At 37.6% G+C, this 72089-nt stretch overlaps 4 protein-coding genes and 1 non-coding gene across 8 annotated transcripts in view; 4 read left to right on the forward strand and 1 right to left on the reverse strand.

Moving 5' to 3' along the window:
• Nucleotides 1-563: 563 nt before the first annotated feature.
• Nucleotides 564-2170, reverse strand: rprml (reprimo-like). Its single transcript, XM_026917046.3, has one exon. The coding sequence runs from the start codon at nucleotides 1849-1851 to the stop codon at nucleotides 1513-1515; it is 339 nt and encodes a 112-aa protein (XP_026772847.1). The 5' UTR covers nucleotides 1852-2170; the 3' UTR covers nucleotides 564-1512.
• Nucleotides 2171-24426: 22256 nt separating this feature from the next.
• On the forward strand, nucleotides 24427-24508 carry trnas-cga (transfer RNA serine (anticodon CGA)). Its single transcript has one exon. It is a non-coding gene; the product is annotated as a tRNA-Ser (tRNA).
• A 2314-nt stretch (nucleotides 24509-26822) lies between these two features.
• itgb3a (integrin beta 3a) lies at nucleotides 26823-44130 on the forward strand. The gene is made up of 15 exons (XM_026917299.3): nucleotides 26823-27007; nucleotides 27575-27660; nucleotides 28965-29169; nucleotides 29849-30101; nucleotides 30323-30482; nucleotides 31744-31905; nucleotides 32909-33004; nucleotides 33189-33278; nucleotides 33873-34007; nucleotides 35303-35732; nucleotides 38828-39050; nucleotides 39159-39262; nucleotides 39989-40108; nucleotides 41406-41572; nucleotides 43635-44130. The coding sequence occupies exons 1-15, from the start codon at nucleotides 26941-26943 to the stop codon at nucleotides 43701-43703; spliced, it is 2367 nt and encodes a 788-aa protein (XP_026773100.3). The 5' UTR covers nucleotides 26823-26940; the 3' UTR covers nucleotides 43704-44130.
• Nucleotides 44131-49344: 5214 nt separating this feature from the next.
• mettl2a (methyltransferase 2A, methylcytidine) lies at nucleotides 49345-60234 on the forward strand. The gene is made up of 9 exons (XM_034310185.2): nucleotides 49345-49541; nucleotides 54193-54281; nucleotides 55412-55680; nucleotides 55811-55860; nucleotides 56291-56351; nucleotides 57689-57828; nucleotides 58319-58425; nucleotides 58525-58590; nucleotides 59813-60234. The coding sequence occupies exons 1-9, from the start codon at nucleotides 49429-49431 to the stop codon at nucleotides 59977-59979; spliced, it is 1062 nt and encodes a 353-aa protein (XP_034166076.2). The 5' UTR covers nucleotides 49345-49428; the 3' UTR covers nucleotides 59980-60234.
• Nucleotides 60235-63131: 2897 nt separating this feature from the next.
• tlk2 (tousled-like kinase 2) overlaps nucleotides 63132-72089 on the forward strand; it is a 16871-nt gene continuing 7913 nt past the window's right edge. Inside the window, exons 1-11 of one of the 4 annotated variants that reach the window (XM_053239236.1) lie at nucleotides 63132-63774; nucleotides 64429-64447; nucleotides 64860-64942; nucleotides 66658-66729; nucleotides 67995-68061; nucleotides 68307-68350; nucleotides 69760-69858; nucleotides 70112-70216; nucleotides 70326-70418; nucleotides 71199-71309; nucleotides 71390-71526. In XM_053239236.1, the coding sequence (XP_053095211.1) occupies nucleotides 64862-64942; nucleotides 66658-66729; nucleotides 67995-68061; nucleotides 68307-68350; nucleotides 69760-69858; nucleotides 70112-70216; nucleotides 70326-70418; nucleotides 71199-71309; nucleotides 71390-71526 (809 nt within the window). In that variant the 5' untranslated portion in view covers nucleotides 63132-63774; nucleotides 64429-64447; nucleotides 64860-64861. The remainder of the gene's footprint in view (nucleotides 63775-64428; nucleotides 64448-64859; nucleotides 64943-66657; nucleotides 66730-67994; nucleotides 68062-68306; nucleotides 68351-69759; nucleotides 69859-70111; nucleotides 70217-70325; nucleotides 70419-71198; nucleotides 71310-71389; nucleotides 71527-72089) is intronic. The other 3 variants (XM_053239235.1, XM_034310023.2, XM_034310024.2) reach the window with 3 other exon arrangements.

The following is a 72089-nucleotide window of genomic DNA, read 5'->3' on the forward strand; positions in this document are numbered from 1 at the left end:
GGTAGAACGTTAATTGTAAATTCATCTTCTGAACTGAAACGTACTTCATTTCCGTGAGCCTAAGATTTTCTCAGTTGATGTTTTAGGACATTATGCAAGGTTTTAAAGAACCTGTTTTGGTTTTGCTGAGTTTAGCAAAGTTATGCCTTTAAAAAAAATATACAGGTCCTGTAGGGTTCAGCTACAGTTCATGGTAGATTTGTTTTAGTGTTCCACCTCCGCACCGCCTCTATACCTTCCTGCCATTCTTTGAGATTTCTCATCATTTCATGATGGCCCTGTGTTTTTATCTTTATTTCTTTTTTTGGAAACTGGAATTTTTGCATATGAGCATTAAATATTTTAGCCAGGATGTGTTGACAATGATTTCTAAATACGAATAAGGAAACGAATAGCAAACATCCGAAAATCCAGGGATGAATTAACACTTACAGTTACCTTTATAGAACATTATAGGTGTTTATTCAACAATAATATTCTGTGTAATTCTGTGACCTTTGTTCTGTCCATGTTTATTTGTTTAAAATAAGCCTTGTTTATTTGTTTAAAAAGAAAAAACCTCACAAATTCACAAATCTTTATTCAGTTTTTAAGATACAATATATAATTCAGGTATTAAATACATATTTATTGGGTGGCTTTTTGAAATAATTAAAATAATGAGTTACTGTACCAGCTATTAGGTCAAAACTGTTAATAGAGAATAAGCTACAGTTTTAAGTAGCAAAAATCTGTAAAAATTTGACAAGAGTGTTGGAACTGGGACTGTCTTCTGTTATAAAAGAAAGTCCACAAGTAAAATAAAAGATGGAAATATTGAAGCAACACTGAAAGGTTAGATTTATTGACACACGCTGGACTACTTCAAGTTTCATCTTTATGTACAAAACAGTTCATGCAGCAGCACTGAAGTTTCATAAGAAAGTGCAAGACAGAAAACTCAGAAGGAGCATCGCACATGCTGCATCTCCAGCAGAGAACCCAGGGACTCGGAGGAAAACGTGCAAATATTACTGATGATAAATATTTCCTCCAACCGTGCGAAAAAAATACACTTAAACATCTTTCGAAACTAAAAACAGCCACGGTGCCAGATGCATAGGCTACATTTACTCCATTCAGCTGCATGCATTTTGGAAGTTAAAAGTTTTAATAGTTTTTGCACTTGAGGTAAAAAACGTGTAAACATATTTTCACTGTAAAGGTCAAACACCCCGAATGCAACAGACTGGCTCGAATATTCATTTTAACATAATAGATATATTTTTAAAAAATTTTAAACAATAAACATCGATACATTCTCAATATTTTCAGCGTGCAAATTCCATTTCTGTGACAGTCACTGTAATGAATGAGACTTTTAAAGACACTTGAAAGTCTCGTTCAGCTTTTCCTCGACAAACGCAAACGATGAAATGAACGAGTTGCATATTCACGCGCTGCACAACATGAAACCAGGCGCGCGGCGACCCTCCGCCCCGGTGCACAGATCAGTCCTCGCGCTCGGTGCTGTTACCCGAGACCGATCATCACCGCCTCGACGTCTTTAGACGGCCGCCGCTCTTTCACCAAGAAGTTGATCATGCTCTCGGACTTGATCATGAGGTTGCAGCCGAGAAAGAAGATGCCGAAGACGACCGTGAGGGAGAGCACGCACAGCACCGCGATCTGCACGGCGCGCGTCACGAACAGCTTGCGCTCATCCGGCTCGAGCACCAGAGATCCTCCACCGGCGCCGCCGCCGCCGTCGCTCGCGCTCACCTCGTCCACCAGCGTGCCCGCGAGCTGCTGACTGCTGTTGAGCAGAGCGCCGTGCGCAAACAGCGTGCTGTTGAAGATCGTCGCGTTCATGGCGAGGCGCGGAGCGAGCTGCGTCCTTCAGTCATGCAGATGTTCACCAGACGTCTTGTTTGCGCGCTTGCTTCTGCTTCTCATGCGTCTCATGGGGAAAAAGTCCTCTAGAAATGAATTAGCCGCTTAATTGTGAACTTTTATCTTGTAGCGCAGACGCAGAAAGTCCCGCTGTCTCCTTCTCAGGTGGCGCTTCCAGCTGGAGTGAAGAGGATGATGGTGCGTAAAGGCGCAGGGAACTAGTGAGCGATGAAACTGCGCTCTTCGTGGACATCATATAGTCTCATAGTCTCATTGTGTGTGTGTGTGTGTGTGTGTGTGAGAGAGAGAGAGAGAGAAAGAGAGAGAGAGAGAGAACTCTCTGAAGAAGGCAGTTTAGTCCTAATAAGACAGAGACCCATCAGTCCATGAAAGTGCACTATACACTCTCAGGAAAAAAAAGAGAGAGATACTAAAAAGTCCCTTTCTTTGTCTCTGCAAAAATACACCTTCTGTGCCTTCAGTAGGTATCTCTTACCTAGCAAGTCTAAAAGGTAATTCCAAATTTCCAATACCTCATATCTATAGGCACATTATATCAATGTTTCCAGGTGAAAAATACACATAAAAGGTATAAAACACAACAGTACCACCCCAGCAACTAGACAAGATACAGTTTATTTCACTTTTTATCTGTGTGTATGCCTCAGTTTAATTCCTCAGGTTCCACCCCTGCAAGGAAGAGCAGGAATTTTAAATGACAGGAGATCAGATATACATGACACTGACAAAAGTAATTGAATCTTATCTTTTTGTTGAGTATTTAACGGATATAACTGTACACTGATTTTTGGCACTTACGGTCACACTCTGACTTTTCAAATGATATCACTGTACTGACTGCTTGTCTTGCAAACCTGATCTCATGCTAAATTCATTAGAATTAGCATACATCAGTAAATGCAATATGAAAGAAGTCATACTTGGAGTTACATTTTTCAAGCTGTTGCTTTTATCCAGAGCGACATACAGAGCTGCCGTTACATTTCTGAGTTACATTTTTGTTGTTGAAAACTACAAACTGTCCTTTTACAGTGAACAGAAGTCAGAAAGCTATGCGATAGATAGGTAGATAGATAGATAGATAGATAGATAGAGCTGATAGAGCTGAATCTAGGGCTAGCAAGGAAATTTTAAGGGAGTCATCTCAATTCACTGGAGCTAAGAGCCCCAAAAATGTTCCAGCATGACAACGTTCCTGCACACAAAACAAGCTCCACGAAGACATGGTCTGCCAAGATTGGAGTGGAAGAACCTGAGTGACCTCCCCAGAGCCCTGACCTCAACCCCACTGAAAACCTTTGGGATGAATCAAAATGCCAACTGTATACCAGGCCTTCTCACCCAACATCACTAATGCTCTTGTGGCTGAATGGGCAGAAATTCCCACAGCAGTGCTCAGAAATCTAGTGTAAAGAATTCCCAAAAGATTGGAAGCTGTTTTAGGAGCAAAGAAGGAACCATCTTTGGAATGGGATGTTCAAGTGTGCTATGAGGAAAATAGCTACAAGTGCATACATACTGCCAGGAAGCCCAATGTAGTGCCACTGTCTGTAATGTTATCCAACAAATCCACAAATCAAAAAGTTTCTTTCTGGTGGCAAAAAAACCACGATTCATTTCTTACTGCAGAATTTCAGAGTAGGCGACAGCCACTCTAACTTTATCTGACACAGCTGTCACTTGTACCCCTCCCACCATAGCTGTTTCTAAATGAAAACCACTTAAAGTCTAGTCTCTTGTGGCCTTCAGAGTTGTCAAAATGTGTCAAAATGTCTCAGAGGTTTGAAGCTCTTTGATTATTTACACAGTACGAACCATAGTGTCATTAAATGAAGCCAGAAGAAATGAACAATTCTGTTTTAGAAAGACAATGGAAAGGACTTTGCTGAGCAGCGTGCGGGCGTGTGGTTGTGGGCAAATGTCAACCTGACAGGAAAAGTACGGGAAGGAACAGGCAGCGATAATTAAGAAACAAGAAAAGGCAATATTGACAAAACAAGTGCAAACTTTTTCTGTAAAATATAGATGCCTGGACTGTCATGGAAACAGTTTTTTATGAAAATGAAGATACTTAGACTGTCACTTTTACTCTGAACTGTGTCTATTTAATTCATTCATTTGTGTTTTTCTGTTTATCTCAACTGTCAAGAAAAAGCAAAGGGAAAATCCAATGTGGAAGTGTGTGGAAACATAGCTTCCTATTTCTCAAAATACCCTATTTACACTAGAATGGATGGATTTGGCAAAATGGCAGTTTTCAACAGGCATTCTTCTGATATCAGGAACAATAGCTTACTACTTGCTCTAGCTCAGAATGGCAAACATTGTTGGCCATTTCTAAACGAGCAAACCCAAGATTGTAAAAACTAGTGGTTGCACAGCTACATGTTTTTACCAATTGACCAGTAATTTAAAAAAAAAAAATAGTAGTCGACTAGTCATCTTTTCCATAGTTAAAGCAAAAACTGTTTCAAGACATCACTAATTTGAAGCTGTTTTATTTGTGTGGTAGCACAGAAGATTCTTATAGCTTAATGATGGATAACGGATGAGATGTCTATGCAGTGTCTAGGATGTGTTTCTGCCATGTTCATCTTTAGCCTCAGTAGCATCCAATAAAAAGTCTGGATCGGCCTCTAGGAGCTGGCTGTGCCGCTGATCTGAGTCTAAGAAGCTGATTCAATAGTGATGTGCAACCCGTGGCTCTGATTATCAGCCCATTAAAGCAAAAGAAAACTTTTTAAAAAAGGACTTTTCCAGCGTAGTCTTGTACAGTTGGCTGTAGAATTGACTTGATCTAATCTGAAACATTTTCAGACTAACAAAGTGCATTTAGCTACTTTCTTTTCCATCTGTCTGCATCTCCTTACCATCCTCCTCACTGTTTTTTCCTCCACCCTAATATAGTCTGTGCAACCCTTAGTGAACATTGAATTTCATATTTTTAACCAAATGAAAAAAACACTTTTAGCAGGTCATTAAGATTTCTTGAGTGGTCAATCCATAAGTTCACACAGGTCAAGGATTTTCTTGTTTGTACATATATGAAAAGCTGAAACATCTCCAAGGTGATTTTCTTTGATAGAACAAAAATCTACATGTTCAAATAAGAAGCACATATCAGACAGAGATTAGATTTAGCTTGCTCACTCTGATTTAAGGGTGCCTTCACATGAACAAAAAGTAATCTAGCATCACAGCAAACTAGTAAATCTTTACACTGCATGCAATAAAGGTAACTACACTATATGGCCAAAAGTATGTGGACACCTGACCATCACACCCATATGTGGGTCTTCCCCAAACTCTTGCCATAAATTTTAAAGCACACAACTGTATAGGATGTCTCTGTATGCTGTAGCTTTAAGAGTTCCCTTCACTGGAACTATAGGGCTGAAACATGTGCCAGAACGTCCCTGTGCACAAAACAAGCTCCATAAAGACATGGTTTAACAAGAACTTGAGTGGCCTGCACAGAGCCCTGACTTCAACCCCACTGAACGCCTTTGGGATGAATCAAAAATTCTCACCCAACATCACTGCCCAACCTCACTAATGCTCTTGTGGCTAAATGGGCAGAAATTCCCACGGCCATGTTAAAAGAATTTAGTATAAAGCCTTCCCAAAAGAAGTGGTTGTAAAAGAATGTTATAGTAGCTAAGGGGGAACCATCTTTGGAATGGGATGTTCAACAAGCACATATGGGTATGATAGTCAGGTGTCCACATACTTTTGGCCATCTTATTCTTATTTCATTCATATTTTCCTTAAAACCTTATTTCCTTTAGCTTTTGTAGATGCTGTTTCATATATTGTATGTAATCAGATTAGGATGGCACAGAGGTGCAGCAGGTAGTATTTAAGATAAGATTTTAAGGAAGCATTTAAGATCTAGATAGGTAGATAGTTAAAGGGTCCCTGGTTCAATCCTGAGCTCAGGCTATATGAATGAATGAATAGATGGATGCAATGTTGGTTATTTTTAATAGGTATCTCGATTGCATATTTATTATCAATGAATCAGAATCTATCATTCTGTAAATTACAGACTTAATTTGCATAATCTCTATCACTATGACTGAAGTAACAACAGTTTCATATGGTTTTGAATGGAAGATGATTGGGATAGACTCTTATGTACATTCACATGGAGGTCCATAAATATTTGGACATTGACAAAAATTTATTGTTGTTTCAACTGTATACCACAGAATATTGAAGGTGATATTAAATAATTACTATGAGTGCAGACTTTCAGCTTTAATTTGAGGATATTCACAGCGAAATCAGGCAAACTGTGTAGGAATTATAGTACTTTTTTAGATGAGGTCCAACAGGACTTGGACAAATTAATATAATCATAAATTAAATTGTCATTTTTAATACTTGGTTGCAAATCCTTTGCAGTAAATGACTGCCTGAAGTCTGGAACCCATAGACATCACCAGATACTGGTTTTCTTCCATGGAGATGCTTTGTCAGGCCTTTACTGTAGCTGTCTTCATTACCTGCTTGCTCTTGAGTTTGCTTTTAGTTTTGCCTTTAGCAAGTGAAATGCATGCTCAATTGGATTCAGGTCAGATGATTGACTTGGCCATTGCAGAATATTCTACTTCTTTTCCTTAAAAAGTTTTGGGTTGCTTTCAAAGTATGCTTCAGCTCATTGTCAATCTGCACTGTGAAATGCTGTCCAATACGTTCTGAAGCATTGAGCTGAATCACAGCAGATAATATAGACCTATACACTTCAGAATTTTGTCAGCAGTTACATCATCAATAAATACAAGGGAACCACTTCCACTGGCAGCCATACATGCCCACACTGTAAGATAAGGTGGTATGCATTAGATCATGAGCAGTTCCTTCCCTTCTCCATCTCTTCTCTTCCCATCATTCTGGTACAAGTTGATCTTTGTCTCATCTGTTTTGGCAAACTCTAATCTGGTCTTTCTGTTTTTTTGTGTCTTACCAGTGTAAACCCTCTGTATTTACTCTGGTGAGGGCTTCTTTTAATTGTTTACTTTGACAATACCTCCTGGGGGTGTTCTTGATCTGACCAACTGTTGTGAAGGGGTTTTTCTTCCCCAGGGAAAGAATTCTTCTGTCATTCTCTACAGTTGTTTTCTATGCGCTTCTTGGCCTTTTGGGGTTCCTGAGCTCACCAGTGCATTGAAGAAACATTGATCTAACAGCTGATGTAATGTGAAAAGAGAAATTAGGCCCATCATCTAAAACCACACCAAGATTCTTAGCCATGTGTGCTAGATGGATTGTGAGAGTGCCAAAGCGATTGAAAGGATCAGCATAATTTAATTCCTAGCCAGTAAGTAGTTTTGTCTTGTTAAAGTTTCAAATGATGGGTCTTTACATAGAAAGCAATATCTTCTAAGAAACTTTATAGCAGAAAATGAGAAAGTAAATTTATAGCAGTGGTGTTAAAAGTCCAGAGATCTAATCACTTATATTGGAGACACCACTTTTTTGACATGCCCGATTTTGTGTAGTCCATTAAAAGTCTTTCATATAAATAGCTTGTGGTGCAAACTGATCCAAATGATTTCTAAGAATCACTTAAGCCTTTAATACAGAGTGGCTTCTGTAAGAAACTGTCTCCTCTATGATAAAACTCTTACGTACAGGCTGCTATAGATTAATACAGCGCAAGCAAATTTCAAGCAGGTATCTTGTCCTGTGAGTCTGGATGTTTGCATGACACATGCGTTCATTATTTTACCATGGATTTATTTAAACTACAATAATGATATTACAGAATATGCAAATATGAACTGAGCCTTCATAACCTCTGTAGCCCTCATTAAAATGGCCAGTTTAATAACCTGTGGGATCACACTGCTTGGTTTGCTTCTTTTTTTTCCTCAGGCTCCCAGTGAATATAGTGTGTAGGAAATTCAAACCATATCAACTGAGTCTTGAAATACTTCCAGAACATCCATTATTCTGTGTTTACTGGAAGTGTATAAAAAGCTGGTATAGATTTAACACTGAATGCAGACCTTTTCCATGAGATATACTTACTACAGATGACTAAAACACTTTCTCATTGATCAAGTATTTATTTATTTATTTATTTATTTATTTATTTATTTATTCATTCATTCACTATGCCAATGACTGAGCCCAGTGATTTAAAATATATAACCCCAGTAGTAACGACTGTAGTTTGAGTAAGAAACATACTGTTATTTCAGTATGAAAGTCACATAATGTATTATGCTGTTCTGAATGTCCAGACTAAAGCAAAATATTTATTGAATTATTACTGATAAAGGTGAACCAGATGTTCCTGACACTTCTGAGAATGGCCTCTGTTCATTAAGCTTCTGTATCTTGTTGGGTATTCAGGAACAATTTTCAAACTTCTGTGCCCTGTAGGACGCCTTTCTAAGGAAGCACAATGCTGCCATGCAAGAAAAAAGCTTCAGGATCTTATTATTATGAGAAATGTATCTTGTTACTCTGAGAAAACATCTTGTTATTATGAGAAAAGCATCTTGTTATTATGAGATAAATATATTATAAAAACAGCATAACTGATATAGCCTGCATGGTTACCAATTGATATGTTCTGACAAATGGTGCAGAACGAAAGAATTAGTCAAATAATACTTCATGCTTGGTTTCAAGCACAATGAGATTTTAATGTCATTGAGCAGTCCAGATGGTATTGTGATTAGTTTACACACATTCCTAAATCCCAGGGTTTATATAAATGCAAAAATTGGTCAGATCTATTAGCCATTGCTTTATTTCTAGCTGATTAATTGAATGACATGGGAAATGTCATGGTTACAAATAGCATATTAAACCTCTACAGGCTGAGTATGTTGTTATGTAAAACGCTGTCAGGCTTTTATTAAAAATTTAGGATATTTGGGTGGAGTTGAGATGCAAGAATTGGCATCAGCACAGGCTATGCTTTGTTACCTATAAGCTGCAAGCACTCATAATCAGTGACAAAGGTCCGACCAGTGTTGCATCTGTATGAAGGATGGGATTTGAGGATTGGATAATCTATCAATTATGTTGTTTTCAACACATTTATCTCATAACAATATGTTTTTCGCATAATAACGAGATGCTTTTCTGGTAATAACTGCATGCCTTACTTGTAGTAACAAGTTACTTTTCTTGTAATAACGAGAGTTTTTTTCTTGCAATAATAAGATTTTTTTTGTAGTAAAGAGGTGTTTTCTCATGATGACAAGATCTTTTCTTGTTATAACAAGAGGCTTTTCTCATAATAATGAGATGCAAATGGGGATTTTCTTTCCCTACATGGTACCAATGTACTTCTGTACCTTTCCATCTCTTGAAAATACAAACTTTTCGGTCCAGGTACTTTGAGGCTCCCTGCAGTCATTCCCCTGATTCTATTCCCAATCTAACATGGTCCAATTGCCTGGCTAAAGTGTGCAGGGAGTTAGACTAACACACCTGTGTGCACAGTTTGGACGTGATGATATAAGCTATGTGATCAATAGTTCAAAAGTACTGTAGGGTTAAGGTAGCATCAACAGTGCATCCTAATCATTCTTTCATTGTCAGCAAATATGTTTAAAACGTTAAAAAAAATGTATCTGGCAAAGTCATTTTCATCAAAGTGGTTTTCCTCTTACATAAGATGTTAATTTGGTACAAAAAATCATACATTAGTTAACCAGGACTGAAATAAAATATAGAATATTAACATGCTCTACACAACAGCCAAAAAATGCTTAAATGAATGCTCGAATGACGTAAGCTCGGAGATCTTTTTGTCTTAATTAACCTTTCTGAAATGGTGACCACTGAGTCATTCATTTGTTGGCTTGAACAAAACTAAAGGCTTAAAGCCCTGATCATGTTCTTAAAGTTCTTCATGTTCTTCTATCTGAGCCAGCAAACCTAACAGGCTTTGGCTCCCGGCCCACAGTTGGCTACAGCCTGAGCGATCATGTCTGTCTCTATTCTCATATATTTATAAATCTGTCCAATTATCTAATGTTAGTCATTTTGAAACTGCTCCCACTCTTGTCATTTTAAAGATAGAACCACCCGGCTCTATACTTACTGCCAGACTGCTGAGATACAATGCAATTTAATCTGATGCCGCACTGTTATCTTTTACTTTTTCCACATTTTGTAGCTTACAGACATTTGAACAAAAAAAACTAGTTTTAAACCTATAGGACCTCCTTCACTTACTACAGTTTTACCAGAAAGCAGCCATTTGAAATGCTTATTGTAAACGAACAGTTCTCAGAAATGTACACATTAATTAGACACTAATTAAGTAAAATAAGAACCTCAGAACTAATTTGAACACAGATAACCTCCTGCTTTATAAAAAAAAAAAATAATAATAACAATACTTCAAGTTTGCTGGAAGTAACCTACCTGTGAAAACTGGTTGGAAAACAAATTATCTAAGCTATGTGATCAATAGCTAATTAGCTTCATAAGCAGGGGAGATCAGTGGGGTGGAGAACCCTCAGCACTGGTTTAATGTGTTTATCCGAGCACTGGTATTATAATATGATGGAAATGTAAATAATGCATAATGTCAATGGATATAATCATAATGATTTCTTTATGGATAATTTTTTTAATTTAATTTCGTATGTATTCATTTTGCTACTTTAAGGTTTAATGTATCATTTATCTTTGCCAGAAAAGAAACAATAAGATATTGTAAGATATCATTTTGAGACCAAAATGACTGTCAGGTCAGTGGAGGAATCGGCAAGAACCTTCTAAACTTTTAAACTTCTAAGACTTCTAATCACATACACACCTGAACGAATCACTACCACACCGTATTTAAGAACGCCATTTCTGTGTCCACGCTGCAAAGCAACGCTCAGTGTACATTTACCTCAACTCGCCAATCCTTGATTTCTATGTGCTGTTATTCTGGTTTCTGACTTTGTTCTGCTCTGTAGTTAGTGATTTTGGATTTTGCCCTGGTATTGATGTTTGCTGATTGCCTGACCTTTCGACTGTTTATTGAACCACATTTGCGAACATTGTTTTGGATTTGTTTGCCCATCTCATTTATAAAACTTCAAATTGCGTCGCCTCCCTTATATGACACTGACAAACAAGGAATACCCAAAATGACTGGCTACCTTCTGTATTTAGTTAAATTAAGCCATTAGGAAAGAAGAGATAAATCAAAAACTTGATTTGAGAACTAAATATAAAAATATATACTCGAAATTACAATGTTGTACTTAAATTGTTGGCAACTAGGAAAGAAGAAGTGCTCCCTCAACTCCTAATTCTTAAGTTGTATCTACATTAATTATTCATCTTCATTAGTTGCTTCATACTGGTTAGGGTCATGGTGAATCCGAAGTCTATCCCGGGAACACTGAGCAGGAAGCAGGGATACGTCCTAAATGGGACATCAGTCCACCTACAGTGCAATCCAATGTGTAAATGTACAAAAACACACTCTTTCATTATAATCAAAAATGTAAAAAAGAACATATTTGCCAGGCTGTATTGAAAATTTGATTTTATATATATTTGAAGGATGAATAAAAGACAAGAACAAATACAATGTGATATTATTATAACTATAGTCCATATGAGTGAGGACAAAATGGCAGATAGAATCTTATAAAGATAAAATCTTATAAGGAACACCTGTACACCTGCATATTCGTGCAATTATCCAATGCATAAAATCCAGAGCTTCAGTTAATGTTCACATCAAACATCAGAATGCAGAAAAATGTCATGGGGAAAATGTACATGATTGTTGGTGCCAGATGGAATGGTTTGAATATTTCAGAAACTGATTTCCATGCATTTTTGGAAAAAGAGCAGGCAGTGTTTTTTCTAATTTTCACCTGTCCATTAGTGGTGAACCTGTGCCCACTGAAGCCTCAGATTAATGTTCATGGCTGACAGGAGTGGAACCCAGTGAGGTCTTCTGCTGTTGTAGCCCATCTGCCTCAAGGTTCAATGAATTGTGCATTGTGAGATGCTTTTTTGCTCACCACGCTTGTAAATAGTGTTTATTTGAGCTTCTTCAGGCTTCCTGTTAGCTCAAACCAATCTGACCATTCTCTTCTGACATTAACAATGCATTTCTGCCCAAATAATCGCACGAAGAATTGTTTTTCGCACCATTCTGTGTAAACTCCAGAGACTCAAACCAAATAATAGAAATACTCAAACCAGCCCATCTGGCACCTACAACCATGCCACTAAGATCACATTTTCCCCATTCTGATATTTGATGTGAAAACTTGACCTGTATGAATGAATCTACATGATTGTATGCATTACAGGTGTTCACCACCTAATAAAGTGGATGGTGAGTGTAGTTAGATCTAGATGCAGTGTATTTTTGTTTTTACTGCTCAACTGATTCACTGACTCAACTCAGTGGCTAATTATAAGGCATTTGTGTGTTAAATCAGGTGTGCTAAAGCAGGCAAAACATCAGGCAGCATAAAAAGCTTTGGTTTAGACGTTATCATGGTGGTAACTGTGATTCTGATGAGATTGTATTGTTTTTTGCATGAAATAATTCAATTTTTCTTCTTGGAACAACTTGCAAACAATTATGAAAAACTAATAGATAAATAACTTTGTGTTAAACACAATTCATTTATGGAACTGGTGCCATTACACTGTTAGGCCTTGTATGTTTTTCAGACTTTACAGTATACTTATCACTTCCTACACACCAGCCCCATTATACACTTACACGCACACAGTAATAAAAGCTTGTTATTACTGTCTGTGTATGTAAATAATTGATGCAGGCAATTCAGTAGTTCCAGCTAATTGTTCAATTCGACTACTGAGTCACACTGTTGTTCGATATTAATCCTTAATCCCTGTACAAACCAAGCAGCTTTATTATGCACACTAGCTTTATTAATTATGTATGTTCATGACAAGTGGGAAGAGTTCATCACCATTATGTATGCACTCTCTTGGGCCCTGCGTTTTACTTTTTTCTTTACAGAAGATGGTTAAAAGGGCTAATTAGGATTAACACAGATGTAAACAGGATAAGCCCTTTATCCATTTAGGGGATTAGAAATGACCATGGAGACTGGAGCAAAAGAGGAAGCGGAGCTCTGTTTCTGACTCACTCTGTTGTGTTTCTTCTTCTCTCTTCCCCGAGATTTTTGTATTAAAACTCAAAAAAATAAAGTTGCCTCCACAATCAGATCTTTGTTAGACACCTTTCATTGGCGAGACTAATGTTGACATGCACACTGTATACGCATTTAACTGTCTATCCTATAAATATAGTGTGCAGATAGCCTGCATATAGCCATGCAGCAACGGGCCTCCAAGTTGTTCCTTAGCAACAGGCGACCTGTTTGCATGGCGACAGATGGTTAGTTAAGTTATTTTCGTTGGAAAAATAGGAGGGAGGGTATGCGAAAGGGCTGGGTAGAGAGATAGACAGAGAGAGGAAGAGAGAGATGCAGGAGAAGGATCACAGTGAGGTTTCCACTTAGCTGGGGGAATTGGCAGCCTAGCAACACAATGTAAGTGAAGATGTCCCTTAGCAACCAGATGGGTATTGCCCTCGCTCACACACTCTCTGTCACGTAGTTACATGTAATGGCACATTCACAAATTAGTAGAACTGTAACTGTAATTTTTTACCAGCTGCCCTCTTGTGATCTGCCCTACATACAATGGATATAAAAAGTCTACACACCCCTGTTAAAAAGACAGGTTTTTGTAGAAAAAAAATGAAATGAAGATAAATCATGTCAGAACTTTTTCCACCATTAATGTGAAATTACAAAGTATAAAAATTAAGTGAAAAACAATCTGAAACTTTTTTAGGGAAAAAAAGGTAAAAAAAAATTACAATAACCTAGTTGCATAAGTGTGCACACCCCTAAGCTAATACTTCGTTGAAGCAGCCTTTGATTTTATTAAACCACTCAGTCTTTTCCCTCAGATTGTAAGGGCATCTCCTGTGCACAGCCTGCTTCAGGTCACCCCCCAGATTTTTAGTTGGATTCAGGTCTGCGCTCTGGCTCGGTCATTCAAAAACATTGATCTTCTTTTGGTTAAGTCATTCCTTTGTTGATTTGGATGTATGCTTTGTGTCGTTATCGTGCTGAAAGATGAAATTCCTTTTCATCTTCAGCTCACTAGCAGACACCTGAAGGTTTTGCATTAAAATTGACTGGTATTTGTAGCTGTTCATGATTCTTTCCACCTCGATAAAAGCCTCTGTTCTGACTGAAGAAAAGCAGCCCTAAAGCATGATGCTAACACCACCATGCTTCATCGTAGGTATGGTGTTCTTTTGGTGATGTGATTTTTTTTTCCACCAAACATACCTTCTGGAATTATGGAATTATTATACCTTTTGGAATTATTCTCATCAGACCATAACACATTTTGCCACATGGTTTGGTGTGATTTAGTTTGGCTTGGATGTTTTTGGTGAGAAAGGGCTTCCATCCAGCCACCCTACCCCACAGCCCAGACATGAAGAATATAAGAGATTGTTGTCACATGCAGAGAGTAATCAGTACTTGTCAGTTATTTTCCTGCAGCTCCTTTAATGTTGCCGTAGGTCTCTTGGCAGCCTCCCTGATGAGGTTTTGTCTTGTCCTTTTCTAAATTTTGGAGGGATGTCCTGTTCTTAGTGATGTCACTGTGGTGCTCCATTTTCTCTATTTGTTGATGATGGCCTTTATGGTGTTCCATGGTACATGGTTGTTTTGGAAATTCTTTTATAACCCTCTCCTGATCGATACCTTTCAACGAGTGAGATATCATAGGCTTTGTAAGCTTTTTACGAACCATGGCTTCCAAATTAAGAGAAAAAACCAAGAAGATGGGAAGAAAATCCTACAGAAACAGGAAAAAGTTCTGACATGATTTATCTTGGTTTCAGTTTTTACATCAGAACTAAATCATTTTAACAAGGGATGTGTAGACTTTTTATATCCACTGTAGACAGTTAGCAAGTGTGCTTTTTTATAAAAGTGTTAAAGGTCAACATCAGGCAGAAAACTGATATTATTTTCGAGCCTCACCAGGGGGTAGTTATGTGAACAAGGTTTTTATTAATTTTAGTACTTGAATACATGATTATGCCTAAGTTATGCCTATTTCATGTTTTAAAACATGCTTTAAATGGCTTAGTGGTTAGCACATTTGCCACTCACCTCTGGGGTTTGGGGTTCAAATCCTGCCCGTGCCCCATGTGCACGGTGTTTGCATGTTCTCCCCATGTTTCAGGGGTTTCCCTCGGGTGCTCCGGTTTCCTCCCCAGGTCCAAAGACATGTGCTGTAGGCTGATTGGCATTTCCAAATTGTCTGTAGTGTGTGAATGTGTGTGCGATTGTGCCCTGTGATAGGTTGGCATCCTGGCCAGGGTGCCCCCTGCCTTGTGCCCCAGTTCCCCTGGAATAGGCTCCAGGCTCTCCCCATGACCCTGTGTAGGATAAGAAATATAGATGGATGGATGGATGTTTTAGTGTTGCTAATTTTTTTTTAAATCCTGGGATGACATTCAGGAGGTTTTTTTAAGAGACTTTTGGCCCTATATACCTCGACATCCAGATCAGAGCTTTGTGGTGTCTCTTGGACGTGTATGTGCCTGTAACTCAACTGAAAGACTGTTGAGCTGATAAAGCAGATGTATTGACACTAAACTCTATAAATTATATTATAGTACAAAGTTTCTGTGTGTGCAATGGTGATTATTAACATTATTTGATTTTTACTGTTATCAGTTACACTATTCTATTTACTATACTTGCTGTTATCAGTGTTATTTCCAGTATTAATTTTGATTCAAAATGAACTCCAAAACAAGAATTTTTCTGGTTGTTAAAATGTTGATTTACATGAACTCTAGGCAGACGATGATCAAACAGATAAAAGATCAAAGATAAAACTGATGAATAAGGAGATAAGGGGAATTTGAGTATGCTCATTTTATGATCAGATTTGGTCATATGCATCTTTGGTAAATAAGGGCAAATGTATTTTATATATGTGACACTAAAGGTGATACTAATGATCATTTTATGACATGGACAATATGGTGAATCCTGCATCTCTTAAGCACAAAGCTTCTTTGAGGCTGTTAAAGGTATTTCCACAACCACTCTACATTTCTGACACTCATTTTACATTTAACTAATTGTAAGAGTGGTTTTAGAGAATTTTCACTCTTATTCACACTTTTACTAACTCTGACAAAAACACAGTTTACTTTGTTACATGTAGTTGTGTTTTTCCTGCTACACTCCCCCCTTTTTTAATCAGTTGTTTACTAGAGATTCTTAATTTTATCCAGTTCTCTCCTGCCCATCACACCTTCATAAAGAAAGCTGATAAGAATTAAGACAGAGGAATTTATTGTCATATAATTTTTCTAACTTTCACTTGACTAAGGATTTTGGTCCTATTATTGTTCTAGCTATTACCATAAAGTGTTCTTTGTCTTGTTTCTACAGTAGAACCTTTAAAGTTAAATTCAACAGAAAGTTTTTTGGGGGCAGATCTAGGTACCTAGGTAAAATATATTTTTAAGGAATTGAAAGACAGCATGTGAGCCAATTCCGCTAGACGTAAACATATACTGAAAATGCATTTTGGCTTTCAGCGTTTAAATTTGTTTTAGGTACTTGAACCTGTTCTCCAAGGACCTAGCTGATCAATTGTAGGAAGAAGGGTCTAAAAGCTTTACTATAAAAAGGCCATTCAGTGTTATTGAGTGCTTTAGTAGAAGCCAGTAATAAAATCAAGTCTAAGAACACCAGGAAGCCAGTGAGGAGATACTAAAACTGAAGTAATATGATATTTCTTACTATTTCTCCCCCAACCTGCTTAGTAATAAACTGACTGGAAACCGTGTAGAGTGGTTATGGAAGTAATAATAATTTAAAGTCAATGGCTTTTTTTATTTTTAAATCTTGATCTCCCAGATTATAGGTCCGGTCCCGGCATGGACTAGACACTGTTTGCGCTCTTCTAATGTATAATCAGCATTTAGAGAAAGCGCTATTGCTGAAAATAAGTACTTTATTTTCGCTCTTACTCTAATTTTTTTTTCCTTAAATTTCCCCGTGGGATCAATAAAAAGTTATCTTATCTTTATGAGCCATTGTGCACGTTACATGTCTTCTTAAATCATAACACTTCCCCTCTCTCTCTCTCTCTCTCTCTCTCTCTCTCTCACAGACACACAGTCTCTCTACATGGCACTATAGTGATATCACACCATGTGTTCTAGCAAGATGATTTAGCAATAAAGCCCAAGCCAAAAGAACAGAGGGAAGTCACAGCATGATTTTGTGTGTCTGTTGTGTGTCTGTGTCTGTGTGTATGTGTGAGTGACAGAGAATGTGACTTCAATAAGAGCTGGCACAGAGAAATATGCTTTCATTTCTGTGGGTGACTGTAAGTAACTCTAAGAAGTCATATCACAAGCTACAATAAAGTAAAACTAGTATGTGTTCTCCATCCAATTTAGGCAGCGTGGATCACCCCACCGACTGGCAGAAGGCTGGCAGAAGGTTGGCATCAGAGCAAGAGCGAGAAATGAGAGATAGAGAGGGTGGGAGAGACAGAGAGAGTAAGCGGAAGCACTGCTAGGCTTATGATGCTTTAATTAAAACAGTCTCTCTCTCTCTCTCTCTCTCTCTCTCTCTATGCAAGGGATACTGAGTAGAACTTGCCGTGTGCAGTCTCATTACACTCTGTAGACACACAAACCAAACTAGCACAAACACACACCCCCATGCATGCCAATGAGCACATAGACAGATAGCACAATATAAAAAAACAATTATTTTAGGAGAGATGAGTTTTTCTATGGGTTAAGATAAGGGTCTCAAGCATACAGGTGTGTATGTGTGTGCGTGTGTGTGTGTGTGTGTGTGTGTGTGTGTGTGTTCTTAGCTCCATCCTTTTTCATTGCAGTCCCCAGTGGGTTAAGCAAACTGAAATTCTCACTCTGGTCAAAGATCAGCTTCTTCCATAGCTCTCATTCTAAATGCACATTATGAGCTGTTAGCCTGCTGTGACCTTAAATCCCCCCAAGACATCCCAAAGACATCCCAAGGCTGTGTGTGTGTGTGTGTGTGTGTGTGTGTGTGTGTGTGGGCGGGCATGTTTTTATATCTTGGTGGGCACTAAATGTCCCCATATGGAGGGTTGACCCCCTGAGGACATCATTTGACCGGTCTCATGAGGAAAACTTTTTTTTTTTTCTGCAGCTTTATTTAAACAAACAAACAAAAAAAAAAAAAAGAAGAGCTAAAAGGTTTCTTTTTGGTTCTCACAAAGACAGTAAGTGTGTGTGTGTGTGTGTGTGAATTTGAGAATAGGCATAAATACTTGTGGATGTATTTTGATAGGTATTACAAAATACCCCAAATATAAATGTATCAGAATAAAATGCAAAATACTGTAACAAAGCCCAAAAATAAAATACACAATTTTAGATTGTGAAAATGCTATATTAAATTTCGGAAGAGCGCTATGACCTCAGGAGTGACTCTTCAGTTGATAAAAGTTATGTTAGCGTTCTGATAGACAACTGCTAATGCCAGGTACCCATCAGAAACCTTCAGAAATCATGAATCACTTTATACAGCATCTGATTTCTAAAGTATTATGCCCCATATAATTAAGACTTTAACAAACCAACACCAACACCCCCCAAAAAAATTAACTCATTGCGAAAAGACAATTCTGAAAGTATCTTTCTGAAACTGTTTTGTGAATTAGCTGGCTAGTTTAGTCTTTTAATTTAAATGGTGTGTTAACTGCTGAATGAATTCATTACCACACCAGCTCATGTAATTTAGTTTACGTGTGTAGAGTTGCTTAACAAATTTTAATATTAAATAACAATTTTTATTTACATTAGCTTATCGATTAACATTTCTTGCTACTAACTAACCACTAGTTTGCTATCTACCATAAACATTGCCCTCTATTTCCCTCTTATTTGTAGCAAAGGCACTTCTATCACACTTTTGAGGCAATGTTTCTACCTCACTAATTGCCACTATCATTAAAAATACAACAGATTATTTATTTCATGTTTACAAAGAGTTAGCTGGCAGTAATTACTAACTGCAAAAAATAAACCATACAGGATACAATTGTACAGTTTTTGTATAGTTTGCACTCTAATATATGCTAATGTTAACCTGCTGTTAAAGTTTTCTTAACATAGCTACAAGGCCGTCCTGTTCACTAACTCCAGTTTACTGTGAACATCAGTCATAATTTTAGCAATATGCTGAAATATACTGTAAAATATTCAGTCAATACACTAGAAGCTGTTGCACTGTTTGTGAACTGTTTATTTACAGATGATGCTGTAGAGAATTTCTAGCTGTTGAGCAGCTGTGGTGTGAGTCTCTGCTATAAAAACCACCTGTATTACATGTGCCTCAGTTTATATGATGTAACCATGCATTATTTTGATACAAATTGCTTACTGATTTTTGCTACAGCCATTATACAAATAAGACAAAAAAATTCTCTGTCAAATACAAGTATCAGAGATTTTACCCATCCTTATGTGCACACACACACACACACACACACACACACACACACAAATGCTTGTGTAAGGATGTGAAATGTCATCGGGAGCTATAAAGGTAATCAATATAGAAAGCTGTGTGGAGAAAATGAGCACACACAAACACAGTGTCATCAGTTATACACCTGTTATGGAGCTAATCTACACTAACACAGCCACCATACTGAGGAAAGCAAACACACATACATACTGTCTGAACCTGTAAACAGTCACCAAGCTTGTGCTGCTGCAAATGGAGCTCTTGCAATTTACTAAGGTTTTAAGGTCTTCATATCCACGTTTTTTGTTAATTTAGCAAATGCTCTCACAAAGATCAAACGATAAAAGGTGATTTGGCCTGGTCAAATGTTCTCTGTAAGATATTTGGTATAATAAATGGTAGCAGTAAGCTCTGAAAGCAATGGATTCATTATGTCTGAAATCAAACACATAGATCCTTTAATGCCCATTCACTTCGCTCCCCAATATTTCCAGCATAATTCCAGCACATGCTGATGGCAGTAACTAAGCAACAGGCTAGAGACTTGTGTGTGTGTGCACGCAAGAGAGAGAGAGAGAGAGAGAGAACTGAGAGAAAAAGAAGTGATTGTCTAGTGTTTCACTTTTTTGGCAGTAACGCAATCATCCCCTCATCCCCTGTCGTACAAAACCATCCCAGCAGGCCTGGCTCACTAACAGCAAGCATCCGATTATTAGGGTATGCAGTACATTTTCTCTTTTTATTGGTCTGTTGTTTCAGAACACAACACTATGTGAGATTCAACATGAAAGACGTTCCGTTCATTCTGCATACAGACTCGGCTTCAACAGGCCATACGTTTGTATACTTTTATTCATATTTCTTTTATATCCCACAAAAGAATATCATTCACTCTGCTTTTCCTGGTGTGAGTCACAGCAGCAACAGCCTGAGAATGTCATGTCAGCTCATCCTAGGGCTGCCACCATGACAGAATATTAGTGTTTTTTTTAAATGTCTCAAATTCCTGTTCATCGTTCAACTAAATCATAGTTCAAATGTTCATTTAATGTGCATTACCAAGCCATGTTTCCTTGTTATCCCCAGTTTATGTTCCTGTTTGGCTTCCCTGGTTTTGATTTGTGCTTTTGTTTTGTGTATGATTATGGTTATCCTTGTTTCTTTCTGCCTGCCATTTAACCCATGCTATGTCCATGATTAGAAGAAGAAACCTTTATTTGTCACCTATACATTACCACACAGTATAATTCTTTTCGTCGCATATTCCAGCTTGTTAGGAAGCTGGGGTCAGAGCTCAGAGTCAGCCATGATACGGCAACCCTGGAGCAGAGAGGGTTAAGGGCCATGCTCAAGGGCCCAACAGTGCAGCTTGGCAGTGACCATCTGATCAGTAACCCAGAGCCTTAACCATTGAGGCACCCCTGCCGAAAAGAATTTGGGAGAGGTGGAATACGACCCCACACCGTCAAAATGACTGGATTATTGGATTTCTCCTAATAAAACCCCTGCTGAGTTTGCACATTTGAGTTCTGCACCCATGCAAGCTACAAAGAAGATACTTGAATGATTTTAACATTAAACACTTTAATCTACACTTTAATTATTTTTGTTTTGTTTATTTAACACTATTGCTACTTATCGAATTATATTAATAATAAGCAGTATTACAGTGTCTTGCATAAGTATTTTCCCTTTTAGAGAGCAAACAAACAGCATCATGAAGACCAAGGAGCTATCAAAACAAGTCTGGGACAAAGTTCTAGAAATAGTATCAATCAGGATTTGATTATAACAAATGCAGCATCATTAATCCCTTATTCAAAATGGAAAGAATATGGCACAACCATGTCTCTACCTAGAGGAGGTTGACCACCAAAAGTCAGTGACCAGTTAAGGAAGGAATTCGTCAGAGAAGTAAAATATCAGAAAAATATCACTTTATTAAGGCAAACAATGACTACTCAGGGTATACAAGACTGAGGTACCCACATGTACCATATCAAATGAACCAGCAGTCATTCTAACTCTATATTTCTCCTCCCCTGCCAGTAGAGGTCCTCCTTCCCTGAGGCTTGAGCCACTAATCACAACTTTTTGTTTGTTCAGTGTACGATGACTAAAGACACTCAAAAAATATTATGAAGTTTTGCCTTAATGTCTGCATGTGTAAATTCTGAGCATTATTCCTAGTCATTGCCTATCATGTGTCTTGACCCATGCCTAGTATTTTGACTACTCTTTTGTATTTGCCCTCTGTGCCTGTGTTTTGTAATTTGTATTTCACCTTTTGCCTGAATAACCAGAGTGATTTTGGATTGTGGATTATTGGTAATAAACCCCCAGCACATGGTGTCTCAAACTTCTCCTGAGTCTTGTGTGTTACAGGCAGATTGTATTCACTTGGTGGAACTTCTGCATTCAGAACAAATAATATTACATATATAAAAAGTATACACAGTGACCAATTTCTTTATCTGGACTGCCAGGGAGATTCCTTAAAAACTAGTGAAGTATTCTCATTTGCTTGTTTCCTTGCAGAGTACTAATAGCAAAGTAGTCACCTCATGACCATATATAGGTAGCCTATAAAAGCTTCTCAACATGCTATGCTTGTCCTCTTTCTCATTCTCCTTCTGTTGAGGAAATGAATTCTAGATGCCAAATATAGTGCTCTAATCCTTTGTTTTTGCTAGTTTTGTTATTGTTAAATGTCCTCTGTTAAAAGGTAACTCACACCTTGGATGACAGTAATTCTAGTGTTTGACATATTATTAATTTCACCATGGTTTACTGTGTTCTTAGAAAAGACACATGACCTGTTAGTTGTGTCATTATGTAGACGCATGGATACTGTGGACCTGTTGTGACGTGTTAAACTTTCAAACTTCAGTGCAAGGTGGTGAGGTTTTTACAATGATCAATGAAAGATTTTTTTGGGACTGAAGAGTCTCCAAAAAGCCCTTACAGATCCTAATCTAAATGCAGCATAATACCAATTGCAATGTGGTAAGCTCACAGGCTATGTACATATAGCTGAAACTTATCCTTCCTCTGACATTGCATGGCTGCAGCAGGAAGTGACGTGAATGGCAAACATGACTGTGGAGCCCCCTAAGAAGACAAAGGTAAGCTTCTTTGCTGTATTGTCACAGCAGGAACAGAAGTAAGCAGAAGGATCAGCTGCTGGGCTCTTTGGAATTGGAAGAGTGAGCCACTTTATAATGCTGGAACAGAGAGGAGTTGGAGCGGACATGAGACATGAAGAATGCAGCAATGCAACAGTGTAATGAAGTGCAGAATTTGGAGGAGTTTAGTATAGCTGCCTCTTATACAGAGACCCCGATGTACTCTGTGTCTGCTTCTGTTTCTCTAAACTTGAATAATGAGTGCACCCTTGCAGAGAGTGCTGATAGCCTGCCAGGTTTTCATGTTGGGTTTTCTTTGCCTTGCCTTAGTCTAGTCCTTTGTTTTAGCGTTTCTAATTTTTGGTTCTTTTTCTGTATTTTGATTGTTTATTAGTTGTTTAGCCATTAAAGACTTCTGCAATTGAATCCGACTCCTTGGATTCACCTAAACATGGATGCAGTAGAATTGTGGGTGCTAAGGGAGGAGTTGGCAGAGTAGGTCCTTCTCCTCAAGGAGAACCAACAGCTTGAAAAACTGGCCAGCAATTGGAATAACATCAATGCAGAGTGATGGGGGTGGAATTGTGGAGGGAGAGGTCACAAGACCAGTTCAGGAATCTCATTGTTGCCCTTCCTCCTTGCCTAGCTGATGGCTTCATCCCCCACCCGCTCCACTGGGAGCTGGGGATGTTGCTACACCCCCAACCCAGACACCCCCTTCCTTTTTTCTTTAATGTCATTGATCTACCCAGGGGTCCAGGCCCTCCTAAGTTAGGGTACTTCTGGAGCCATGGGGGGCGGAGTGGGTGCTATGTCACATCCACCATGGACAATTCCTCCACAGACCCCCAGAGGGCACCCTCACTCATTTTTTTGAATTTCATCTTTTGTTGTTTTCTTCGCAGCCTGTGTTTGTGCACACCTGTTTTGTGTTTCTCTAATTAATCACCCTATTTAAGTTCTGGGTTTTCCCTCTTTGGTTGTGAAGCATTGTATTGTTGCTGTTATGTTGTATTTGCACCATGAGTAATTTCTATTTTAATGTTGAGTTTTCCTTGCCTTAGTCTGGGGCATTTAGCTTTTCTAGTTTTTGGTTCTTTTTCTGCTTTTTGTTTTAATTGTTTATCAATTGCATCTGACTCCAGGTTTCCATGACAGGATGCATAACTGAGGGCTCGTGCCCAATTCTGATTCTCAGGCAGATTTCAGCTCTTTGATGCCTGTTCAAGCGTCAATGTGGGCAACAGTAAGTGTATGTATGGGTAAATTAGGCTGCATTCTAGAAGGAGAACCAGAAGGTAGCACAATTCACTTGTCTCCTAAGAGGGAAGGGTCACTGGAAATCAATACAAAGTTATTCTGAATGATCACCTTTATCCCATGATGAAACATTTCTATCTTGAAGATAGGGCATGAGGATGAAAATGATGAAAATTAAAATGACCTTCACAATCACCAGATCTCAACCCAACTGAACACCTATAGGAGTTTTTGAAGCAATGTATTAGATGGTGCTCTCCACCACCATCGTCAGAACATGAACTGAGGAAATACCTGGAGGGATTTCATCCCTCCAGTAACGTTCTATTGACTTCTATGCTCTATACCTAGATACACTGAAGCTGTTCTGGAGACTTGTATTGGGCTTGTACCTTACTAATTCACTTGTTTTTTTCTTTAATTTGTCATCCATTTACCATTTCCACAAAGGGGTAGGGTTGACTGGAAAGAAGCTGAAAGTGATTAACTCGATTCCCCTGTACTTCACTCACTTGAAAAAGGCATTTAAAATAAACTGATCCCTTAGCATGATATATAATTCCCTAGGGAGTAGACTAGTAGACACCAGTGCTGCGATGGCCGAGAGGTTAAGGCGTTGGACTCGAAATCCAATGGGGTTTCCCCGCGCAGGTTCGAACCCTGCTCGCAGCGTGTCAGTCGTGGCCTAATGATTAGCAGCTCGGACTTGTAACCCTGAAGGCCATGGGTTCAAGTTAAATGCAGAGCACAAATTCTGAGTATGGGTCACCATACTTGGCCACAAATCACTTCATTTCACTACATCATATGGCCAAATATGATCACATTTATGAACATATGGGCATAAGTTATGGCAATTTCACTTGTGTTTTGGGACAAAAAATGGTAAAACTGTAAGCAGACAAATTTAAGGTTTTTAAGTGCATTTTGAATTTGGACAGAATAGCACAAATGCAAGCAAGCATATCTAATGGTTGTGCTGCATTTAAAGGTAAACTAAAAGTAAGCCATCTGGACCAAATCATACCAGTGGTCTAATCAAGGCTGAGTTGTGGCTGTGTTCTGGCAGCCAGACTCACATGAGTTCATCACAACATTTAAAATAATAAACATGGACCAGCATTGGGCCAGTACTCCATTTTCCACCTTAAAAACTTCACAGAAAAAGTCACAGGAAGATATTACAAGGTACAGACAAGTGCACATATGATCCAGTGTTTCAGTCATGATGATATATGCAGGCTTTCATCATACTGTTATGGATTTTTTTAATACAGCTCCACTTTCTGTGTGAATATTCCAACTTGTTCAGCGAGGACTGGAAAAGTCATGTTTATTACAGACTGAGTCACCACCACCATCCTGTGGTGATGCATACAGGTAAAATAGATTAGACTATAAAACTGATTGAGCATAATACCAGAATAGTTTTGTCACAGGAAACACCAGAGCAGTGACATAGTACTAACAAAAATAGGCTATTTAAAGAGTGAACAAACATGTAAGATCAGATGATGTTTGAGCTAAACATCATAAACTCAATAGAATAACACAATACATCAAACTTTGAGGTGGATGGGTTACAACAGAAGAAGGCCACATCAGGTTCCACTCCTGTCAGCCAAGAACATCTGAGGGTATCATGGGCACCGACTCACCAGAACTAGTTGAAGACTGAGGTGAAAAAAAGACCAGGTGATTTTTTTTTTTTTGAGTCTGTGCCTATGATAGCCTCAGATTCATGTTCTTGGCTGACAGGAGTGGAACCTGATGTGGTCTTCTGCTGTTTTAGCCCATCTACCTCAAGGTTCTATGTTTTGTGCATGCTGAGATGCTTTTCTGCTCAACACAGTTGTAAAGAGTGATTGTATGAGTTATTACAACCTTCCTGGCAGCTCAAACCAATCTGGCCATTTTCCTCTAACCTCTCATATCAACAAGGCATTTTCACCCACAGAACTGTCACTCTGTGTTTTTTGTACCATTCTGTGTAAACACTAGAGACTATTATGTGTGAAATAGAAGATCAGCACTTTCTGAAATACTCAAACCAGCCCATCTGGCACCAATAACCATGCCATGATCACATTTTCCCCATTCTGAAGTTTGATGTGAATATTAACTGAAACTCTTGACCTGTATCTGAATAATGTATGATTTTACGCATTTTGCTGCTGCCACAATATTGGCACAATATTTTGTCCTGCAATCACTTCTGTCCCCAGCACATTTCAGTACTTATTTTGATATGTATTATCATCACTGGGTGCTGATCACTTAAGAATGTCAATAATGGGTGTCTATGCATTCATGTGTGTGCATGGATTGTATCAGGACATGGGTCCCACCAGCACCAGTGTTTCCAGTTGTAACTTAAAGTCATGTCTCTGTGGGATTATGGGATGCATGTGAGAAGGACTAAGTAAGCCTCAGCTGAGGCGTTTTTATCCTAAGTCCTACAGTTTGTAGGAATCATTGTTGATCTCCTCCCAAACTAATACACACAAATACAAAATATATATCTAAATGGCTACATAAATGTTTTCATTTAAGATGCAGTTGGTAAGGTTTATAATGTTTCTTAGACCTATAAAATCATGAACTTCCAAAGATTCCCTAGATTAACTTTAAATCACAAAATTAGCATGCAAAGATCTGGCTTGTTTCTTCATTTCAGGAGTCTTGTTTATATTTTTCTGGTCTAGCTCCACTTTCAGCTGGAATGGAGTTGCTCAGCTTTGCCACTTTTCCCTAAAAGGAAACTCACAAAGCATATGTAGTTTCAACACAAGGGTGGAGTCAGTTGGGAGGAAAAGGAGGGCTTATCAGTGTTATCATCGCATTTGTAAATTACAATAATTACAAACCGCCCCTTTAACTGAAAAAAAAACAAACAAAAAAAAACTTTTGTACATGGTGAGGTAGAGTCAGTGGTTTCTCCCGCCCATTCTGTTATGCATGAGGTTGAGCTCCAAAGAATGAGGAAAAGTCTACCCTCTGCTCATTACTCTACAGACACATGCACACACACACACACACACACACACACACAGAGGAAGCGAACAAGGCGATATCATCATCTGTCGACATCTCTGATCTCTCAAATGGGGATGTTTGTGCCTTATATTTGCACAGTATTGGCTGTTCTAACAGCACTTTCTACAGTTTCAGGTGAGTTGCCTTTATTGTCTTTGCTTTAATGTTTTTTAAAAGATTGACTAAAGTGCTAGAGCACTTTAAGTCACTGTCTATTGTCAAGGTGTCATGATGCCATACATGTAATGAATGTTTTTTTTTTTAATCATTTTTTATTAACAGATACACTCACATAAAGTTAGTCCATCTGTGTGTTGGTATAGATATGTTCATGAAATGTTTGTTCATGAATAGAAAACTATATTTTACAGAGATAATGTGATGTTAAGATTATTAGGTAGACAAATCCAGTGTTAATCCCTAAATCAGCACATTGCTCCTGTGTAAAATGGAAAAAAAAAAAATGTGTGTTTGAGAACATACAGACACCACACAAACATCCCTTCTGGTAATGATCTCAGGCCTGATGAATACATGTCTGTGCAGCTCCTATGGCGTATCATGTAAGACTGAGGTAATATCATGCCCTCAAGACAAAGAGACAAGAGCAATAAACTTAAGACTAGGAGGAGAAAGAGAAAGAGTCAGGAAAAGAGACAGAAATTTTTACTTTCTGTATGTGTGTGTTTTGTATATCCCCAGGTTCAAACATATGTACCTCCAGAGGTGTCAGAACCTGCAAGGAGTGTTTGTCCATTCATCCGTCTTGCACTTGGTGTTCTCAGAAAGTTAGTAAAAGCTTACAAACTTACAACACACACTTGCGAAAGGAAAAAAAAACTGATACAAAAATATGTTAATTAACAAAATGCTTTTGTGTTATTAGTATTTTATCACTTTTTTGTGTCATGGTGTGTTAAATATGTGTTAAAAATGTGTGAAAGGAGAAAAATATAGAACGTGTTAAATCATTGTCCAATCAGATTGCGGATCATCTGTGACATCATTATGCATTATGCATCATCATGCATTTAAATCACTGCACTTTTTTTCCACAGTCTTCAGTGCTCCTTTGTTCTTTGCGATTCTTAAACAGGAACACCACCTGTTCTGTTCAATTCTTGTACAGATTATCGTTAAGGTTTACTATGCATGGAGCCCACATTAAAAATCCTACATTTCACAAATTGATCTTAATCTGAGTTAGCTAGAAGTCACAAAACCAACAGAAGCCTGCTACATAAGCTAGCCTGCAACATCAACAAAGAAAAACTGTGTCCTGTCTACACTGTTAGCAACATATAAACAGCTAATGCTGGACAAGTTTGAGAGCTACAGCATATGGAGTAATGCTAGCTAAAGTTAAGCAAAGTATATAAAATTATAATGTACAAACTTCTTTAACACAATCAAGGATAACTTTTAGGAACGAATCTTTAATTTGACTTTTGAAAATGTAAATTTGCTAAGCTATCAAATGATTGCTTATTGAATGCATTGAAAGGAACTGCAATGAGCTTGTCTGGTTTTCCTCAGCTTGTTATGGTGCATTTCAGGCCAAAAGAATACAGGATGTCTGACACAGAATGTGTAATGTTAACACATATACTGTGCTAAAAATGATAATGTACTAATTATGTTAAGAATAATAAATGTGTTGTCATTAACTAGACACACACGTATGTTTAGAAAAAATAGCACTATGTGTTGGTTTTAACACATTTGTTTTAAGAGTGTGGACAATATTCATATCTGTAATATACTTGTAAGCAAACAAATGTCCGTCAGCGATTTTATACAAGCAATGCAGGATCATTTTTGACATGCCCAGTATTGGCATCACTTGTCTCATTTATAGATATTTATACTCATCCATCACCTAATTTCGAAAATATTTCTAATGCAACTATCATTTCATGATTGCAAAAAAAAAACTTCAGAAATGCTTTCAGTGCACCATTTTTTGTCCTGCAATCACTTTTGTCCCCAGCACATTTCAGTACTTATTTTGATATGTATTATCATCACTGGCTGCTGATCACTTAAGAATGTCAATAATGGGTGTCTATGCATTCATGTGTGATTGTATCAGGACATGGGTCCCAGCAGCACCAGTGTTTCCCGTTGTAACCTAAAGTCCGTCCTGCTCCAGTCTGGATGTAGAGCAGAGTTTATTGAGTCTCCAGTCAGTAGCGTTGTGGTGGAAGAGGACCGCCCCCTCAGTGACCGTGCTCAAGGCTCAACTGGTGACATCACTCAGATTCGACCACAGCGTATCCGGCTGACCTTGAGGCCAGGTATGACTCAGTTTGAACACAGGCAATTATTTGGATATTAGTAGGCACATATTAACTCTTATGCAGAGTCAGCATATTTGTTATTTTTCAAGTATTATATCTCTGGTTCTTAATGGACCACTAGGGTAACGTAGCTAGAGGGTTCAAGATTTGTTTTTTTTTTCATGATGTGATGATAGTAGACATCACGACTAACCATGACTACTTCTGATTTAGTTGTTGTTACTATTCAGTTATTATTGTTATAAACCTAATTAACTGCTCACTAATGCGAGTTTACAGGATGTTATCCTTTCCTAATCTAAACCTCTGTACCTTTAAATAGCATGGTTAATACCAACTTTAATCTAATTGCAATTTTAATAAAACCAAGAAGTACTATTTATGTAATACAATATGTTGCAATTCTTTAAACCCAGGATAAATGATTTAGGTTTGATAGGAGGAAAGTTTAGGAATAAAAGCCTCTAATAGCTTCAGTAAGTAAATATAATGGTATATATTTGCCTAATGTGCTTACTATTTGAATAGTTGGATCATAAGAGGGTTCATGAAATATTTTTACACCAAAAGGGCCCCAACCAGCAGAGAATGAGAAATGATAATCCCTGATTTAACCATTTTAATAATTACTGTATAATTCTCTCTCTCTCTTTCGCCTTCTCTCTGTTGTCATCAGATGACCCAAAGCGTTTTACAGTGACCGTTCGGCAGGTGGCTGATTACCCTGTAGACCTCTACTACCTGATGGATTTGTCCTATTCTATGAAAGATGACTTAGACAGCCTCCGCTCCCTCGGCAGCAACCTGGCTGAAGCTATGGGTAGTACCACCAGTAACCTGCGCATGGGGTTCGGGGCATTTGTGGACAAAACACTCTCCCCGTACATGTATATGTTTCCAAACGAGGCCATAAGCAACCCCTGTCTTGGGTGAGATGGTGTCAAAATTTTCATATATAGTATATAATATATAATATGTATGTAATAGTATGCATATATAGTATATGCAAATGGATTCACAGCAACATAAAGTTTCCTAAATCAAGGAAATATTTATAATCAAAGATTTGAACCATAGAAATATAAATGCTGCTGATGAAAAGCTACAGCTTTGGTACAGTTGTTATGTTTGTCTCTTTTTTGTGCTGCAGCATTGCCACCTGCTCGCCACAATTCGGTTATAAGAACGTCCTGTCACTGACAGAGCAGGTGAATCGTTTCACAGAAGAAGTGAAAAAACAGCAAGTATCACGGAATAGAGACTCGCCAGAAGGAGGATTTGATGCCATCATGCAGGCTGTGGTCTGCAAGGTGACACACACTCTTGATTAAAAACTTTAATGTTGATTAATTTTCTATAACAGCAGCTCTGACAGTTGTGCTGGCTGTAATACAAATCGCACGTTTATATTGATGCACTTGTTCTTATATGTTATCATTTCTATAGTTTCAGCTTATTCAAAAGGATTTATATGGCAGGAACTCACATAATCTATGCCCAATAGCCAAACTATTTTAAAAGAAAGTTTACGGAGATGTTAGGAGACATTTATTTAACATCTATGGAAGAAGTCTCCACTGTCAGTGCTTCATAATGGTCAGTAGGCTTTCCACCACAGGAAAGTTTTCAGAACAGAGACCTTTGTACTTTCCATTTTAAGTAACATGACAAACTATATTTTTTTATTTTATTTAGAACACTTCGGGGAGCGTTGTATATCAGGCCACATAATTGCATAAAACATAGCATAACATAATAGCATAAAATTTAATAGAATAACAGCATGCCCTTTTGTGTTTTATTCCTTAATTAATTCATTTTTATATTTATTACTTTAGAAAGACCTTTTCCCTTTTATCACTTACAATGGCAGGCATACCGTAAAACAATATGTAATATAAATAACTAATATGCAGATAAATAACTGATTTGTATGCACGGCATTTCTAACGCATGTGCAATTACCAAATACAAGAATTTTGTTTCCCTGTAAAAGAATTTTTAAAAATTTATTCAAAATTTACTTATAATGGAAGTCTAAGGGCAGTTGTTGAATTTAAGTAATGAACATTTACGTATTTATTACATGTGGATACCACAAAAAACACATAGAAAAAAAGTGTAAGCCAATCAGAAGAACAAACTTTACACCAGCTTTGATTTGGACTGATATCATGTCAGTCTCATGCTCACACTTTTATAGTTAGAGTGTAATGGGTGTAGTTTTGTACTGATGTTATATAGTTTCATATTTCAAACATTTATTGACAGAATTTAACATCTGCCCTTAAACTTCCATATATAGGGTTTAATTCTGGTTTCCTGTTCTTTTGAAATTCTTGAAACTCTTGGTGGTAATGTGGTAATCACACATGCATTACAGAAGCAGCAGACAATGATTGGTTGAAAAGTGCTGGAGTACTCTTTTAAAATGTCTGCAGTAAGTGTGGAAAATGTGACCCAGCATGGGCAGACACTGACACTCCTTGAAAAATGTCTCTATCTATCTATCTATCTATCTATCTATCTATCTATCTATCTATCTATCTAATCTTTCTATTTGTGTATTAGGATAAAATTGGGTGGCGGCCTGATGCATCCCATCTGCTGGTGTTTACTACAGACGCTACAAGCCACATCGCACTGGATGGGAGAATCGCAGGCCTTGTCCAGCCCAATGATGGACAATGTTATGTTAATAATGACAGCATCTATGCCAAGACTGCTATACTGGTCAGTCTGACTAGCTGTGTTTGTGTTTAGTATTATTTTCTGTCTGATGTACGATGACAAAATTAATTTGAAATAGAGTCTATTGAAACTGCTTTGCGATGCAACCTGGATAAAAGGGTTATTTGGTAACACTTTACAATAACAGTACATGAATAATCATGCACTAATACCTGAATTAATACTTACTTAACTATGAACTAATGATGAGTTCAAGCATGTACAAATCACGAACTAATGAAGAGTTAACTTTCATAATTTATATTGATCCTCCTTATTGAACGTAGAAAGACACACCAATAATAAACACCAATAATTTCATCTCAACCCATTTTGCGTCATTCTCCATCATTCTCAGACACCAGAAAATAATTTTATAGAACGCTAGTTTTAAATATTAATAGATAATGACATCTGCTAAATGAATAAATGTTACTGTAATAATTTCACCCTTGTGGGCAAAGGAGCAGTGCCCTGGGCCCTAGCCACCCAGAGCACGTACTACAGTGGGATTTGAATAGAAATGGATGGAGAATGTGTTGACACAAAACGGGTTGAGATGAAATAATTTACATTGAGGATCAATGTAAATTATGAAAGTAATCTAGTGCCATCCAGTGATGTTTGTGCATGCAGCTGCATATGGCAAATTATATAAACAATTTGAAATTATGCACATTTAATTCATATTCTTTCTTATAGAGCATGTTTGATTTAATTTACTCCTACATGTTTATTAATACACTAACTAATAAACATACAAACATGTATTTAAGACATTATTCATGCATGAATTAATAAGATTCACATTGTAGTTAAGGTCAGCTCTTCTTTACTTTGTGATTAGTACATGCCTTAACTCAACAAGAGTTCTAATTTAAGTAAGTATTAATTCATGATTATTAGTGCATGATTATTCATGTATTATTAGTGTTATTTTGAAAACTGGACATATCGCAGTATATTGGTTGGCTGTGAATGACATGTATGTGTATTTGTATTGTAGGATTATCCCTCCATTGGAATGCTCACTGAAAAACTGACTGAGAATAATATTAACCTCATCTTTGCTGTAACTGAGAATGTGATACCTCTGTACCTTGTGAGTACATAAAGAAAGAAACATACCTTCACCCATATATTTTTTAATCTTCTTATTCTTGTACACACACACACACACACAGTTACATGCTTGCATTAAAGTGGCCATTGCTGCCTACTGTCTTGTCACATTGCACATTGGTGCACTTCTGTATTCACTCACTGATTTTTTTCCCATCTCTCAGAATTACAGTAAGCTGATTCCTGGTACCACTGTTGGGAAACTGTCTTATGACTCAAAAAATGTCATCCAACTCATCCTGGATGCGTATGCGGTAAGCTACACAGTACACAATTCCCAACTTGAAATCACCATTATTACATGACATCCATGTCTTCTCTCCAATTGGGCAGCGGTGTGAAAGTTACAATTCTGATATATAAGGAATAAAACACTTTGGAGCGTGCTATTATAGGAAAATAATGTGTGTGATGCTGCCCAACGTGACTTGGAGTTACTTTAACCACCCCAAAGCTGATTATATTTCTATAAATGCATGATCCAGTTGTTTTATTTCTCCTTGTAGATAACGTCATTATATTAACCATATGTTTTTCTTTGTTAAATAACACATTTTTAATCAGTTTATTATTAGCCTTAGATTACATACAAGTCCCTGTAAATTAGTTGTTACTATAGAAATGATACTTTGTATAACAAGCACATTAATATAAGATGTGATCTGAATTATAGCTCTAACTACTGTCAGAGCTGTGCTGTTAGAGAAAATTATTAAACAACTTCTGACCAATCTGAATTCACAACTCAGCAGTGTTTTGGTATAAGCTTGAAAAATGTTAAAGATACAGTAAGTTTAGAGCACACTGAACAATATGACAGTGACTCTGTGGCCCTTTATCCCCTGTAGAATATCAGGTCAAAGGCAGAGTTGGAGGTGTTGGGTGTTCCGGATGAGCTGAGCTTGTCGTTTAATGCCACATGCCTCAACGGAGAGTTAGTACCTGGTGTTAGATCCTGCTCAGGACTTAAAATCGGAGACACGGTGAGTATCTCATAAAAATCCAGGTGATCGTCCAGCCTTAGGTTACATGGGATTTGCGCCAAGTAGGGAAACAAATACAAACACCATTACTGGCATTAATTCTTCAGGTTAAGAGTAACTGTGCTTAGGTTTCTTTTTATTTTTTTGTATGTTAGTCATAGTCATGTATAGCTCTGTATTGAACCAATGAGGGAATAAATTTGTCCTTCCGAGCTGCTAAGACCACAGCCATGTTCTCATAGGGCGTCTTTACACTTAGTCTGAATACTTGAGTACACACCAAAACTGATTGTGGACTCATTTAGTGGGTGCATCATCATCACAGCTTTGTTTTCACACATACTGTAGGTATTTCTTCCAAACTATGGATTAGTTGTGCAGTTCTATGTATCAATGTTATTAATGTTCTTTTTGGTCTTACCAACATTCAAACCATGCTGTCCAGAAGTGTGTGTGGCATGTCCTCAACCAAGGGCAACACCTCAGAAGGACATGCCTGTTTTACTTGAGAAGATTTTTGTCCAATGCAAATATTTCAAATGTGGACCACAAAAGTGAGCAAGCACACAGTTCTGAAAACGGATTATAAACTTGACCAAATATACTGAACTCAGTGTGTTGAAAACAAAGTGTAAACTGTTGAAAACAAAGTGTTCAAAACTCAAGGGTGAAAACATCCTTAGACTCTCAGCAGTACATATCTGGAATTCTTTTCTTCTGGATTCATGTACTTATCTCTTGCAAACCTGCTGATACAAGCTGAACATACCTATTATGTTGTAGATACCTTGTGTGGTCACTCCCTGTCCCTTGGGCTGTGTTATTTAACAAGTCTCTATATATATGCAATACAAGTAAATGTGAGATTAGGGTTTTTTAGATGTACTTTTTGTAATAGTTAGTGCAGTTCTTCATGCATTCCAGCAGCTGTTAATTAAATAACTATTTAGAGGAGATGCTTCAGTCATAGTGGCATCTCTGCCGCTAAAAACAAATGACGCGGACCACCAAAATCCACAATCGTGCTGCCTGTTAATTAAGAAAGCTCCCTATATTTTAGATGTGGCTTTGGATGACCTCCTGAATGGAAAGGTTGTTTTTTTTCCCAAATCAGCTACCTTCCACTATACTATACCTTTAATAAAACCAAACTTGAAAGAAACTGACAAGCAAAGATCAATATAAGGTCAGGACATATCCTCTATAATCGCTATAGTCATACATTTATTCCCAGGCTGGGACATATGGTAACAAAATTGTATCAAAATGAAAACATCTCTGTCTATTTCATTTAGGTGTCATTCAATGTAGAGGCAAAGCTCCGTAGCTGTCCTAAAGAGAAAAGTCATTCATTCATCATCAAGCCTCTGGGCTTTAAAGATACACTGCAGGTGACCGTCGATTTCGCATGCAGCTGTTCATGCCAAGACTCTGCTGAGCCTGCTAGCCCTGCTTGTCATAATGGCAATGGAACGCTGGAGTGCGGTGTGTGTCTGTGTGACCCGGGACGCCTGGGGCCACAGTGTGAGTGCACTGAGGCCGACTACAAGCCCACTGACACAGACAGCTGTAAACCCTCCCCTGGTGCAGCTGTCTGCAATGGACAAGGCGACTGCGTGTGCGGCCAGTGTAGCTGTCACTCAAGAGACTTTGGGAAGGTTTGGGGCAAATACTGCGAGTGTGATGACTTCAGCTGCATCCGCTCCAAAGGGCAGATTTGCTCCGGTGAGGAACAAGTGCACTCATATACACTCACATTCACACATTCACAATGAAGGCAGTCATAACTACACTTCCCTAAAGTAAAAGTACATCACCATACATGGTAATAATGTAAGATAATAAGTGGCTAACAAGCTCTGCAGTAGGCATCACTGTACCTACCATTTGTGATTTATCATGAAATCCACCTCATCCTTTTGGCATGTCTGTGCAAGCCTCAGCTGTGGGGCAGATCTTGTGTAAGGCTGTACTATTCAGAGTGGATTCACTATTATGTTGACTAAGCAGTGTGGTTCTTTGTGTAGAGCTTAGATTAATATGCATATGTCTGCCTGCATATGTGTTTGGGTTCATTTGTGGTTATGTTTACGTGTGAAGACTTTGGAGTGGATCAGGGCCTGGTCTTTGTGTCATAATCTTGAAGATGTGTCACGTCTCATTCGAGGGCCTTCATCATGGATTTGTTTAAATACAAATACTTTTTGGAAGCTTTAAGTAAAGGCTATTGGTGGTTGTGTTTATATTCAGTAATAGGAATGGGTGATATGATAATGCGATATCTACATGTATATAAAGCTAAATTATGTGCTCTGCGTGTTTATGAGTGTTTTGTGAATAATACTGACTGTTTCATCTCTCCTTAAAGTCTTTAAACCTTAAAACATTTTTTTTAATAATATGGCTGTTTTGCATAATCATGGAAACCATCCCAGGTTCCTGTGGTTCTTGTTGGTTTTGTCAAGATATGTAATAATTATTAATGATATTTTACCATATTGGTTGTTATCACAGCGTAAAGAGTGTTAATGGTTTAACAAATGGCCTGTGACTGTTTCTAGAGACATGTGATGGTTTTCCAATCAGGTTTAAAAGTGTCCCACAGGAAGCTGGCAGTCTCTGATGGTAATCTTGCAATAAGCCGTGGTTTGATGATGAGTCAATGGACCTAATGAACTTCTGCAATAAAGATGGAGCAATGTAATCAGTGATGCACAGTATACACCCTGGATTTGGAGCTGAAGTAAGAACGAGAACAATTAGGCACTGGTGGGGCAGTATTTACCAGAAACCATCTGTTTTTTCAGCAGGGCCAGCTTCACTGGCACTTTGTTAGCAGATCTGAATATTGTGATCCATATTATGTACCATTAAATATTCATTTCATTCATTCATCTTCAGTAACCTTTATCCTGGTCAGGATGTCCCACATATCTGTGACATGATATTTGTATCTATGTATATGTATGTACATATATACATAGATACATATATACATAGATACAAATATCATGTGTCTATGTATATATGTATATACATGTAGATACACATATATACATGTATATATGTATATACATGTATATATGTGTATCTTTATCACAATACTGGCCTTAGCAGTACTAATATTTCCAAAGGCCACAATATACTAATAAGCTGAATGATTTTACTGTAGTAAACTTGACGAATCCCTGCATTCCCGTCTCGCAAAATTCAAAATGACACAGACCATTCCCTAACCATTTCACATTAAGGTTTTTTATTGTGTTATTAATTACATTGAAATTACAATATGTAGCTTATTGTCCAGCTGCATTTTTTGGCCTGATCCTCTTCACCTAGACCCCACCCAGTTCATATGTACAGCGTGCGTGTGTTCTATATAAAAAGTAATGCATCGCATAATAGATCAGATTTCTGTTACACACTGTGTCATCTATTTCCTTTATGACAGAGGCTGTTAAAAGGTTTGCATCCTGCAGTTATACTTGGTTTCCCTTTTGAAAACCCTTAAAGGAAACACCCTAGATTTTTTTAAATTGATATGAACAGGGCCATGACAGGGAGGCTAACTGAACGCTTCAGCAATAATTGTAAGAAAATCAAAATGGTTTTAATGATAAGAGCAAGTTCAGTTTACAAATGAGTTTTGTACTTATAAAAACTCTTCAGGACACAATATTTGGCAACTTGATGGCAAGACTGCATTCATGAAGCACAGAGGGTCACGCCCAAACAGGATGAGACAAGCACAGATGAAATAAAGAGGACAGGAATGTAAAATGCAGGCAGAGATCTGACAAATGGTTGGTCATAAAACAGGAAAACAGAACTGATGGTCAAACTAGCTTAGACTGCTAGTATCACTGAGATTTCGCAAAAACTAACATCATTGCAGGATATTTTAGGTCCATAGGGGTTTAAAGGGAGAAGTGGAACCTAATTCAGTGTATTTTTTCACTTTGACCATTTCTTGACAAGGCATCCTTTAAATGACTAAAATCCAAAGTAAACGTTAGTAAATGAGTGACACATAATGCTAAAAGGGCTGGTTCAGACAGAGGAAGTGGCAAAAGTTGTGACACACCAGTTTTATTATATTTTAGAGTTTAAATTAGATTTCGTTTTAAATATTATTTTCAGTTTTCATTTGAGATTCAGTTCAGTTTAATTTTATTTTTGTTTTTATTAGGCTTTATTTTTAGCTATATTTTATTTAGCATTTATGTTTGTTAGTTCATGCCCATAATCAGTTATTTATCGTAAAGCACATTATTCAGAACCTTCTGGAAAAACAATGAATAAATAGTGAAATTATGTAGTTATAGGATCAGAGAATGTAAATCTCAACAACACCGACAGCTCCTGTTGGTTTAAGGCCTTTTTTAAATTTCAGTTTGTTTTTGAGGCATTGTTTCTAGATTTATTTCTTTTTAATTAAATTTGTGTAGCATTTTAGGTGACAAAAATATTCCTTTAGTTTTTGTTAACTATAATAATGAATTATTGTAATTTATTATAATAATTTATATAATTATTTATCTTATTATTACTTATGTTGGGATTTTTTAAAACTAAAATTTGAAATTTTAGTTGAGAAATAATAGCTGACCATGTGTTCCACAGTGTGTCTTTAGAATTTGAGAGCTAATTAAGTAATGTGAACTCTAACAGACCATTTTCTTTTCAAAAGCAATTCTTGTTCATGCCCAGTCAAATGAAACCTTGCTGAAAATAAGCCTGTGGTGGGGATGACGTTGATGATGATGATGATGAGAATACCACAAATCTTATGCACTGTGTTTGTATGTATATGTGTGCAGGTCATGGCGATTGTGTATGCGGGTTCTGTCAGTGTCATCCTGGCTGGTCAGGCGAGAGCTGTAATTGCTCCACGAGGACGGACACCTGCATGGCCAGCATTGAGCTGCTGTGTAGTGGCCGTGGTGAATGTGTGTGTGGTGTGTGTGCATGTGCCCTGCCTGGAGCATACGGTGCCACCTGTGAGAAATGTCCCACCTGCCCTGACTCCTGCACCTTAAAAAAGTGAGTCCTCATGTGTGTCTCTGTATGAGACGTGTGTGTCTCTGTATGTGATGTCTGATAGTAGTGATAACTCTGATAACTGTGATACTTATTCATATGTGTGTGAAGGGACTGTGTGGAGTGTAAGCACTATAAGAGAGGACCACTGTCTGAGAAGAAAAGCTGCAACAGTGCAATCTGCAGAGATGACATCCAGCTGGTGGATGAGCTAGGTATACACATACACATAACACACACATCATGCTCCATTTACTTACCATGTCTTACATGGGGGGAGATACTAAATGACAGAAGACAAGCACTGTCATGTTCAGAGGAAAAAATGATGACTTACGTTGATAACCATTAAGGAAGTGGTTTTCAAGGACAAGAAGTCATTCTCAGTTTGAGACACTCAGTCATGTAAATTTAATTTTGTACACTACTAGTCAGAATTTGAGCACAAGCATATCTGAAAGTTGGGTGACATAGATTTGGAGAAGAAGGAGAAAAGAGTGCTTCGAGAAGTTCAAGAGAACACCACAAACTGCTGGGAAGTAAAATGAAGTATGGAAGAATACATAATATAACATTGCTTTCAGTTTTCCATATTTCAGTCTTGTTTATTGTTCATTTGGACTTTGCTGGATGTTGTATAGATCACATATATTTCACATATTCCCTGGGATTTTAAAATATAATTTAATTGGGAGCATATATAATTATGGATGTGTTGCTCAAAGTATATTATATTATATATAGTATAGTATATTATATATTATAGCATATTAATCCAGAGTAATTTTCTGCTTCTTACTTATTCACCTCTCATCATTTGTTTTCTTTATGAATAGCAGCAGATCCTTTAAATACTGCACATAGCCTAAAACTTAAGCCACTAAACACACTGCACATTGCATAATCAGCCCATCTCTCTCTCTCTCTCTCTCTCTCTCCAGCCTTCCATGAGAAGGGTGCGGTGAACTGCAGCTACAAAGACGAAGATGACTGCATTCATCACTTCCAATACTATGAAGACATCAGCGGAAAATCCATCCTGTACCTCGTTAAAGAACCCGGTGAGACACGCAGACACAGGCAGATACAGAGATTTTGAGTTAGCACAGGTTGTTGTTCATACTGAGTCATTATCCATGCAGCTCGTTGATGCACGTTTGAGACAAGCAGGCACTAGCAGGCACCTGCATGACAAAACAGACACTCCCTAAAGAACATTACAGCTTCCTAAGAGCCAGACATTAACTACAACTAACTTATATACAACTAAAAATGTTAATTGCAGAATAACCTTTGGCTGACAATTCATACATTAGTGGATATTGATCTATGATCTGTATTCTATATTCTAAGTGTTGGCTTCAAGACCACCTTAGGCAAGACTGAGTCAAGACCAAGACCATAGCCAATGCAGTCCAAGTCAAGACCAGCATGGGGGGGTGGGAGGGGGCAAGACCAAGACCAAGACCACAGCAACACCATGCACTGATGAGTCCAATTCAAGACTGAAACCAGCCGCTCAGTTGTGTTAATTTTCTGGTTGTAGTGTATTCCTAATCTGACATGAAATTTCTATTGAGTTAATTAAAATAACCCATCTACATTGGTATTATCATTCTGTTTAAAATAAGTACACAGTATTTACATAGGACCTGTTAAGCTAGTAAGTGCTGCAGTGTAATCTTATTTTATATCATTGCTACGTAAAGCACACATGGTTTGGATAGTTAGGGAGTTTGTGTGATATACAAAAGTTATCAAAAGATGACTTATACAAAAGATCTTTTTTTAAAAGAAATGTAACAGGAAGCAGTACAGCACATGTAACGTGAAAACACATTTGTGCACACAAAGCACATTTCCATTGATTTAAGCAAACAGCAGGTAAATAAAATGCATTAAAACATTGAATTTGTTTCTTTGCATGCATTAATACTGCTATGCATTACAACATAGAATTCAACTTTATGAGATCAAATACAGCAGTGATTTACAAGTACTTGTGCTATATTATCTTGAACAAAAGAGGATGAAGTATTTTGAAATGTAGTCACTTGAAATTTATAGGCGCTATATATAACTCCACATGCAGAGATAGACATTTAAATTTCGTGCTCTAACGGAAACAATGTATTTGTTCATGGGAATGCTGTTATGCTCTCGGGCAGTGTTGAAAAAATATTTCAAGTCTTCGTAGGCCGAGACCGAGACAAGACAGAGTAAAATTTCACTTAAGTTTTCACTCGAGACCATTGAATTGTGGTCTCAAGACTGGTCTCGAGTACCACAACATTATCAATAACTTGTCAATAAAATGTGTTTGTCACTCTAACGATCTGTGTGTTTGCATGTGTGTAGAGTGTCCTAAAGGTCCTGATATCCTGGTAGTGGTGGCTTCTGTCATCGGCTCCATTTTCTTGCTGGGCTTGGCTGCTCTGCTGGTGTGGAAGCTGCTGGTCACTATTCATGACCGCCGAGAATTTGCCAAGTTTGAGGAAGAGAGAGCCAAGGCCAAGTGGGAAGCGGTGAGATGGAATGACAAACAAGCACGAACACATGCACAAGCAAAAGACATACACACCTACAAACCCCACTTTCTGGCTGTCTGGTGTATCTGGATGGGGGGTAATTGGTAGTTTCTCAACAGCTACCATTATATTAGTGAGTAAGTGTGGCTTCATGTCACGTCTCGTCTCCTGCTCTAAGACCTAAAGCTGCTCTCTCTGTCTCCTTAAGCACAGGGGAATGACAGTGGCTATTATGTAATGTGCAATGTAAATTATTTTGGCAGGATATTCCGTTTAATTTCTGTATAGCCTGTGTATCACTACTAGAGCTGCAGGACAGTGGTTAAAATGATAAAAGCAATTATTTTTTACTGAATCTCACGACTATTCAGCCAAATTAGGAACAAACGAGTTGTGCTTTATTATTATTATTATTTTAAATAAAGATAACATGGCCTTTTTAATATTGTTGTGTTTGTGAGGAGCCAGCTGGATGAAGAACTTAGATATGCAAAAACTTTTTATTTGCAAGCACACATTTACAGCACAAACAGTAGGCTTGGTGGTTAACCAGAGAACTAAACTAGCCAAGGAACCCAGCTAGATTATCACACTTCTGCTGGGTGATAAACCCTGCTATGATAAAACAACATGCTGGTATAGCACATAACACATTCCTAGACTAACAGTGAATGCTTAATCTGACAAAATAAAGATACTAAACATCTTATGGTATGCAAATTAGCGCCTTCTTCAACAAGACACAACAAAGCTACAATATTAAACAGTTAAAGCCGAAAATATAAAATTATAAAAGATGTATGAAGGGGTTTTGGTTTGTCTCTCCAGAGAAACCCATTTGTTGAGTAAAGAGGGTTCCAAGTAGAACCCGTATTAAGTAGCTAAGAACTCTTCGCTGTTCAAAGACCCTTTGTAGGAACCTTTTTTTCCTCAGACCTTGTCTAGCAATCATTATTTTTGCCTGTGTATCCTAATGAAATGGTCTTTATTTGCAGTCTCAAAGTTTTTATTAGAGCTTACTGTTCATGATGTAATACATCAGCCTTAATGAAAACAATATTCAATTAGCTAACCCTATTGTGATTAGTTGTGAATGAAAATACATTCTGTATATTCATTCATAATCACTCAAGGTCTGATCAATTTATGAGAACAGTGTGTGCTTACATATTAATTAAGGAATAAAACTCAATAGGATGTGCTGTTATAGCAAAATAATATGTGATATGTAACATGTGATGGCCCAGCACAAAGACCAGAGATTACAATTTTTCATTTCTTAATGAACAACATCATGCTTTTTAATCATTTATAGTTACATTTAATGTTGTGGGACATTTATGAGATGTTGGTTTTATTATGATTTACAGTGTTTTATAGCAGCTATAAAATGGTAACCCCCTGCAGCCTCTAGTTTTTTCTGTCTCTTAAAGTTAATACACAAAAAAACCCTTAGCTTGTCATGTAAGTGAGTCCTCTGTCCTGAAAACTTACCCACTGTTACAAAGCCATGACACCTGAGGCTCCATCCGTAACTGTTAAATAAGCATGACAAAACTTCATCCTATCAACAATTATACGTTTTTCTCTATTAAACAGCAAGACATTTTTAAAAAATACATTTACTGTTAGGCTTAGATTACATGGAGCATCCATCATACATGTGCCCCATGCAGTGAACTGTTACTATAGAAACAATAACGTATTAATACGAGTGCATTAATATAAACCTAGCATTTATGTTACAGCTGGAACTACTGTCAGAGCTGCTTTTAAAAACATTATCAGCATCTTCTAATCTGAGAATTCAACAGCTCTGTGGAGTAAATGGAAATAGTCTTAGTCAAATTATTGTAAGACATTGCAAAGTTTGGATTTATTCCCCAACTGTGCACCCTGGCTGGATGCATTTGAACGCACAAACTGTGCCCCTTGCGCACACATCTAGTGACATCTCATGGACAAATAACTAATTCTGGTTATGCTAAACTTATTTTAAGCTTTCTGTTACTATGTATTACAAACGTTTTCATTAAGAAACGTGTCTCTTCTCTTTTAGGCTAATAACCCGTTGTATAAAGGAGCTACAACTACTTTTACAAATGTGACCTACCGTGGCAACTCCTAAAGACCCAACACCTTCATCAACAACAGTCACTTGTCTCAGTCACATGATCACATGGTCACATAATCTCTCTGTGAAAGACTTCACACTTTCCACCAATCTATGATGTCAGCATTCTGGCATTGATGAGGAAGCAGACCTGTCAATCCTGTGACTGTGCTGTCAGGCAGAACTGTGCCTGGGAGATGCTTCTTTGACGTACATCTGAATTTGTTTAATTATTATTAATAATAATAATAATAATAATAATAATAATAATAATAATAATACGTAAGCAAGGAAATATAAATAAATAAATAAATAAATCTTGTATTTGTATAGTATTTCAAATGAAAACAGGGAAATTAGGGCGAGATACTAAAACTTGGAGAGTCCATTTTGTGGGAAATTATTTTCATTGTTTTTTGTTTTTTTTTTTTTAATAAAATAACTTGTTTTAAAATGTAAGCATTGTTGAAGTTAAAGCATATAATTTCTCCTTCCATACTATCCATAGTGTATATGAGGATTATGTAGCAAAGATGGCCTGTTTTGTATTTTTTTGTGGTTGTGTTGTCACTACAATGAACACATTTACATATATAAATCTGTAATAGAGCTACTGAAGCAGAACAGTTGAGGAGAACAGCTAAACATCGTGCAGTTCCTGGCTGTCTGAAAGCCAATGCATCATCGAAGGGTTTAGACATCATTAAGTGTGCCTGATGTTTTTTCAGACATCTCTGATTATCTCAACAGTCTGTTCAGAAAAATAAGATCTTGGCATTATTAGTTTCAGAATTTTTTTGGCAAACAATTTTATAAAATCTTTTATAAACCTTTTATCTACATATTAGGTGTGGGAAGTTTAACATCAAAATATTGCTTGAAGGTCATAAGAGTTTTACGTTTCACCGTGTGGGATAGGAAAATGCTATTGCAAGCTACATGTGGGAGAACATTTCCAAACGTGGGATGTGCTGCGCTCTTCCTCCTCTGAGCGCATAAATCTCACGACTGTGAGTGCACACATTCAGATACAACTCAAAGCTGTGTCCCAAAATACACAATACACACATGCCTAAATAGTAATGACACTAATGGTGTGGTGACATACTATTTAGTACAGGAGTATGCAGTTTGGAATGCAATACAAGTATTAGTGACTCATGATTGCTCAGTATTACAGAAGTAAAATAACTTATTTGTGCACATGAATGTGACTCACAGTTACTGAATACCAAACAAAAGAGCAAAACCTCCCAACAAACGTGACTCCCATCAGCCAGTTAGCTTTTACTGTGACTGCCTGATCAAGCAGCCTGATCAAGGTGTGATAACTCTTCAAGATCATAAACAGCACATCTGTTGTTCTCTCACTGCCTCTCATTCCTGATTGGTTGCTGCTTCTGCTTCTCACCATGTAGTCTGACTATTTTCATATCTAAAGTAGGGGCGTGTCCATTAGACGTATCTGAGCTGCCATATAATGCATCCATGCAGATTTTCCAAACCCAAAAGCTCAGCTCTGACACACCGCTGACTGTGAATTACTATTACACAATTGTCAGAGAGACTCACAGGAGCTCAGGAACATATTATAATGTTTTCTTCCTTGACACTATAAAAAATCAGAGAACTGCCAAATAGAACCTTATTTTTCCAAGATCTCATCATGGTTGTACTCATGTAATGAGCAAAACCTCAACCTGTATGTAGCTCATATCATTGTGAGGTTTTAAAAACAAAAAAAAAATCACCATCAATTAGCATTGTTTACGAGGCAGCTTTATCTGAGGTATGCATACACTGCTGGTGATGTGGTAGCTAGATGGTTAGGTACCACTTTACTAATGTATATGATAATACAACATGCTCGCATTCTTACAACAAATGTATAACAATCCTCATAACTCAATCTGTGTGATAAGTTATGAAAACTAGGGTTAGGGGTGGTGTTAGTGTTTCTATATTTTCTTATGACTTCAGCCACATTATCCTCACTTTTTAGCCTTTGTACAAATTTTTCATGAGCTATGAGCTAGGAAAAAAATACCAAAAACAGGTCATGACCACAATAAAATGAAATAAAATAAAATAAAAACTAAGTTAAAAATAACAGCATGAATACATGCTAAATTAAATTAAATTAAAGGGTTTTTTTTAAGAATTGAGGGATAATCTTTTCCTATCTTAATTATTTTTAAGCAATATCGCACAAGCAAGAGTGTGGTAATACTGAATATTGGCACAGCTGTGATTTGGCCATAAGCACGAACCTGTAGGCCGAGTGCTGTAGGTAATCACAGCCATGCCGATATTCAGTATAACCACATGATTGTGAGTGTGATATTGCTTTCACACAACAGTTCTATAAACAAGAAACTAATATCAAGGAAGTGACATTTCAGATACAATATGGCCAAATGTTTTTTCTTTGCTAAATAGATCCCGAAGTAGCTACACCCACTTTATAGAACGTCGACTAGCTGACTAGCTAGCTCACATTGATTTGTACTTTCCCGTTAAAGCTGCTTCCAGTGAAATTGGCGTCCCTTCATTCTTTTCATCTTCATCTGACGAGCTTTCATATTTCAAGTCAGAAGTTATATTCCTGAAAAATATCGATTGCCATGTCTGCTGATGATGGCACTAACTCTACTGTAGTAACCATTTCGAACTATGAAGTGGAATTTTATTTGGCGAACACAGACGAGTGGAGTGATACGCACACAGTGAACCGTCCCAGTGCGGCTATACGAAACATAGGCATTCTTGGAATGCTTCTCGTCCAATCAGATTAATGGATCGGAACTAACTGTTGTGTAATGAGGGATAATGCTGACCTTGGATGCATATAAACAAAAGAATGCTGTCACTTTCCTTGGGTTTATATACAAGATTAAAATGTGAAGAGAAGTGTTTATTCAGTTTATAGAAACTGAATCCAGTTGAAGTAGACGCCTCTGGCATTTACACAGCCTATATTAGGGACATGTTGCCATCCTGCCAGGGCCACATGCCAGATCACATGACCCTTCAGCACATCACTAGAGCCTCCATTAGGCAGTAGGCTTCATATTGTCATGACATTAAAGCCATAATAAAGTTAATTAGCCTGGCTTTTAGATTTTGAAATAATGACTGCTGAAAAAGTTGATGAGTTGTCACGACGACCAATTAGAATATCTAATGTAGTTTAGTGTTGGGATTGTGTGAGTGGGGTGTAAACCTCGGAGGATGGCGCTCATGTGGACATGTCACATCACCCACTGGAACTTTGGTTGCCATAGATACTACATCATGTTCTAGAGTTTCAGTGCATTACTTTGGAACTTTAGTTGCCATGGAAGCAGCGGCTCAGATGCTGATGGAGTTTGGAGTTTGGCGGATTCAGTCATTCATGAAAATGTCAGGCAGAGAGCCAAATCCAATCAATTCCTCATGTTCTTTTATTGACTTATTTTTCATGCCATGGAGAGCAGCAGAATATCTCAGAAAAAAAGCTTCCACTGTGTTTTTCTGCCATCAGTGACACGATTCAGTGCCTATGCTAAATCGTTTTAATAAAAAATATATATAATAAAAATTTCAATCTGTATTTATTGTGCCCACTAGTTTGAAAAATTGTCACTTTTACCTGATTTTCACATTTTTACTGTCATGATGTTCAGTGCTGCTTTAATGGGAAAGATGGGAAACCAGAAAACTACTTAACATTCATTTAAACATATATTTAGCAATCTGTGTAAATTTATCCACATACATTTATCCACATACAGAGCTTTTCCCACACAGATTTTTCCTTGCAGTGCATTTTGAGATTTCAGTGTTTTTATGTCAAGGCTTTTAATGCATATTTTTAAAAATAAAATTCCAAAAATATGCACTTTATTTAACACTCTTGGATGTTAGTTTTGGAGCTGTAATAATTACTGCTTTAATTTTATCATGCCAGAAACAATACAAATATTTGTTGAGCTAATATTATTTTCGTAGCAGCCGATAGATGGCGATGTTGTTCATATACAGTTTCAGAAACGGGGGAAAAAACACATCCGGTTCATGTAAAACATCATGGCGGCGCCCTCTGCTGTAAATATGCTGCGGCATTGATTTTTCCTGCCCGTTTTCCGACTAGTCCCGCCTCCTGAGCTGTGACTGGTTCATAGTTCACACACCGCGCGAACGGAGACGCCCCCTTTAAAATTTATATCGCCAATAAACTGTATTTGGGAATGAATATAATTTCATAGGGTAATTTCTCAAATAAGTTGATAAATTTCAGCATAAACGTTATAAAATCCTTTTTAAATCCGGTGTGAGGATTTTGTGGCATAATCCCAAACATCCCGCTGTATGTGTTTTAATTGTTTTGATAAATAAACATTTCTTTTCCAGAAAATTCTCCCCACATTACCACAGAAATAAAACAACAAAGTAAAATAAGGTAAGATATGCTACTAATTGTATTCACAGATATATTTAAATTCTTACCAAAGTCAAGGCTGGCTCTTTCTGTGCGCTCCAGAAAGAAAATTTGTCTCACTTGTTTGTTTGTTTGTTTGTTTGTTTTGCATATATACAAAGAGACTCTGCACAGACATTTCTCATATCTTAAATGTGAATGTGATTTACAGCTTACAGTAAAAATTTCATGTATTATATGATTACACCATTAGAATAAGACTAGAATGAAATTATGTTCCCTGAAGCTAAATATTCCTTGAGTACATTATAATTCAGCAGGATGTGACCATATTTGCATCTTATATGAATAATGCAAAATTTTATATTAAAATTGTTTAATTGTTTCCAAAAAATGAAAAGATACTACAACTTTTAGAACTGTTAAAACTCTTAAAAGGTAATACCAGTGTGTATGAACACTTATATTTTGTTTACTGAGGAAGAAAGATAGAAAGAAAGAAAGAAAGAAAGAAACGAAAAGAAAAGTGGGGACTACAGCACTCTATCAATTATTATTATTATTATTATTATTATTATTATTATTATTATTATTATTATTATTATTTGTTGTTGTTGTTGTTGCTGTTGTCATTGTTGTTGTTTTGTTTTGTTTTGTTTTATTTTATGATATGATGATGGTTATCAACTACTATTATAGTTGCTGTAGTTATATTATTTAGTTAATACAGTTCAAAACCTCAATAACTGGCCACTTGCCACATTGGCAGGAATTTGTTCACTGACTTTAAAGAAAGAAGTATAAACAGTGTAAATTTAAATCTAACTCATTTTAATAAAACTGGGAAAATTCTGTTTAACTGTATATCATTGATTGATAAAATGGTAATTAAATAAAATGGTACATATCTGGCTCATGTGCAAATATAATTGAATCATAAACTTACTAAATAATAAATAATAATGAATAAAATAAACGACAAGGAACAATGATAGACAAATAATAAGTAAATAAATAAATAAACAAACAAATAAATAAATTTGTGCTGTGATCATATGGAAATGTGGTTTTAATTGTTGTTGTTGATGGGTGTTTTTGTTTTTGTTGTTTGTTTGTTTGTTTGTTGGCCTGAGAAGCCATGCTGTGTCCCCATCCATTCTTCAGCTTTACTCACGCGCACTCACGCTCTGGCTGGATGCGCGCGGAGGGGGCGGAGTCTCGGTGACTTCACTAGAACTCCCAGGCAATCCTAGCGCAGGAGGCGGGGTGAGTCGGAGTACGGGTGGGGGAAACATTGCCGGCGTGCTAGCAGATGAGAACATGACCGACTCTGCGAATGGACCGACAGCAGAACCGGAGCACGCGCTCAGGCGGCCTCAGTTCGGTACCCGCTTTCTCACAGACCCGCGGGAAGTGTTTCAGCACAACGCCTGGTACGTGAAAGACCGTGTGGGAGGAATGTCACTAGCTGCCGTGAACACACTTACAGTGCTTTAGCTCTCTTTTTACACACGTTTCCTTATTATTAACCTTTATAAATATGCCTAGTGTTGGGTGTGTTTTAAAATGAATCATTTCCGACATTTTGTTTTTTTTTTTATGAAAAAAGCTTTAAAGTTAGATTATGCGTTCAATTATGTATCAAGTCAACGTTCAGATATCTACATCGAAAAATGCGCACTACACTACAGCACTAAAGAGTACGCAAGTTCCCATGGTTACTATAAGCAGCGTACCACTTTTACATACTGTTTAGAGCTGTAGTAAAGTGTTTAATGTTGTAGTACGCTGTTTAGAGCTGTAGTAAAGTGTGTAATGTTGTAGTATGCTGTTTATAGCTGTAGTAAAGTGTTTAATGTTGTAGTACTCTGTTTATAGCTGTAGTACTCTGTTTAGAGCTGTAGTACGCTGTTTAGTGTTGTACTAAGCTGTTTAGAGCTGTAGTAAAGTGTTTAGAGCTGTAGTAAAGTGTTTAATGTTGTAGTACTCTGTTTAGAGCTGTAGTACGCTGTTTAGAGCTGTAGTACGCTGTTTAGAGCTGTAGTACGCTGTTTAGTGTTGTACTAAGCTGTTTAGTGTTGTACTAAGCTGTTTAGTGCAGAAGTACTCTGTTTAGCGTTGTAGTACTCTGTTTAGCGTAGTAGTACGCTGTTTAGAGCTGTAGTACTCTGTTTAGCGTAGTAGTACGCTGTTTAGAGCTGTAGTACTCTGTTTAGCGTAGTAGTACGCTGTTTAGAGCTGTAGTACGCTGTGTAGAGCTGTAGTAAAGTGTTTAATGCTGTAGTACGCTGTTTAGTGCTGTGGTACGCTGTTTAGAGCTGTAGTACGCTGTTTAGAGCTGTAGTAAAGTGTTTAATGCTGTAGTACGCTGTTTAGTGCTGTAGTACTCTGTTTAGAGCTGTAGTACGCTGTTTAGAGCTGTAGTAAAGTGTTTAATGCTGTAGTACGCTGTTTAGTGCTGTAGTACTCTGTTTAGAGCTGTAGTATGCTGTTTATAGCTGTAGTAAAGTGTTTAATGTTGTAGTACTCTGTTTAGAGCTGTAGTACTCTGTTTAATGCTGTAGTAAAGTGTTTAATGTTGTAGTACGCTGTTTAGAGCTGTAGTACTCTGTTTAATGCTGTAGTAAAGTGTTTAATGTTGTAGTACGCTGTTTAGAGCTGTAGTAAAGTGTTTAATGCTGTAGTAAAGTGTTATATGTTGTAGTACTCTGTTTAGAGCTGTAGTAAAGTGTGTACTGTTGTAGTACGCTGTTTAGAGCTGTAGTAAAGTGTTTAATGTTGTAGTACTCTGTTTAGAGCTGTAGTACGCTGTTTAGAGCTGTAGTACGCTGTTTAGTGTTGTACTAAGCTTTTTAGCGCAGTAGTACGCTGTTTAGCGCAGTAGTACGCTGTTTAGCGCTGTAGTACGCTGTTTAGTGCTGTAGTACGCTGTTTAGTGCTGTAGTACGCTGTTTAGTGTTGTACTAAGCTGTTTAGTGCAGTAGTACTCTGTTTAGAGCTGTAGTACGCTGTTTAGAGCTGTAGTACGCTGTTTAGAGCTGTAGTACTCTGTTTAGAGCTGTAGTACGCTGTTTATAGCTGTAGTAAAGTGTTTAATGCTGTGGTACGCTGTTTAGTGCTGTGGTACGCTGTTTAGAGCTGTAGTACGCTGTTTATAGCTGTAGTAAAGTGTTTAATGCTGTAGTACGCTGTTTAGTGCTGTAGTACTCTGTTTAGAGCTGTAGTATGCTGTTTATAGCTGTAGTAAAGTGTTTAATGTTGTAGTACGCTGTTTAGTGCTGTAGTAAAGTGTTTAGTGCTGTAGTACTCTGTTTAGTGCTGTAGTAAAGTGTTATATGTTGTAGTACTCTGTTTAGAGCTGTAGTAAAGTGTGTAATGTTGTAGTACGCTGTTTAGAGCTGTAGTAAAGTGTTTAATGTTGTAGTACTCTGTTTAGAGCTGTAGTACTCTGTTTAGAGCTGTAGTACGCTGTTTAGTGTTGTACTAAGCTGTTTAGTGTTGTACTAAGCTGTTTAGTGTTGTACTAAGCTGTTTAGTGTTGTACTAAGCTGTTTAGTGCAGTAGTACTCTGTTTAGCGTAGTAGTACGCTGTTTAGAGCTGTAGTACGCTGTTTAGAGCTGTAGTACGCTGTTTATAGCTGTAGTACGCTGTTTATAGCTGTAGTAAAGTGTTTAATGCTGTAGTACACTGTTTAGTGCTGTAGTACTCTGTTTAGAGCTGTAGTATGCTGTTTATAGCTGTAGTAAAGTGTTTAATGTTGTAGTACGCTGTTTAGAGCTGTAGTAAAGTGTTTAATGTTGTAGTACGCTGTTTAGTGCTGTAGTAAAGTGTTTAGTGCTGTAGTACGCTGTTTAGAGCTGTAGTACGCTGTTAATGCTGTAGTACGCTGTTTAGAGCTGTAGTACGCTGTTTAGAGCTGTAGTACGCTGTTTAGAGCTGTAGTACGCTGTTTAGAGCTGTAGTACGCTGTTTAGAGCTGTAGTAAAGTGTTTAGAGCTGTAGTAAAGTGTTTAGAGCTGTAATACGCTGTTTAGAGCTGTAGTAAAGTGTTTAATGCTGTAGTACGCTGTTTAGTGGTGTAGTAAGCTGTTAATGCTGTGGTACGCTGTTTGGAGCTGTAGTAAAATGTTTAGTGCTGTAGTACTCTATTTAGAGCAGTAGTAAAGTGTTTAGTGCTGTAGTACGCTGTTTAGAGCTGTAGTAAAGTGTTTAATGCTGTAGTACTCTGTTTAGAGCTGTAGTACGCTGTTTAGAGCTGTAGTACTCTGTTTAGTGCTGTAGTACGCTGTTTAGAGCTGTAGTACGCTGTTTAGAGCTGTAGTACTCTGTTTAGAGCTGTAGTACTCTGTTTAGAGCTGTAGTACTCTGTTTAGAGCTGTAGTACGCTGTTTAGAGCTGTAGTAAAATGTTTAGAGCTGTAGTACTCTGTTTAGAGCTGTAGTACTCTGTTTAGAGCTGTAGTACGCTGTTTAGAGCTGTAGTACGCTGTTTAGAGCTGTAGTACGCTGTTTAGAGCTGTAGTACTCTGTTTAGAGCTGTAGTACGCTGTTTAGAGCTGTAGTACGCTGTTTAGAGCTGTAGTACGCTGTTTAGAGCTGTAGTACTCTGTTTAGAGCTGTAGTACTCTGTTTAGAGCTGTAGTACGCTGTTTAGAGCTGTAGTAAAATGTTTAGAGCTGTAGTACTCTGTTTAGAGCTGTAGTACTCTGTTTAGAGCTGTAGTACGCTGTTTAGAGCTGTAGTACGCTGTTTAGAGCTGTAGTACGCTGTTTAGAGCTGTAGTACGCTGTTTAGAGCTGTAGTACGCTGTTTAGAGCTGTAGTACTCTGTTTAGAGCTGTAGTACTCTGTTTAGAGCTGTAGTACGCTGTTTAGAGCTGTAGTACGCTGTTTAGAGCTGTAGTACGCTGTTTAGGATGCAGTGACTGGAACACGTGATTGCTACATCATCATTTACCCATTCTGCCTGAAATACAGTTATTTATATGCAGTTGTTTATATATTTATATTTATAACTATTGATTTATTTATTTATTTTGGTTCTCATGGTATGCTTGGTCAAAAAGGTTGATTTTCTATAACAGCAGCCCTGACAGTAGTTCCAGCCATAATTCAAATCACAGGGTGCTCATTTCAATAATAATAATAATAATAATAATAATAATAATAAGTGTAACAACTTACACAGGGACTTGCAAGTGTTTAATTGTTGATATGGTGAAGTTTTATGTGAAGGAGACATTTATTTAGCATTTTTGGAAGGAGTCTCCAGTGCCAGTTCTTTATAACAGTCAGAGGAAAAGCTGAAAAAAGTTTTCCATTACAGAATGAATGGCTTTGCATGTTTTTTTTTTTTTCTTTCTTTTTTCTTTTCAGTAACATAACAAGCTCGTGTTAATTTTTTTACTTCACCTTAACCTTATGTTAAGGTTTTTATTTATTATTATTATTAACTTCAACAGAAAGAAGTGAAGGAATGACTGTTTTTAGCGATTATAATTGAAACGATACTGTATAACAGGAACTCGCTTGTTTTCAAGATATTCTACAACATTATGCATAACTATAAATGGGTAAAAAGTACGCTGTGTTGTTAAATAAATATTAAAAATATTGGCATTGGTAAACTGCTCTAGTATAAGAGGAAGAAAACACTTTGGGACATGTTATTGGAAAACAATCTTCGGAGTGGTAACACACTACCCCGTTGTTGATTATCATCCTGTAACACTGTGCATGGAAAAGAGGACTATACACCTAGGTGGACCAACCAGTGAGGTTTGTCCAGTGGAGGGCTGTTAGTGTACTTGGTGATTTAAAATCCTAACAGCGATGTGATGCTTGATACACTCATTCTAGCCTGTATGGCCTGTATGGTATTTGGACCTAATAGTCTAGCAACCCAATGTATTTTCTATTACATTATTATATTTCATAAATACTTCCATCAAGTATAGTCGTTTATATTTAGATTAGGTAGTCATTTATTTGAATTTCTGTAAAAACTCACATTAGAACAGTGACTGGGGTGAAACAGAGCTGGTTAATGAGGGCAGTGTGTTTTCTGTTTTGTGCTGATGTGTAGGGATAATGTGCAGTGGTCCGAAGAGCAGGAAAATGCAGCCCGGAGAAAAGTGCAGGAGAACAGCGAGCCTCTTGCAGCAGAGAAACAAGGTGTGTGTGTGTGTGTGTGTGTGTGTGTGTGTGTGTGTGTTTGTGTGTGTGCATGTGTGCATGTGTGCATCTCACTTTTAATCACTAATCACAGTGACATTAAATTGTCTTGTTGTGAACAATATGTTGGGTGTTAAAGTTACCTTAAATATTTTTTTTTTTTTTTTTTTTTTTTGGGAAAGCTGGATTTAATGATGAGAGTAAAAGTGCAGGCACTGCTATGTCTATATGTTTCTTTTTTTGTGTGTAACCACAACAAGTATTTTATTATTTAATACTAATATATAATATAGAAATTATATAGAAATGTTCAGAACTTTTTTCTTTTTCTAAAACTCTGGAGCTATTAATTTCCAATTTTCCAATTTCAAAAGTAATTCCACACTTACATCATAATTTTGAACACATTTACATATATGACTTCTGACAGGAAAAATAACTCCATATATTTCAGCCAAAATCTTCAAAATTGAAATTGTGTGATTTTGGGATGAAGGCTAGTGATTGTGTAAACACCACAACACTGTTGATTGTTTGATTCGGATTGGTCAGAAGGTGTTGATTAATTTTCTCAAACAGCAGCTCCGGCTGCAAGGTTTATATTAATACGCTAATGAACACAAGGAGTTGTATGGTGGACACTCCACAGTAAACAGATTTAAAAACGTTTAATTGTTGATATGGTGAGGTTTTCTGTGAGGACGTATTTTTTATTTTTGGAAGGAGATTGTTGCTTTGTATCGATCAGAGGTAAAGCTATTTCTTTAAAGCTCAGACATGGGAACATTTTCAGGAAGGAGGGCTTTGTAGTTCTAGCTGTTATAATGTAAGTGATACTAGAAACTAACTTATTTTGCAGACATTGCACAACATTTAATGTAACTATAAATTGGGGAAAAAATACAGATTTGTGATTTTTTTTTTTTTTTTTTTTTCAACCATTTTATCATAGTTACATATAATCACTTTTGACAGCGAAATAACTCCATAATAATGTAGAACCAGTTTTGTTGTTTCATTGTGTTTTTTTTTTTTTTTTTTTTTTAAATCCTGCATAATATTTGTACCAGGATATGTGTGTATGTTGGTTTATACACCTTTCATGAGAGTTATTCCCTTTGTTTAAACAGATGATTTTGAGAATAGAGCTAATGAGTACTGGAACGACTTCTATGCCATCCATGAGAACCGCTTCTTTAAGGACCGCCACTGGCTCTTCACTGAGTTCCCTGAGCTCGGCCCTCAGCATTCCCGGAGTCCAGGAGAAGGAACAACGTCAGATGAGGAGCTCATCCACATTACAGAAAAGCTGGAGCTGAATGGTGAAGAGACGCATGCGCCTGTCACAGAAGAAGCAGCAGTGTTTCCTGGAGCCTCAGCCTCTTACCGCATTCTGGAGGTCAGTCAGATGATATATGTGTGATATGCATGTGAGCATACTGTTGATAAATGTGTGCAGGCATATCAGGGTGTGTGTGAGATGATCTGTTAGTCTTTCTATAATTAAACGTATATGTGTTTTGCCTTAGGTAGGCTGTGGAGTTGGCAATACAGTCTTCCCAATTCTGAAGACAAACAAGTAAGGCATTAGAATAACACTACACACCATTAAAGGAACATTCTGGTGCATGTAATCTATTCTCTAACCATGACTTCTGTAGTGTGCGTATGATTTACCACAATTTCAAATATGATTTCTGTACTGAGAAAACCTGAAATAAGAAATACTATTTACCTGAAATTCACTTTAAATGCAAGTTTAAGGGCAGTTGTTGAGGTGGCAGACAACTGCCCCCAAATATTTTCTGCTTTATTTTCTTCTTGTCTGTAGTAACCACACATTAGGTTGGAAGATACTAGAGTATTCCTTTAATAGATATTTTATTTCATAATAGGTATATTCACAAATATACACATTGTCATGTTTCTTTTTTCTTTTGAAACATGGACACATTGAACTCATTGTCTTTTTTTTTTTTTTTTTTTTTTTTTTTTTTTGGGAAATCCAGTGATCCAGGCCTTTTTGTGTACTGCTGCGATTTCTCCAGCACAGCTATTGACCTCGTCAAGGTAAGAGAGACAATCACTAAATTGCATTCTTTTTCAGGCAGACAAACAAAGTAGAAGTACAAAGGCTTTTTGTAAATTTTTTATTTTAAAAGCCTAAAACATTCTTTACACACACACACACACACACACACACACACACACACATATATATATATATATATATATTTATATATATTTATATATATAAAATGGAAAAAAAATACATATATATATATATACACACACACACACATACATACATACACACACACACATATATATATATATATATAATTTTTTTTTTTTTTTTCCATTTTGAAATAAATAAAAAACAACAAATAAATGCATTGTGCATGAACCAATCTGTGAAGTTTGCTTCTAATGTAGGTAACAAGTAAGGGAAGTTTAAAGCCTAACGTAATTTACATTTCAGTTGTAATTTACATTTCAGCCAAACTGTTCCTTTCACCACCCAGGGGTTCCCATTTTGGGCAAATGACCCCCAATTAATTTTTTTTTTTTTTTTAATTTACAATATATGACTACTGTAACATTTCAACAATTTATTATGTAAGTAACATGCACATGAAAGTGAGTAAAAAACTCACATTCTTTGCACTGACTTAACAGTCTAGTGGGTAATATTGTGATGTTATAGAAAAACAATCCATGCGTCCTGACACGAAGCACAGAAGCCTGGTTTATATTTAATAGGATGCATGAAATATCTTATGTATATGTGGAACATGTAAAAAATCAGCACTCAGTAAAATCAGCACTCAGTGGACAGCACATTCCAGTCCGTCAGGTTTTCAAGTTGAACTATACAATTTTTAGTGATTTTATGCTTTCTTTCTCTCTTAAAACTTTCTGCTGTTCTCGTGATTGTTGTCATGAGCTGCATTTTGAATTGAACCTTACATTCAAAAGTATTTACTGTTCTAGAAAATCCAGAAGACTGACATGCAAAACAGAGCTTTTGGAAGAATTACAGGCGACATGAGAGGTTTTTAATATTCAAACACTAACTGTAACAGGTAAACAGGTTAGTTTAGAGTGTTAGAACTCAATAACAGTCCAAAATAGTGCCTAAGTATGCAATTAGAGACACAAAGCTGGTTTGTATAGTGGAGGTAGATGGACAGGGAAATTTATCCATTTTAGTGCTGAACTAGTGCTAGTGCAGTGTGTCAGGGTTGTGAAAAGACTAAAATAACATGCATCCTGTTAATTTAAATGTGGCTTTTCTGAATGTGACTCCCAGTAACATTTCAATATAATAATATTTATTTGCGATTGGTGGGTTTTTGTATCTATTTTTATCAATCGATTGACAGACTGATTCATTAACTTTGCAGTCTAATCCGGAGTACAACCCATCTCGATGTCACGCCTTCGTCCATGACCTGAGTGATGTCACAGCTGCTTATCCAATGCCAGAGCAGAGCCTCGATGTCATTGTTCTCATATTCGTCCTCTCCGCTCTCCACCCTGAAAAGTGAGTGAGTTGATGTCTAGGGGAGATTAGTTTTAGTGCGTGTCATCTGTCCCTAGCCTCGGGTGTGCATGTAATCAACTCCAGAATTATTGGCACCCTTCATGAAAATGATTGCCTAAGATTTTTCATCATTTTTCATAATTTAAGATTTTTCATTAAGCTACTAAAGTTTCCTTTGTCAAAACTCATTCTCTAAGAACCACTTTTCATATTATGTTAAGTTAAAACTAAAATAAATTATAGTTAAACTGTTGTTCTTGTATGCGTTTGCTTAATTTAATGAAGCGTGATGAAAACATATTAAACATTCCAATTAATCATAAAGTTCAATTTCATGTAAGATGCTAATAGTATCATAATCTTACTATTAATAATTATTAATTATATAGAAATAAAATATAAAAATATGAATTATTTTTATTTAATTATAAGATTATTAATGTCACCTTTTAATTAATTGACACCTCCCCTCCCCCTTTCTCTCTGTCAGGATGCAAAGCTCGATCAGCAAGCTGGCCAGTTTGCTCAAACCTGGAGGAGTTCTGTTACTGCGGGACTATGGACGTTACGACATGGCCCAGCTTCGTTTTAAAAAGGGTCGGAGCTTTAAAATGCCTCTAAGTGCATGTGTCATTTTGCGCTGTTTTTTCGTCAGGATGTAGTTCAAGGTTTAAGTTGTGTGTTTTCATATTTTAGGAAGATGTTTATCCGAAAATTTCTATGTCAGAGGAGACGGAACGCGAGTCTATTTTTTCACGCAAGGTAAAGAGCCTTACACACAAAACAAACACACACACACACACACACACACACAGATTGCTAAGCTGTACATTGGTCCAGTTGCCCAGATAACACTGCAGACATATTCCTAGTACTGTACGATGATTGTGAGTGTGGTTGTATAGTCCAGCTTAACCTGAAACAAAACAGCCCTGGACCTGGAAACTTTAATGAAAATGGTAAAGGTGCTCACGACCATGCCAAGGCTCACTCTGAGTTTACCAGAAGCATAGCTATAGCACAGTTTAGCAACATGTTGTTGTGACTCAAAAGGTTTCATTAGTGCAGGACTAAAGTAGTACTACAGTACTATACAGTGGGGTCCAAAAGTCTGAGACCACACTGAAAATCAGTGATTTTTTTTTTTTCTTTTTCATTTAAAATTGGAAATAAACAGAAGATTTTAGAATGTTGAAATATTAAGTAAGTAAAAAATAAATAAATAAATGTTCAATATCTTGGATATTTAATATTCAAGATTCTGCACTATTAGTGCATTTTTTATTATTAAATATCCTATTTAAATGTAAGCAAGTTTGTGTAAAATCTGTGTAAAATATTATGGTTACATCAGTGGTGCTGAACTTAATACTGCTCCTCGCTAGTTGATATCACCCAAGAAAAATTGAAAGTCCAACTGAGACACGCCTCTGTTTTAGGGAAACTCCCACACAATTGCATGAGGATCACTTAAGTTCGTAGTTACTCCTCAGGTCTAAACAACGATGCGCGCAATTTCTGTATTAACTCCTCACTATATGCATAAGTGAACTCTGAATATGGCCTGTAGAGAAATGCAACCACTTTGTTGTTGTTTGCTGTGATTGATGAACTCAGTAGGTGCACCTTTCTTATGCACAAGGTATTTTCAACCCTGTTCTTTTATATGGACACAGCTGATCCGAGACTAATGCAAAGTGATGCTATCCTGATTACGTCAATAGGTGGCGCATCCATTACAGCTTCCACAAACTTGTTTGTAATGTCTTTGTCAGTGGCTGCCTTTTTTTCCAAATTAATTGCTGCTATATTACTTGAGTATGTTAGAAAGCAAGGGTGCCATCATTTAAAATGATATATGTAAGTTGATAGTGTTACCTGAAACGACAGTTTGAAACCTGCATTCTGTGAAACATGGTAACTTGCACTTCCTACTCGCTTTTACTCCTTTGTCTGTTTCTTTTCCTTCCCCCTGTTTTTACAGAAGAGCTACACGATCTATTCTGTGGAGCCGGTCTGGAGAAGGTGCAGAATTTAGTGGACAGGAGGCTGCAGGTGAACAGAGGGAAACAGCTGACCATGTACAGAGTCTGGGTGCAGTGTAAATACCGCAAAAACACGAAGCCTCTGCAACCTGCGGCACGGGACTGAGACAAGAAAGCAAGGAAATCCACTGAACTGGATCAGACACTGAACCTCTGATGATTTGGAAATTAGAACCATAAAAACTGAATATGTGGTTGGAAGGCGACGGGTCCTCTCAGTGGCAGTAGAAGAAAGTGGATGGGGAACTTTAAATCCTATCATTCCTTACTGCCCACGTGAACATGCTTTTAACATGCTTTTAAATGCTTTTAAACATTTATATTGTAAAAATAAAATGGGGCATGGTTTTCATAAATACCACTTTTGTCTTTTGTCTTCATTTTAGTCTAATTTGAGAAAGTGAAGTGTCTATGGAGATTTAAAAAAAAAAAATGGAATACGGCAAACTATTGCATGTTAATATTCATATTTAAAAGCCCAAATGTTGCTGGTGTGAGATCCTGCGTTGTTGCTGAAACGTTTCCCCACACTCAAACTCTACTAGAGCACATCTGAACCACATGAGTGTTCCATCTACTCTCCTGGAGACTCGGAGACTGCATAAATAATTATCAGGTCCCAGTTAAACTCCTGTTGTTTTGAAATTAGCTACACATTTGCATGACTGCATGAAATCAAACTTTTTCTGGATTGTTATTTTGGCATTGCATAATTCCATCTTCTCATACACATTTAAAATCATGCAAGTATTGACAATTCTTGACAGCACAGATGTAACACTCATGGAACATGTTTGGGTGGGGGAGTGTGGCCCCAAACCATGCCAGAAGAATGCTCCTGACATAACAGAGGCATCAGTTTCGTCTTTAATTTGTCACTCGTCTTTACAGTGCAGTAGGAAACTTTTTTTACGCCATTAGGTGATTAAAAAAATAACTTGTGAGAAAAGTTGTTACACAGGTTGAGCCTCTACACTGGCATAAAAGATGGTCTCATGCTTACACCTACAGTAAGATGGTATGAAAAGATTAAAGTTAGGGTTAGACAGCAGGCGAACCTTTCCTTACAACTTCATTCGTATGAAATGTAACGAAATCCAATCACTTTGCCCTCTTTCATTAAAGTGCATACAGATTTCACATGAGATCAGTTTCCGGACGAGTTCAGATATGCTGTTTTTTTGGTCATATATGGGAAATGTGTACCCATTGCCAGGTCATTGTTCCATTTTTCAACTCTCCAGGTCGAGTGAGTCTACACCCACTGTAGCCTCATATTCCTCAAATTCCTCTCAGCAGATAGTAGCAGAACCCGATCTGGTCTTCTTCTGTTGTAGCCAATCCACCTACAAGCTCAACAAGTTGTGCATTCTGTTACGATTTTCTGCTCAACATGGTTGGAAAGAGTTGTTTTATTGAGTTACTCCACACATCCTATCAGACTGAACCACTCTGGCCATCCTCTTCTGACCTCTCATCAACAAGGCGATTCTGCCTGCAGAACTGTCACTCACTTGATTTTTTTTTTTCCCACCCTCTTCTGTGTAAACTCTGGAGATTGTTGTGCATGAAAATAATCCTAGAAGATAAGCAGTTTCTGAAATACTCATTTTCAAAATTTACATTTTTGAGGTAGTATAGTAAGCTGCATATATGTGTGACACTTGCAGGAATATCTGATGCAAATTTGTGTTATTTGTGTTGTATTATTTCGTATTGAGCATTAACAGAACAGCTGTAGACTGATATGCTCCAGGTTTAATCAGTGAATGGACAAAGAGCTCAAATTTATCTGATCAGCAAGAAAGAGGGGATGAAAGGGTTTTTTCTTTTTAGGTTAGAAATAGGGTCTGTTGTCTTTACCAAATATGCGAGTGTTCAAGTGCTTCCTTAAATAAGAAACGGTACCAGTGGAAATGTCTAGGTTTATACATTTGAAGAAATGTCAGCAACAATTGCTGTTTGTAATACTCCTGCATTCCTTGTAGTTATTCATATTCATTATTCATATCCATGTTACATTATTACCATTATTAGTACATATTACTAGTATATTCTGTGTCAGAAATGTATCGCTTGTGTATTGACTTGCTGCTTTGTGACTTATGTTTGTAGCATTTATTCAAAGCCAAAGATTCGTTTGATTTGTTTTCTACATCAGAAATTTCATTACTGCAATTAGACAATCAGTAGGAGAGATACTGCTGTGCTTATGAAGATAATCAGGACTGATGTTTATACAATCTGAACTACTAATCCCATTTTAGACAGAATTCTAAACATCTTCATCCAGAATTCTTGCATTTTAGGATAAATTATATAACTAGGATGCTTTATTGTGTATAATTGTGCCTTTGTCTGCTCTTCCTACAACTATATGGACAGAACTGTGCATCACTTGGATAAAAGGAATATTTTTAAAATGAAATGCCACACAACATGTTATCTACAACTATCTGAACTTTCACATTATGTGCCATTTCTCCAGTTCCTCTGAGTAGACTGAGATCCTGGGGTGGCTCAAATCCCATCAAGGCCTTTGTTAGAGTTGATAACATCACACTTCAACCAGCCCAATTTGTGAAGAGCAGGAGAGAAACAACTTCAGCTTTACAACTTTGAGCACTCTGTTGATTAGCTAGTTGGAGCTTGGTGTCATCATGGTTTCACAGACATTCACAGATTTTAACATGGCTTACTAAAAAAGGTCAAAAATGAAAACAGAATATTTAAAGATGAATGGACAATTATTTTCGGCTTCAAGTTCAAAACCGATGTGTCTCATCTATAAGTCAATAAGTTGATGTCTTATTTATAGTGATGAACTAATTACTAATGAATTAATCACTAAATGTTAAAAGGCGAAAGGTGTTGTCACCATGACTTTTGTACACAAAGAATTTTATGTAAATTGCCCTCACAAATTTCACTTCAAAATCCCTGTTTTAGAGAAGTTTTAAAGGTGCATGGGTGGCTCTTAAGGTCCAGTTATGTACCTTACATTATTTATTAAATTTCCAGGTGAAAGATGCATACTAAAGGTACATGAGATGTACCCTTGATGATATCTCCTCAACAATTAAAAGTACAGTTTTGGTACCTTTATTTCTGAGAGTGTAAGGTTAATCTAAGCCTTTTCTTTAAATACTGACAGTTAATTAAGGTATCTTTTATAGAAAAACAAACATTTAACGGAACGTATGGAATGTAGAAACGGGGCGTGGCCGAATGCCCGAAAATCTTGCACAATCTCACGAGAAAATATGAGATTTTACCGATTATTGTTTACATTGCGAAAGATGAGAACCGAACCGAATCGATCCGGATTTAACTGATCCTCCGGGAACAGCTTTACTTCTCATTCACGTCGTGTTTGTTCTGCGGAGATGTGCACACGGAACTTGATTTTAGGCGCAGTTTTGATTATTTGAGGCGATGAGCCCGGTTCGGTGCTGCTGACCCGCAGTAAGCATCGGAAACAAACATCCGAGAAGAGGATCGAGATTTAAATCGCTCGGAGCGGAGCCATGTTCGATGCGCTTTGACCGTCACTCGGTGGAAATCGGTGTGTAGGCAGCATGCCATTGCTTTGTAAGAAGAAAGGAGTGTATAGAGCCTGATCAGTTGATAGACTGTCTTTAAACAGGCCGAAAGGAGAGGTTGACCATATCGAGGCCTCGTGTCGGGAGGTACCGCAGCCTTCGATTGACGCTCGGAGTCGCAGCCGAACACCACGCGCCTAGCGCCGGATACTGAGCGCTGGCGAGACTCGGGGATTCGAGGCCTTGTTCGGGAATGTCTGGCTAACTGAGGACGAGGTCTGTAGTGACAAAGAGGGGGAGAGCAGTCACAAATTAAACCAAAAAATATACATCACAAGTCGAAACCAACGACAGCTCAGGTAAAACTGGGGTTCTGTGCTACTTAATAATTCTTTGCTAACTGTCAAAACTTGTGAGGAATCTAATTAGCTTGTTAACTGTGCTGGATTTAATAGCAGAAAAGTGCAAACAATGTCTTGATGATGGTGCCAAACCCCATGGGTCAGGTCAGGTTAGCTCCAGCTAACACGCTACTTAAGTGTTTAACAGAATTCATTTTAAGTAAAAACAACACTTCTTTTATATTTAGAATATATTTTCCCTCAAAGGTATTGTTTATTTTTAAATGCATAATACGTTACACGAAGGCTTCTCTGAAGTAACAGTTTGTCTGCTAGCTTTAGCTAACTAGCTTGCATGGTGTTTAGCTAGATAACGTCTGTTTTGATTATTTCGAAAATATCTAAAGGGGAGAAACAAGGTAAGTGTTTTTATTAGGTTGGGTGATGCTTTAGTATGCGTTTTGTATTTTACATTTCGGTTAAATGAGCTAGAAGTAACTTTGTTGCATCCTTAATGATTGCATAGTTCGGTAGCTAGCCTTGTGGCTTGATTGATTAGCCTGTGTATGTTAGCTAGCTCGTTGTATAGCTGCTTAGTTTTTGGCTGACATTTTTTTTTTTTTTTTTTTTAAATCCACCCATCTCCCCGGACCTGCTGCTGACCCAATGAAGTTATTCAGGTCCAGCTCAGGTAACCTGGCCTTGTAGATCAGTGTTATAGTTTGGGAGATGATGTGCTGAGTCTCGGAGTCTAATTGTTTTTTTAGTAGTTCATACAGCACAGATTTAACGTGTATGTTCTGTGAGTACGTGTCATGTGGAGTCGTGTGACTCCTGATTTTCGATGCTGTAAGACTCAGCAGGCCTGTGGGACGTTTTCATGGCCGTGGATTAGTGAAAAAGCAATCAGAGAGACTCATCAAGTCTAGGAAAGGTCTCGAAAATACATGCATCAGTGGCCCATGACTCAACATGTCACACAGACATTACTGTGGTATCAAACCTCCCAGCATCACTATGGCTACGTAATGAGATGCAAACCATCCCCTCTTTCTGTCTCTCTCTCTCTCTCTCTCTCACTGTCTCTATCTCTCTTTTCGCAGTCATGATGGAGGAACTGCACAGCTTGGATCCTCGGAGGCAGGAGCTGCTCGAGGCTCGATTCACTGGGGTCGGAGTCGCCAAGGTCTGCCATGATCTGTCAGATCCCCTTCCATCATTGTCCTCTCTTTTGCTTTCTTTCCCCTTTCCGATACAAATCACTTCCGTCTACAGCAACCTCAAATCACTCGTCCTAATCTCTTTATATGCAGTCACGTTATGAGCAGCTCCCTGATTTGATGTCTTGACGTTTCATCCGTTGCTAAAACATAAAGATAATCATAGTCTTAGTGAGGCCTTATTTAGGCCTAAATTAGCCTTTGCTGATAATTGTGAAGATTTTCAGGTTAGTGCAATGTCCATAGGATACATCGGGTGTGTCTAATTACAAAGAGTGCTAATGTTAATTCTGCAGTGAACACTAAATCGAACACATTGTTACTGATTCTTGAACATTTCCGATCACCAGACACACACAGAAGTGATGCTAAGTATCGAGACTGATTTGTACTGAAATGACTGTCATGATTGTATGTGTGTTGTTGATTGACCCAACGCAGAGCCCAAAATCATCACGTTTCTTAAGTTTATATTACTTATCAGCAAAAGCTTGCTGACAGTTGTTCGATTACTCGGAGAATGTCAAAATCAGGTATTGAACGATACTCAAAATCGACAGACATAGAAAAGGTAGCAGAGGTGCACAACAGCATGTTATCGAAAATAAGACACCGTTCCTGACGACTCTTTGGTATCCATGAGAAAACCCATTGATGTGTGTTGCTTGTTTGTCGTAAGTGTGTTTGAGCAATTTTAGGTGAAATGTACATATTTTGTTCTGTAGCCTGATAAATCTGTGCACACACTGACAGCTTGCCCTTTTAGATATTTATTGCTGAATTGTTCTGCTCTAGAGCTGGACTGACAACCGCCATTTAATTTATCCTGAATCTTCTTTAATATGTATGTACGCATGTGAATAAAGCCAAATCCGGATCATCTCCTGATTGACTGGAGTGCAGAGTACATCCTGTCCAAACGTTAACTCCAGTGAACTTTTTTTTTTTTTTTTTTCCCAGATGACAAAGCGTTAAAGATTAAATAATTACCTGTTACTGTAGGTAACATTGGAGTTGGTCAGTGTTATAAAAATACAGAGGTCCACGACAATATGCTGTGACATGTATCACAATATCTATATAATATCGTCATAGTGCCCAAAACAAAATCTGTGGGATTCACTTGGGATTGCTTCATTTTGAGGCACCAGGTGCAGGGTAGTCACTGTGACATATTTTTTAAATATTTGGCATGTGGCAAAAACCACATCTCACAATGATGATTAAACTGTGACGCATTGTGCAGAGGCAGCGGAAACATTTCACTAGAAACATGAGTCTCTTTCGCGATGTACGTCAGGTGTGTCAGGGCAGATTGGCCTGTCTTATTGTGACTGTGAATAATGCATGTTTTTTTTTCCACTGAGGCTGAAGTGGCCTGAGAGAGATATGAGTTGTTATTATAAAAAAAAAAAAAAGACTTCCTCTGCACCCCACCCCCATCCCGTCGTCTCTCTGTGCAACCTTGAAGGCTGTTGGCATTGCGGTCCTCTGGCCTGATGGGATGGAAAAATGTCAGGGGGTAATGAATAGCAGCGTTTGGTTGATCCGAAGGCCGTCTTGGTGTCGCAGCAGAGCTGTGTACTCGTAAACAGGATGTTCATTTCATGGCAGCTCTCATGTCTTAACATTTGAAGCTCTGTACTCGTTTATTCATTTGCTGTTTCTCTTCTCTCCGTAGGGTTCTGGGCACAACGAGTCATCCAATCATAGCCTGTGTAGCGTAGGCTCTCTGAGTGACAAAGAGCTTGAGGTTAGTTACACACAAACACACACGCACCAATCTGTGCAAGTATTTTAGCTGAATGCAGCCAGAACTGATAAATCACCACCTAAATTCAGCTTCCTAACGTTAGTCCAGGATCATACGCATATTTTTCCTGCTAAATCCTGTGGTCGCTTAATATAGCTTCTCCCACAGCGCTGATTGGTCAGACGGTGCTGATTTTTCTATAAAAGCAGCTCTGACAGTAGTGGTGGCTGCAAGACAAATCACAAGTTTATATTAAGGCATTCATTCTAAAATATTATTATCAAACACCTAATTCACAGGGACTCCACAATAATCTAAGCCCAATAATAAATGAATTAAAATATATATAATATACAACATATAGTCATTGGTATGGTGAAGCTTGGAAACATTAATATAAAATGTTTGGAAGGAGTCTCCAGTGTGATCGCTTCGTAACAGGAGAGTCTTCTGGACATAAGACTTTGCGGGTCCTCGGGAATATGACAAGCTGCATTTTTTTTATTGTCTTATTAAATATGAACTACAGTGCACAAAGAATATTGCTTTTTATTAGTGATATGCAGAAACTGTTCCATAGTGAAAAGCGACCATCACCAAATTGCTTTTACGTCACTTAGTCTCTTTAATGGGGAAAAAAATAAGCAGGGGGTTACTTTTTAAGGAATTCATTGCTGTCTTCTTGTTATACTTGAATGTAATTTTCTGTTGCATTGCATTTTTATTTGAATCAGCATATTGCAGTCATGCCTCAATGAAATGCAAACACAGTCCAGTCACAGCTTGAAGCCGTAGTCAGGGCGTGGTTTGGGGAGAACGGGGAGAATTTCTGGGTTCACTGGTTCCTTCATTCCTACTACACTGATGCCTTAATCGTCAAGCTTTTCGTAATTACTACTAAAACATGCTGAAAGTGTTAAGAAGGCTGAAATACTTGCAGTGCACAGCAGGAATTAAGTTATTAAATTTCACCGGTGTGAAAAGTATTTTCTTTTTTCTGTGGGAGAGGGTGAGAGGATCTTCTCCATGGTGGGGTATTGTTGATGGTATGTGTATATAGAGTCACAGTAGAACTGTACTGATTTGTTTAGTCTTGGAGAGCCTGTTGTCTAGTCCGCAGGTTGTGAGAAAACACACTTCCCAGCGTCTTCAAGGAAACATCTAGAACAAGATGAATTGTGGAATGAAGTGAAGTCATAAATTCCTGTTTTGTCTGCTCTCTCTCTCTCTCTCTCTCTCTCACGCGCACAAACACACACACACAGACACCTGAGAAGAAGCCGAATGACCAGAGAACACGTAAGAGGAAAGGAGACCCCTTTGACAGCCAAGGTAGCTGCTTTTGAAATTCTTGACTGTTACACTTTCACTTTCTTTTCTACTTGATCCTTCAAGGTTTTTTTTTTTTTTTTTAATCTGTAGATATTAGGCAGGGTTTATGTAGTAGTTAGAATCAGAATAGCATTACTTAACGATATTTCAAGACTGAGGAATCAGTAACAGATCATCTAATAGAGGTTTTGATAATAATAAAAAAAAAAAATGTAAAAATTTTCTCTTTTCTCCCCATCCTCCAGCCAAAGCAGGAGGCCGAGGACACAAAATCAGTGATTATTTTGAGGTGAGTTCCAAGAGGTTATATGTATATGTAATGATTCGTAACAGGAAAGGATTATCAATATTAATTAAGTGAAGTGCTCAGTTTCATTGCTGGAAATCTGTACCAGATACATCTTAATCAATTTTGCAGTTAGTTCTGTCATCATTTGTGCAAGCTTTTAAAACCGTAAAAGTCATGTTCATGTTGGGAAGCATTTTCAATGGGGAAGCGCATTGTTTCTTATTAGTTGTTATAGCTAATCTTGGTACAAGGGTTGTTTTTTTGTGTGTGTGTGTGAGTTTGTCTTGTTGCCGCTTTGAAGTGAGTGTTAGATTGTTTCTTTTTGCTGAGGGTGGCATAAGCGTGCGTGCGTACCCTCTTGATTAACTTGTGGGTTAATTCCCACAAGGCCACTGAGCTATAAATGTGAATTAAAAGCCACAGAAAGGCTTTAGGGAAATTTGATGACATCTTCTTCTTTATATAACAGTGCTGATGAATTCCCGAGTATAGTATGAGTGGAGGATTTTATAATTTTACATTCTTTTTCATCATTCACGTTTTAATGGTGCATGATGTATGGCTCATGCTAATTAGGTTTACTAACAAAATGCCAGCAATACGATATTTCCTGAGAAACAGACCTTCTGAACACTGAGTGCCCCAGACTTTTAACCTGCTAAAGAGGTCATTTAATAAGATAAAAATAAAACATGACAAAAACAAGATTTTACCAATGTTTTTATACTGTCGTCTAGATTGGGTAGCTTGATTTTTACATGCAACCAGTAAACATAAAACTGACTTCATCTCTGTTTCAGACACTATGATAAAGATGTATTAATCAAACCCCAAACACATCTACCTTCCTGCTTTAGGACTCCATTTAGTATCATGAGCAAATAGCATAGTGACACACTGTAGTCTACTTCTTATGGACTCCAAGCTGACTTCTGCTTTTGTGTGAGAACTAGCTAGAAAAAGGTGTTTGTGAAGCCCATGAAATAAACAGTGTGTAGAAATAGACCTAAGCAGTCTGTGACAAATGCCCTTGAGAATGAAATATGTTTTGACAGCTTGAACAGCAAGCATTAGCCTGAGAACTGTTATGTGCATTAGCCTGAGAACTGCTATGCAAGGTTAGAGAGTACCTCAGGATGAGACTGGTAAGACGGCTGCACCTAGGTTGTATTTGCAAGTGATCCAGCAATCCTATGTAGCTGCAAAAAGATGGCTGCCAGTGAGAACAGCAACCTGTAAACAACAACATATGGCATCACTCCTCGAGTGAATACCGATGGAGTCGTTTGGTTTGAGCATTGCAGATAAAAACGCATTACAATAAGATGAGGGCTGTTTTCTGTTAACCACACAGATTTTACACTAATCTCTCACCCTTTATGCTAACCATTCTCTCCCTGTGTGTCTAGTTTGCGGGGGGTAGTGGTACTGGCACTAGTCCGGCGCGTGGTATTCCTCCTGTGGTGCGCTCCTCCCCGCAGCACTCTCTCTCCAACCCTCCTGCTGCAGTGAGTCTCCTGCTCTCACTCTCTCCCTCCTTCATTTCTCTTTTCTTCTGCACTCCTGTTGCCACTCCATCATGTTTCTCTGCTGCTCTGGCTGCATTCCTCGTCCATTCACCCAGCTGTCGGATTAAAAAATTTGATTAGAATTACGCCTTCGATGGCGCAGCATGTTACGTCCTTTGGAATGGTGTACATAATGTCATGTAATTCGGTGAATGAAGATGGGTATGAAGGTTTTATGTTTTGTGATTGACAGGTGCAGCAAGGAAGTCCGTCCTCTATCAATTCCAATACAGACCACTCCCACTCATCGTGCACCCTCAAACCAGCTTTCACACACACGCAGCACAGGGCAACACAGGTACCATAGATTCACACACACGCACCTCATGATGCGTGTTATAAGTTAAGGTGATAATGCAATACATGCTAGGAGGCACTTCAGCAAGTTTTTGTTTGTTCTCCCTCAGTCGGACATGACTCTGGAGAAGCTGGCTGCGTTGGAGAGCAGTAAGAGTTCAGACCTCGAGAAAAAAGAGGGACGCATCGATGATTTGCTCAGGGTAAGCATTGTAGAAGCAGCACACGTTTGGGTGGCATAGGAATCTAGGGTCATTCCAGCTTTTACAGATGCTATTCAGATGCTAAAATAGTTTTTTCCTACATTTGGAAAAATTCTAGTCCAAAATACAGACAAACTCATGGGTGGTTGAATAATTTCAGTGCTGTCCTGAACAGACATCTCTGGGATTTTACATGTAACTACACATTGTCATTACTGCGAGTCCCTAAGAAGGAAATAAGTTAGAGTAAAGGACACAATCTTGCAGGCTGATTAAATCAGCTATTATAATATCAATTACAGTCGATATAAAGCCCAGAGATCTGTTGTCTTGTGGTAATTTATAGCTGTCTGGATGTGAGAGTTTCACAGAAGAGACATGCATATATTTCATTATAAATGTAGCCTTGAGGATCTAATATTTTGCTACCATAGACCTACTCGGACAGTATCTTTTTCAGAAAACCTAAACCTAAAACCTTCCAACATTCATGGCTCATTTAAAAGTAAATGCCGCCTTCTGTGGCATGTCTGTTCCTGTGTCTTTCACTCAAACCCGGTCTGTACCTTTGGGCTATGTACCATATAGTTTTGAATAGCAGCCATTTTAAGACGTCTTTGGAGCTAAGTTTCCTTAATTGTTCCTGTACATTTATCATTGAGTACATCTGTACAGTCGGCCAATTCTTGTTTATCCTCAACATTTTTCTCACATTAAATAAAAATTGCATGGCATGGCACATGCAGGAACGTGAATTTGCAGTCTGTGTTTGTGTTGCAGGTGAACTGTGACCTGCGCAGACAGATCGATGAGCAGCAGAGAATGTTGGAGCGCTGTAAGGAGCGCCTCAATAAGTGTGTTACTATGAGCAAGAAACTGCTCATTGAGAAGGTATGGACACCTCGCCTCTGTGTGTGGGTAAAGTTGATACAATATGAAGGCGTGTTAAGTGAGTGCATGTGTGTGTTCAGTCGAAGCAGGAGAAGATGGCGTGCAGGGACAAGAGCATGCAGGACCGTCTCCGACTGGGCCATTTCACTACAGTGCGACACGGCGCATCCTTCACGGAGCAATGGACCGACGGATATGCCTTTCAGAATTTAATCAAGTAAGACCTAGACCAGTAAGAAGTACTGATCCATATTTTCAGTTTCATAACTCAGAAACTGATTCATGAACAGGAGTGAAATGTGTGTCATTAGATTAGTATATAGGATGTAATCTCAAAGTATTTGAGAGTCGCGAGACAACTATAACCTACATATCCAGCATTGCCTTGCACTATGGAATCCCCAAATGTCCACAAATGTCATTAATAAGCTATCTAATAATTAAAAAATATAACTGAGAAAATACAATAAATCTATAAAGTATAAAAAATCTATATATGTTAACATATTTTTATTTATTTTATCGATTGTTTGAAGTTTTATTTTCCTCCCTTTTTTTAACTCCCTGTATAATGAATTTTTGTATTCAGTCACATATTTGTGTCATTAGATTAATGGATTTTTTTTTTTTTTTGGGGAGAGTCTAAATTATACTTAAATTTGATATTGTAGATCAGGTTTTATTTACTATTAACTAACTGTTAAAAGTGTTTTTGGCTGAATCATTAAATATTTTCTTAGTAAGTGAGTGCACTATATTGGATATTAAATAAATTTGCTT

This window comes from Pangasianodon hypophthalmus, chromosome 13 (assembly GCF_027358585.1).
Source record: "Pangasianodon hypophthalmus isolate fPanHyp1 chromosome 13, fPanHyp1.pri, whole genome shotgun sequence".
In the NCBI taxonomy this organism is placed as follows: Eukaryota; Metazoa; Chordata; class Actinopteri; order Siluriformes; family Pangasiidae; genus Pangasianodon; species Pangasianodon hypophthalmus.

Bases quoted from the DNA above. Each gene is read 5' to 3' on its own strand.
- mettl2a (XM_034310185.2), top strand. From the start codon at position 49,429: ATGACCGACTCTGCGAATGGACCGACAGCAGAACCGGAGCACGCGCTC. The intron at 55,861-56,290 runs GTAAGGCATTAG...TGGGAAATCCAG, and splicing joins CCAATTCTGAAGACAAACAA to TGATCCAGGCCTTTTTGTGT. The intron at 58,591-59,812 runs GTAAAGAGCCTT...CTGTTTTTACAG, and splicing joins AGTCTATTTTTTCACGCAAG to AAGAGCTACACGATCTATTC.
- itgb3a (XM_026917299.3), top strand. From the start codon at position 26,941: ATGGGGATGTTTGTGCCTTATATTTGCACAGTATTGGCTGTTCTAACA. The intron at 33,005-33,188 runs GTGAGTACATAA...CCCATCTCTCAG, and splicing joins ATGTGATACCTCTGTACCTT to AATTACAGTAAGCTGATTCC. The intron at 39,051-39,158 runs GTGAGTCCTCAT...ATGTGTGTGAAG, and splicing joins GACTCCTGCACCTTAAAAAA to GGACTGTGTGGAGTGTAAGC.
- rprml (XM_026917046.3), bottom strand. From the start codon at position 1,851: ATGAACGCGACGATCTTCAACAGCACGCTGTTTGCGCACGGCGCTCTG.